This window comes from Oryctolagus cuniculus, chromosome 7, assembly GCF_051225735.1.
Source record: "Oryctolagus cuniculus isolate XC-2025 breed Fujian yellow rabbit chromosome 7, ASM5122573v1, whole genome shotgun sequence".
NCBI lineage: Eukaryota > Metazoa > Chordata > Mammalia > Lagomorpha > Leporidae > Oryctolagus > Oryctolagus cuniculus.
Window position 1 is genome coordinate 159768084 of NC_142873.1, and position 68697 is coordinate 159836780.

The 68697-nt window shown below is 55.0% G+C and overlaps 2 protein-coding genes and 2 long non-coding RNA genes across 11 annotated transcripts in view; 1 reads left to right on the forward strand and 3 right to left on the reverse strand.

Annotated features, from left to right (window-relative positions):
- Window positions 1-350: 350 nt before the first annotated feature.
- CA6 (carbonic anhydrase 6) lies at window positions 351-22682 on the reverse strand. 2 transcript variants are annotated; one of them, XM_002716163.6, is made up of 8 exons: window positions 22502-22681; window positions 20718-20897; window positions 12576-12724; window positions 11911-12003; window positions 9033-9102; window positions 5767-5924; window positions 2507-2630; window positions 351-795 (listed from the first exon to the last, which is right to left on the reverse strand). In XM_002716163.6, the coding sequence occupies exons 1-8, from the start codon at window positions 22578-22580 to the stop codon at window positions 659-661; spliced, it is 990 nt and encodes a 329-aa protein (XP_002716209.2). In that variant the 5' UTR covers window positions 22581-22681; the 3' UTR covers window positions 351-658. The 2 variants fall into 2 exon arrangements, with proteins under 2 accessions (XP_002716209.2, XP_089157654.1); XM_089301528.1 differs by lacking the exon at window positions 20718-20897 and having other exon boundaries at window positions 22502-22682.
- Window positions 22683-30377: 7695 nt separating this feature from the next.
- Window positions 30378-43178, reverse strand: LOC138850740 (uncharacterized). The gene is made up of 3 exons (XR_016211304.1): window positions 43004-43178; window positions 34029-34321; window positions 30378-30510 (listed from the first exon to the last, which is right to left on the reverse strand). It is a non-coding gene; the product is annotated as an uncharacterized LOC138850740 (long non-coding RNA).
- Window positions 43179-55663: 12485 nt separating this feature from the next.
- On the reverse strand, window positions 55664-60455 carry LOC149125847 (uncharacterized). Its single transcript, XR_016211306.1, has 3 exons — window positions 60280-60455; window positions 56802-57261; window positions 55664-55992 (listed from the first exon to the last, which is right to left on the reverse strand). It is a non-coding gene; the product is annotated as an uncharacterized LOC149125847 (long non-coding RNA).
- A 121-nt stretch (window positions 60456-60576) lies between these two features.
- ENO1 (enolase 1) overlaps window positions 60577-68697 on the forward strand; it is a 13908-nt gene continuing 5787 nt past the window's right edge. The window contains exons 1-5 of one of the 7 annotated variants that reach the window (XM_051858121.3): window positions 60577-60747; window positions 63287-63380; window positions 65501-65596; window positions 66872-66930; window positions 68619-68688. In XM_051858121.3, coding sequence (XP_051714081.1) covers window positions 63296-63380; window positions 65501-65596; window positions 66872-66930; window positions 68619-68688 — 310 coding nt within the window. In that variant the 5' untranslated portion in view covers window positions 60577-60747; window positions 63287-63295. Of the gene's footprint in view, window positions 60748-61100; window positions 61208-63286; window positions 63381-65500; window positions 65597-66523; window positions 66931-68618; window positions 68689-68697 lie in introns of those variants that run through there. The other 6 variants (XM_070079340.1, XM_051858120.3, XM_051858119.3 and 3 more) reach the window with 6 other exon arrangements.

Sequence of the window (68697 nt, forward strand, 5' to 3'; positions counted from 1 at the left end):
GAAGGAGAGCAGCCTAGACTCAAGCTGGTGCCCCGATACAGACCGGTGCCCCGATATGGACCAGTGCTCCGATATGGACCGGTGCCCCGATATGGACCAGTGCTCTGATATGGACCGGTGCCCCGACACGGACCGGTGCTCCGATACGGGATGCCCGCAGCTTCACTCACCGCGCCACAATGCCTGAGCACGTTTCTTGTTTTCTGGCCTAAAAAGCTTCATGAGAATCTCGTCCCTTTTTCTTAGCATTGGTCCTGGAAATCTTTCCTGTCTTCATCTCTGTCCCTCACCTGTGTCCCTTGGGGCGGAGCAAAGAAGGTGGGACAAATAACTAGAAATGAACTTTAAGATAAATTTCAAAAATAATTTTATTATATCTAAATGCTAAGGGGACATTTGGGCTGATTTATAATTTAGACAGATCAAGTAAATGATTTGAGAGGAAGGTAATGATGGCTTGATTCCTTTAGATTTCTGGTTCGATCAGTTCCCACTGGCAAAGTCAGATTCAAATTCCTTCCCATCCATTTGAACCGTATCACCTCCTTTCATAGATGATGGCTTCCCCTGCGTTAACCGGAAATGCAGCAGGTGCGCCGTCTGGCACACAGTTTCCGAGACCCGGGCAAGGGGAGGTGGCGGAGGTGGCCACCTCTTCCTACCAGCTCATGCTTCCAGCCAGTAAGTTGTCACTTTTTCTCTTGAATTTCTTGGGTATAATAGATCTTCTCAAAAACTCAAGCTTTCTGTTGATTGACGATAGATGAGACTGGAACTCAGGCAGTGAGACATACGCTGTAACGAGAAGAGTTAGTCAGAGACAGCACGGACTTGGAAGGGCCTCCTGCAGGCACCGCCCGCCCAGGGTGTGTAAGCGAAGGCGCTCTGCGCCCTCGGCACGCCCTCCTCGCTCCCACTCCGTCAGCTGCACCACAGCACCTTCACCGTGTCTGGATTCAGGCTTGGAAGCTGCCGGACTCCAAGGGGTGACACGGTGAAGACCTTGCTTTCTCGGGGATCCTCACTGCCCAACACCTTCAGGTGCATGGCTGCTTTCTAACTGAGCCGTTGTGAGAGGCCCCTGCTTGGCCTTTGTCTAGTTTTCGTAGTTGACCTTGGGTTCTCAGGTCATTCATCACTGATGAGTTCATTACATCAACCCAGCTGGGACAGAACTCTACAGAACTGTGCGATACCATGAGTCATGTAACCAGGATGCCTGGAGCCCATCACCGCTTTCTTGAAGTCTGGGTTTGAGGAAGGGTAGACCAAAACCACCCACAGGTCCCTGCTCTGTTATCAGCACAGTGTCGAGGGAGGGGCACAACTCAGATGCCCTGGCTGGGAGTGAGGGAGGAAGCCTCCATTATCTACTGGGAAATGAAGTCATCACCCTAAACTATGAGCCTCCAACACATTGCCACATGGGGCCCCTGAGGCCGGGGTGGGCCCGGGGACATGTGGGCAGCCTCTGGAGAATGAACTGGAGTGACTCCTAGTGGAAAGAGCGTGTGGCACGTGGCCCAGGGGAACAACATAGTCTGTTGGTGGCTGATGCGAGGAGAGTGGAAGATTTTGGGGAAGAAAGGGAACGTGGCAAAACGGGGAGCAAGGCGACAGATCAGTGGGCCGAAAGTCCCCGTGGTCAACGCGTGGTCGGCTGGCCCTGCCTAGCAGAGCACATCGCCCTTGGGAAAAGGACCTGACGCTGACACTCTTTTCCTGTTTGTGTTGAATTGGGGGGGTAAAGCAACAGAAGAGAAAACACTAAATGGACCAGGAAGGAAAAATGGAAAGAAAATCACAAATGGGTCTCCTTAGGGGATGGAGAGGAAGTATGAAATTTAAAGATTTGAGGGGCCAGTGCTGTGGCGCAGTGGGTTAAAGCCCTGGCATGCAGCGCCAGTGTCCCATAGAGGCACTGGTTCAAGTCCTGGCTGCTCCACTTCCTATCCAGCTCCCTGGTAATGCACCAGGGAAAGCAGCGGAAGATGGTCCAGGTGCTTGGGTCCCGGAGCCCATGTGCAAGACCTGGAGGAAGCTCCTGGGTCCTGGCTTCAGCTCAACTCTGGCCATTGTGGCCATTTGGGGAGTGAACCATTGGACGAAAGACCTCTCGCTCTCTCTCCCTCTCCCTCTCCCTCTCCCTCTCCCTCTCCCTCTCCCTCTCTCTCTCCCTCTCCCTCTCCCTCTCCCTCTCCCTCTCCCCTCTATAACTCTGTCTTTCAAATAAATAAAATAAATATTTAAAAGAAAGCTTTGGAAGGTACATATAGAGGTGGAGTGATACTGATTGGAAATCACGTAGCTGTCTATCCTCACCGACTCTGTTCTACCCACTGGCATCACCGACGCACTGGAAAGTAAGTCATCAGCCTCCGACCAGGCCATCAGCGCCTCCTGCGGTGTAACCGACTCTCCCTCCCTCACTGCTTCCAGAAGCGCTGGCTCCGCACAGAGGAGGGGAAAGCAAACTGCAAACAGGAAACAGGAGTCTGTCACTCACATTGAGTAGGGTAGTGTAGGAAGTTGGCTTCCACCACTCTCTGGTTCAGGGGCTGGGTGCTGCGGTAGCCGTTTTGGAGGGTCTCATTCAGGTGATTCAGTAACGAGTTCTCCATCTTCCAAACCTGCAGGCACACGGCAGAGGGGAAGGGAAATGAGCGAGGGGAAAAGGCACGGGCACTGTAAGAGTTCAGCTAGCAGCTGCGCCAGGAGCTCGGATCTGTGTAGCCCGGGGAGGCAGCGAGAGGATGCCAGGTGCAGAGGAGGCTCTGGCTGCTACGCGGGAAGGTCACTCCACAGCTCATCCACCATCCGCTCTCACAAACACCTCCACGCAATCTCCTTTCACCTTTGCCTGTTTGGTTACTAGTAGAAAGAAGAGGAAAGAGGCAACAGGAATCTGTCGAGTGGCAAGTGTGGGTTCTGTTTGTCTGCATCTTGCCTTCATTCTCCACAGGCACCTTGGCTGCACGTCCAGTGCTGGGTTGGTTCTTCGTCTCCCTCAGCACCCTGGAAGTGGGACTCCAGGAGTCGGCACTTGGAGCAGGGGGTTAAGCCACAGCCTGCAACGCCTGCATCCCATATGGACACCCCCACCCCCTCAAGCCCCGGCTGCTCCACTTCCAATCCAGCTCCCTGCTAATGAGCCTGGGAAAGCAGCGGAAAACGGCCCAAGTTCATGGGTCCCTGCACCCACGTGGGAGACCTGAAGGGAACTCCTGGCTCCTGGCTTCAGACTGACCCAGCCTTGATCGTTGTGGCCATCTGGGGAGTGAACCAGCAGATGGAAGACCTCTCTCTCTCTCACTTTCTCTCCCTCTCTGTAACTCTAACTCTCAAGTAAGTTAAATAAATCATTAAAAAAAAAAAAAGGAAAAATTAGGAAGTGGCTCTCACTGTTGCTATGCTGTCAGCTCTTGGTCTCCTGGGACTCACTCTCTTCTCTCTGGGGCTGAATTTTGCATCTTCTCTTGTCTTTGCTATCTTGTGGTTTCAGTGGGATGCATATAATACAAGATTTCTTTGATTTAAGAAACTTTTTTTTTTAAAGTTTCCTTGTATTTGAAAATCAGAGAGACAAACAGACTGACAGATTCCCCAGATGCCCTCAAGAGCTGGAGATAGGCCAGGCTGAGGCCAGGAGCCAGGGACTCCATCCGGGTCTCCAACATGAGTGGCACAGGCCTGTGGACTTGAGCCGCGTCTGCACATTAGCAGGAAGCTGGATCAGAAGCAGAGTGTCCAGGACTCAAACCAGGCACTCAGCTATGGACGTGGACAGCCCAAGTGGTGACTTAGCCACAGTACCACATGTCCATCCTAATTGCATGTTTTTTAATTGTCTCGTTTGGTTTCTTGAATACAGGACCTGGTGTCTTCAATTCGTCTGGAAAATTATCACATATATTTCTGCAAATTGTGCCTTTTACCTGTTCTGTCTCTCTTCTAGAATTTCAGCTGGATACTTGCTAATTCTTTCCACTATACTCTCTGTGTCTCTTCTTTTTTTCATATTTTCATTTCTGTCACTCTTTGTGCCACATTCTAGATGACTTTCTCAGCTCCTCCATCCAATTTACTAATTCTCTCAAACTGTACCTACATGCTGTTAAACTCATTCATTGTATTGTTAATCTCAGCTACTACTTTCTGTTAATTTCTAGAAGTCCCATTTCGTTTTATTTTTCATGCCTACTTGGCCATTTTTATAGTGTTTCGTCCTTTCCTTATTTTTTAAAGATTTATTTATTTATTTGAAAGTCAGAGTTATGGGGGGGGGGGGGACAGAGAGACTTCCCATCCACTGGTTCACTTCCCAAGTGACTGCAAAAGCCAGGGCTTCATTCAGGTCTCCCTTTTGTGTGGGAGGGGCCCAAATACTTGGGCCATCCTCCGATGCTTTTCCCAGGCCATAGCAGAGAGCTGGATTGGAAGTGGAGCAGCCGGGACTCGAACCGATGCCCATATGAGATGCTGGTGTCAGAGGCGGCGGCTCTACCCACTACACCACAATGCCAGTCTCCCTTTCCTCATATTAAACCTCCTATTTCTTTATACACATCAGACTTCTTTATGTGATATTAATTATCTGAGAATTCCACTATACAGAATCTTTGCACATCAGAGTTTGCTGGCTCCCACTCGTACTGTCTTTTTCCTCGTGTGTCTTGTGCGTTTTCTTTTAGATTGAGCTAATTTCAGGTAACGCCATCTGTGGGAATTCTGGATCTGCAGGTGAGCTGCGCTTCTCCAGAGGGGATTTTCACTTGCTTTTGCCAGGTGCCTGGGACACTCCCAGCCTAGGTAGCAAGATTTTTATTTGTCGGTGTCCTTGGGTAGGGGTCTTGTCCCTCTTTCCCCGGAGTAGGGAAATGAAAACTTTAAGAAAAATAGTTGCTTCTGAGGAAAGACATCACTCAGAAGGCGACATCAGGGGCTGGCATTATGGCACAGTGGAGCCACCATCTGCAGTGCTAGCATCCCATATGGGCGCCGGTTCAAGTCCCAGCTGCTCCACTTCCAATCCAGCTCCCTGCTAATGTACCTGGGGAAGCAGCAGAAGATGGGACAAGTGCTTGGGCATCTGTCATGTACTTTGGAGACCCAGCTGGAGCTCCAGGCTCCTGGCTTCAGCCTGGCCCAGTCCCAGCTGTTGGGGCCATTTAGGAGGGAACCAGTGGATAGAAGATTCTCTCTCTCTCTCTCTCTCTCTCTCTCTCAACTCTGCCTTTAAAATATATAAATAATTTTAAAAAAATAAAAGGAGATACCAGCTTTGCCTCAAAACCTCAGTAGCAGCTGCCCATTTACTGAACTCGACAAGCAGGAAGGGCAGGCCCTTCCTAGACCGGGCAGCGCTCCCTCCTGCAGAGGCACCTGCGAAGTTAGAACCTGAGCCCCCCCCCTCCCCGAGGACCCAGAGCAGGGGCTGCTCGCTTGTGGCCTGGGTCAGGCTCCACTCCTTGTGGGCATCAGCTCCGAGGCCCCCGGAATTCCCTGATGTCTCTGTTTACCCATCCCTGCCACGGCACTGGGAGGACCACCGGGGTACCCCAGGCGGGGCACAGGGGTCCTGGACACAGCAGACGCCACAGGAACCAGGGGCACTGCCATTTGCACGGGATCCCTCCCGGGATCCCTCTCTCCCCCCTCCCCCCTTCCCTCCCCCCTCCCCCTTCCCTCCCCCCTCCCCCTTCCCTCCCCTCCCTGCCCCCCGCAGTCACCAAGGGGAGAAGTGGTCGTCGCGCGGGCCTGCGGTACCTGTGCCCTGGAGAGGAACGCGGAGTTTGCTAGCACGAACCACAGGACGTTCTCGGAGCAGGGAGGGGTGGTCAGCGAGCCCTGGTAGGTGTAGTAGTGGTCCACGTTCTCCGGCAGCATCTCCCGGATGTTAAGGTCCCTCAGAGTGGTGACTTGCCCTAACGGAGCACGGGGACACAGAGGGCGGTCAGCGGGACCGCTGCCTGCTCTGCTCAGGCCCAGCACGGGCGCGCGCTGCTGCTCCCTGGCAGGGGTTAGGAGCGGGGTCCGGGGATCAGCGCTCCAGACACATCCTGGCTAGGGGTGCTCCCTCCAGGGCTGCTTCCTGGTCGGGAGAGGGCGGAGGGGCAATGTGTACAGAGTGGCGGGCAGGTACTGGCGCGTGTAACTCGCCACCACTGCATTGCTAGAACAGAGGTAAAGGGATGGAACGATGCACCCTGAGGCTTCTGGGTGAGGCCCTTGGTCTGGCCCCATTGAGAAGTGAGCGAATGGAGGTGAGGAAAGCAACATCGGGGGCTGGCGTGGTGGTGCAATAGGTCAAGCCGCCACCTGTGACGCTGACATCCCATCTCACATCAGAGCACTGGTTCGGGTCCCAGCTGCCCCACTTCCCACCCAGCTTCCTGCTACTGCACCCGGGAAGCAGCAGGTGATGGTCCCTGCCACCCGTGAAAGGGACCCAGATGGAGTTCCTGGCTCCTGACTTCAGCCTGGCCAGTCCCCGCTGTTGCAGCCATCCAGAGAGTAAAAGAGGGATGGAAGATCTCTCTCTCCCTCTCTCTCTCTCTCTCTCTCTCTCTCTCTCTCTCCCCTCCCCTCTCCCTCCTTTCAAATAAATAAAACAAATCTTCAAACACAGAAAAGCAGAATCCGAGTGAAGCTGGGGTCTGGTGGGTGCCGGGCCCTTCCCCAGGGTGTCTGCAGCCTCACAACGGCTGCGCCCTGGCCTGCATTAAGAACGCCGAGCACCTGAGCTCGGCGGGAGCCACCAAAGCAGCGTGGGATTGAGCTGGGCTTTGCTTTATCCCCCAGACACTTTGCTTAAGGACGGGTGCAGAGGGCGGCAGGGGCACAGAGTTGTTTTGACTTAAGTTTTGGATCCTCGTGGCAAGGTCAAGTACAGGTTAAATAAGGGAATCTGGACATTGGAGAGGGAGGCTGGTGTTGGGGGCAGTGTTGATCGGAGGTGGAATTTGCTAACTTGGAGGAGGAAATGTGTCAGGGCCGGTGGCAGAGAGTGAGCCCCTGAGACCAGGGAATTCAAGGGAACCCCTTAGCCGCTATCAGCCTGTCTCTCCTGCTGGCTGGGTTCACGGGCAGTAAATTAGCCAGGCAGTTCTTGTGTCCACTCTGCCTCCCCAGTCCTGTTTGATGTCCCCACTGCATGGACGATGAGATACAGATTGTGCAGGGCACAGCCTGGAGAGCACTGAGGCTAAGGGACCGGATGAGGCCCCCAAGAGAGGACAGAGTCGTGGCGTCCTCCACACACAGTGCAGGAGCCGAGGCAGAAGTGAGCAGAGCTGGGGCAGCAGAGTGGGTGTGGCCGATTGAAAGTCAAGGTCAAGGTCAATCAAGAGAGGAGGAGAAAAAAGGCCAGTAGTCCTGACGACAGGAGTGCTGACCTCAGCAGAGCCTGGGGCTGAGGACCGCTTAGGGTCGGGTGGGCAAGAACAGGACTGAGGACAACTCTTTCGGGGGAGCTGAGGGCCAGGGCGGAAGTAGGGGGAGGGGTGGAGTCGCGGGACGTCTGTGTTTGCATTTGAGGAGGGCAGGTGCATGGGTGACCAGGTGCATGGCAGGGTGAGTGCGGGCATCAGCTCCAGGGCAGGGCAGGAGGGAGGGTAAGTGGGGACGCCATAACTTAGGAGAATGCCCAGAGTGCTGCTCTAGGATTTCTGGACAGCGCTGGTGCCTGCTCGTAGACGTCTAGGGGCTTCTGTCCAGCGCCTTCAGCCAGCTGTGTGGTACGGGATCTGGGTGAGAGGTGGTCTGGGGCTCTGCCAGGTGAGTTTGTAGAAGGAAGGAGAGGCAAAGAGCCCTGAAGGTATTTGCATGAGGTGGTCTATGGACTGTAACGCCAGGTAAAGGGGTCGGCTCTGCGGCTTAACAGGCAAAGCCGCCACCTGCGACCCCAGCATCCCATACGGGCTCCTGTTTGAGTCCCGGCTGCTCCACTTCCTATCCAGCTCCCTGTGGAAGACCCAGATGAAGCTCCTGGCTCCTGGCTTCAACCTGGCCCAGCTCTGCCATTGTGGCCATCCAGGGAGTGAATCAGCAGATGAAAGATTCTCCCTCTCTCTCTCTCTCTCTCTCTCTCTCTTTCTCTTTGTAACTCTGAGCTTCAAAATAAATAAGTAGGGGCCGGCACTGTGGCCTAGAGGATAAAACCGCTGCCTGCAGTGCTGGCATCCCATATGGGCGCCGGTTCGAGTCCCAGCTGCTCCACTTCTTATCCAGCTCTCTGCTGTGGCCTGGGAAAGCAGTGGAGGATGGCCCAGGTCCTTGGGCCCTGCACCCGCATGGGAGACTCGGAAGAAGCTTGTGGTTCCTGGCTTTGAATGAGCTTAGCTCCGGCTGTTGCAGCCAACTGGGGAGTAAACCAGCAGATGGAAGACCTTTCTCTCTCTCTCTCTCTCTCTCTCTTTCTCTCTTTCTCTCTCTCTCTAGATTCTCCTTCTCTCTCTGTGTAACTCTGACTTTCAAATAAATCTTTTTTTTTTTTTTTGACAGGCAGAGTGGACAGTGAGAGAGAGAGAGAGAGAAAGGTCTTCCTTTGCCGTTGATTCACCCTCCAATGGCTGCCGCGGCCAGCGTGCTGCAGCCGGCGCACCGCACTGATCCGATGGCAGGAGCCAGATACTTATCCTGGTCTCCCATGGGGTGCAGGGCCCAAGCACCTGGGCCATCCTCCACTGACTCCCTGGCCACAGCAGAGAGCTGGCCTGGAAGAGGGGCAACCGGGACAGAATCCGGCGCCCCGACCGGGACTAGAACCCGGTGTGCCGGCGCCGCAAGGCAGAGGATTAGCCTAGTGAGCCTCGGTGCCGGCCTCAAATAAATCTTTAAAAAATAAATAAGTAAATCTTAAAATAAATAAATAAATAAAGCCAAGTAGATACAGGTGCAAGCACACATCGAGGGGTGGGCTCCAGGGCAGGGCTTGTTGTCGACCCTCCCCACCAACACCCCCTCCTGTCCATCCCCAGTCGCACCCTGCACTTGACATTTTTCTCCCCTTCCTGGCTACTGGCTTCGCTTACCTGGATACCTGATGTTGGCCAACTGAGAAATTAACTGGCTGTAATAGGTGTTTTCAGCATAATCATTGATCTGCAGAAGAGACACAGCAGTGAGTGAGACTCCCAGCGCCCGCTCCACTGCCTGCACCAGCTGTTTGGCTGCCAGCTGATCGGGCACTGTCCAGAGAGCCAGCAGGGGCAGCCCAACCCCCAGCGGTGGCGGGAGGGGACCCTCAAGCTGCTCATTGTCGTCGACTGCCCGGGCTGGCCAGGATCGTGAAGGAGACCCTGTCTGAAGCATGTGGCAGCTCCCAGGGAAAGGGCTCTCAGGAGTGGACAAAGACATTGCTTAAAAAAAAAGGCCCCAGGCGCTTGTCCTGGGCAGTGCCAGCCGCAGGCAGGTGCTCTGTGTTGCGGGAGGCCCCACCTCGAGGCTCCCTCCTTCCCCCTTTGTCCAAGGTAAAAGTCTCCCCTCCCCACGCCGCCACCTGGCCGGATCGGCCTCTTTGTATGAACCTGACTTTGAGAAGCTGGCAAAGCTCTGTTTTCAGTGGGTCTCTTCAGTCCCCTGTGCAGATCGCGGCCTTCCTGACCTGTGGGCAGTCACTGTTGCTTGTTTCCTGAGCATCTCCCGTCCTTCGCATTCCTCAGGCCCACTTGCAGGGCACCACGTGACTATTTGTAAGTATTTTCCTCGTGGTTGCTCCAGTGCTCACGATGTACAACTCCGTCGCAACGCGCATCAGGTGAATGCTGACTTATTTCAGCTCACCAGCCACTTTGCAGTACAGTTCCACTTTTTTTTTTTTTTTTTTTTTTTTTGACAGGCAGAGTGGACAGTGAGAGAGAGAGACAGAGAGAAAGGTCTTCCTTTGCCGTTGGTTCACCCTCCAATGGCCGCCACAGCCGGCGCGCTGCAGCCGGCACACGGCGCTGATCCGAAGGCAGGAGCCAGGTGCTTCTCCTGGTCTCCCATGGGGTGCAGGGCCCAAGCACTTGGGCCATCCTCCACTGCACTCCCGGGCCATAGCAGAGAGCTGGCCTGGAAGAGAGGCAACCGGGACAGAATCCGGCGCCCCGACTGGGACTAGAACCCGGTGTGCCGGTGCCGTAAGGAGGAGGATTAACCTAGTGAGCCGCGGCACCGGCCTATGATTAATTATTAAATGCTGTTACGTGTTCCCCAAAAAATTAAACGATGAAAAATATGTATATACATTTTAAAGCCTTTAGAATGTTTTATTTGAGAAGCAGAGAGACAGAGGGAGAGGGAGGGGGAGACAGAGGGGTGGGCCATGAGGCTAAATGCCCACTCCCTGGCGCTAACCTGGCGTGTTCAGAGGCGTCCAGTCTTTTCTGTTCGCTCACACTATGGATGTATCATTTCCAGCACTTCTCACTTCTATCTGGGTTGCTGCCTGGTGGCACGTCCTGCCAGCCGGAAGTCGGCTTCCTTTAACATTCCCATGAGACGAGTCTTCTAGCAGCTACCTTGGTTCTCGTTTATCTAATAATGTCCATTTCACTTCCGTTTCTGAAGGATGGCTTGGGCAGGTGTAGAATTCTTAGCTGACAGTCACCCCTTGCCTTCTGACGACTGGGGAGTCTGCCGGGAACGCTCTGTCACCTGCTCGCATGTCCACATACATGTACTGTCGTCCCCTTCATAAAATGAATTTCTTTCTCCTGTTGCTGCCATCAGTTGATTCCTGTGTGTTTAGGTGTTTGTCACATTGGGGTTCCTTGGGTTAGTGAATGAATGTTTTTCGTCAAACCTGAGAAAACTTTGGCTACTGCTTCTTCAAACACTCGTTCTGCCACTTTCTCCTCTCCCCTCTGGGACTCCCAGGAAGGACTGCCTTGTTGATGCGTTAATCTTGCCCTTTGAGTCTGTTCCTTTTCCTTCCATCGTTTCCTCTCTCTTCAGATCGGATGCTTTCTTTGCTCCGTCGCCAGATGCATGGACTCTTTCTGCTGTCTCAGATCTGTGTTGTGCTCATCTAGGACTCTTTTTGTCTTATTTGTTGTACTTTTCCACTCTAGACTCTCCCTGTGGCACATTTCTAGTTTCTGTTTCTCTGCTGTTTGGGCCATTGTTGCCATATCTTTCGCTCCTCGTGCGGTCCCAGCTGTGACGCCTCCTAGTCTGCTGGCTCCACATGCAGGCTGGGCAGGTGCTCTGCAGCTCTGCACTGCGGGAGGCCCCCCTCACGGCTCCCTTTGTCTTTCTTAGAAACACAAAGACGCTGCCTTTGTGTGTCTGGCTGAGGCTGCCTTTTGCCCTTCGCCTCTCAGAGAAGTTGTGTCCCATCAACCTTTCTGTGATTCGGGATCTTTTATATTTTTTTTTTTTTTTACAGGCAGAGTGGACAGTGAGAGAGAGAAAGAAAGATCTTCCTTTTGCCGTTGGTTCACCCTCCAATGACTGCCACGGCCGGCGCACCACGCCTATCTGAAGGCAGGAGCCAGGAGCTTCTCCTGGTCTCCCATGGGGTGCAGGGCCCAAGCACTTGGGCCATCCTCCACTGCACTCCCGGGCCACAGCAGAGAGCTGGCCTGGAAGAGGGGCAACCGGGACAGAATCCGGCGCCCCGACCGGGACTAGAACCCGGTGTGCCGGTGCCGCAAGGTGGAGGATTAGCCTAGTGAGCTGCGGCGCCGGCTAAGTGATTCGGGATCTTTTAAGTCATCTTGTCCCAGTTATCCCAGGTCCCTGAGACTGCCGTAACAGGAGCACGCGGCTATGAGCAGGGCCTGCAAGAAGGGCCCCTCCACCCTCAAGCCAGGCTTTCCAAGAACTGTGAGCTCAGGAAAGGAAGAAGTGGGCTAACGAGAAAGACCCTTCGTGTAGACCCAGCACCTTCCTTGGACGTCAGTCTACACCTTCACACACACACACCTCAATGAAGGCAGCCAGGACGGCCAAACCATCTGATGCATCTTTGGCCACATCATAGCTCTCATACTTGGAGTTGTAGTGAACCACGTGAACCTGTGAGGACAAAACAGGATAAGTCAAGGTCATTTCCTACAGACTTCAAATGCTTAAGATTGTCAGAGAAGGCGGAAGGAAAGGCCATTCCATACCAACAGCGTGGGCCATCAAGGGCATTTCCCTCATCCACTCCCTGCGAGCAGGCACGTGGACAGAGACGGGAGGGACCACCTGAGGATACTGGGTTCTCCTGAAGTGTCTGGGCACTGGGGGGATGGGGGAGAGTGGGGGATGAGCCCCCTTGCCCCAGGAGGCCATTGTAAAGCTACAGTCATGCTAACATCCTAAGGAGCCCAGGAAACGTGACACATGGAAAGCCAGCTGAGATAAAGGAGGGCTTCCCTCGCTGTGCGCTGCGAACGCCTTCCCGCCTTCCAGCGGGGCAGGGAGAGGGACCCCGCCTGTGCTCCCTGCGCGGATGGCTGTCCCATCAGTAGCTGTTGGATGAACAAGAGCACGCTCAACCCCGGGGCCGTGTAACCGTCACTGCCCAGTCTTTCTGGCTGCTTTAATAAGAAACGTGACTGTGGCGTCCAAAGGAAAGATGAGCCGCTAGGGACCTCAGGTACCTCGATGACACGCCTGATCCCATCCACGGTGTGCTCCGAGCCGCTGACCTCGGAGGAGGCACCGCCCCAGTGGTAGTGCATCTGCAGGGCTATGTACTCAGTGCCATCGGACGTCGTCATGCGCATGGTCGGGGGCAGGCTGACCTGCACTGGAAGAGACAATGCAGGGCGAGAAGCAGGATGCGTCAGACAGACAGGCAGACAAATGCCCTGGCCACCTCCCCCTGCCTGCACCCAGGGCCAGCCAGGACTGCAGACAGCTTGGAGTGCCATTAACAGGGTCACCCTAGAAAAGAGGCTCTGGCACACAGGCCACAGAACGAGGTCAAGATGGGGGCCGGGCTCTGAGTGAGCCAGGCTGGGCAGGTGTCTCTCCGACGGCACTATCTTCCTGCCCAGAATCAGCAGGTCAGGGCCAGCCATGCAGCGGCAAGTCCAGGTTACTGGCCCTAGGGAAGAGCAAGGCCAGTGGCTATGGAAACCAGAATTCCACCCTTCATCTCTGGTTAAGTTTAAAACTTGCCTGTGATATAAGGATAAAACCTGGGATATCTGAGTACTGTTGGCTAGGCCAAGTTGAGTCGCTGCCTCCTCTCTGACATGGTCACGATCCTCGCCCCAGGTAGCCGTCTAGAAACAGCAAACAGCCAGCTCTGCCCACATGGGAGGGAGCCTCACTGCTGGGCTTCCACGCATCTGTTTTAGGAGCAGGAAGCTGGCCCAGGGCGGCAGAAGGCTTGCCCACGTCACACAGTTCAACAATCGGGGCGGAATGGCTGAGCACGGAGCGTCTACACCCCCATCTCAGGCAACAGGACAGGACTCTAGTGTCTTCAGACACTAGGGTAGACGCTTGGGGAACTGGTTAAGATGCCGCCAAACCCTGTATCGAGAGCCTGGGTTCAAGTCCTGCCTCTGCTCTCCATTCCAACTTCCCGCCCAGACGGAGTTCCAGGCTCCTGGCCCAGCCCTGGCCCAGCCCTGGCTGTTATAGACCTTTGGAGAGTGAACCAGTAAATGGAAAATCTCTCTCTGTCTCATTCTCTCTCTCTCTCTCTCTGCCTTTCAAACAAACAAACAAAAAAAGACAAGAGCCCAAACTCCACAGCAAGTCAGGAACGGCAAATGCCTGTCTGGGGTTTAATTGGACTGTGATCATCATGTCAGGCCCTGGCTGCTGGAGAAACGCGTGTTCCTCCCACCTCCTCTGCCTGCTGCCCTCCAGACACCTGCGGTCAGACCCCTGCATGTCAGCGGCTCAAGCCTTGGGGCCTAAAGGAGAAATGGGTGGTGACAGCAGGCAGTGACGAAGGAAAATGTCTGGGAGACAGAGCTTGGGATGTGGAAGGGACAGGCAGTGCCTGCCCGGGGCAGCAGCATCCTGTTTGAAGTCATGACAACGAGTGGCTTTCCGCAAAGAGCACACACTAGGGGTCGGGTGTGCCTGTACAGACACGCCCCCTTCCCCTCCGATTGCCCCAGGGAGCGGGAGCTATGATTAAACTCCCAACGCGATGCGCTGTCATGCGGGAACCCCACCTCAAAGCATTTAAGGGGCCCGTCCGTGACAGAACGGGTGCTTTGCACTTTTAGGGCTGGAAATGTGGCCAGCCCCAAATCAACACGCAAGAAAAACACAGAAGAGGCTTTCAAAGGAGGGGAACGGAGTCGGCTGTGCCGAGAGCGGGCCCTAAATGAACAGTTAGCACCGCAGGGGCAGTGAGAGAGCGCCTGACAATTACCTTTCCCCAAAACACAGCTCCCAGGAGACTGGCCGTCTCCATTCTGCCGCGGGCAGGTCCACACAGGCAGTAGAGGGCCACGATTCGGAGCTTGTCCTGGTGCTTCTAAGAAGGCGAGGCCGAAATATCCGCACCCCCACATCCACCTGCTGAACTTCCTAGATTCCGAAAGTGGATGCCGATTCCAGAGGAGCTCGCTCCCCTCCTTGGGAAACCACGTTAGCCCATTGCTCAGGAGAGCAGGAAAAATCATGGATTCCAGCACTGGCTGTGCGCCAGAAGTAACCAGCAAAGTGTCAAGGCCAGGAACGTGGGAGGACTGGAGAGCCATCGGCTGGAGGAGACCAAGGAGACATGATGGCCGGACGCAATGTGGGGTCCTGGGCTAGACCCTGGTCCCCGGGGAGGATGGCAGTGGGAAAGCAGTGTCACTAAATGAGGCCCGGTTTCAATGTCAGCTTCCGAAGTCTCTCACAGTAGGACTGTGGTTACACAACAGAAATGCTAGCAGAAGTAGAAGAGTGTGTGGGACTCTCTGCACTATTTCTACAACTTTTCTAGTCTAAAGCCATTTCAAAATGAGAGTTTTTTTAAAAGAGTAGGGTGGGGGGCCGGCACCATGCCGTAGCGGGTTAAAGCTGCCACCTGCAGTGCCGGCATCCCATATGGGCACCAATTTGAGTCCTGGCTGCTCCACTTCCGATCCAGCTCTCTGCTATGGCCTGGGAGAGCAGTAGAAGATGGCCCAAGTTCTTGGACCCCTGCACTCGCGTGGGAGACCTGGAAGGAGCTCCTGGCTCCTGGCTTCAGATCAGCCCAGCTCTGACTGTTGCAGCCACTTGGGGAGTGAACCAGCGGATGGAAAACCTCTCTCTCTGTCTCTATTTCTCTCTGTAATTCTATCTTTCAAATAAATAAAATAAATCTTAAAAAAAAAGGGGGGAGAACGTGCTGAGGTTTAAAAAAAAAAGAAAAAGGAATACGGGGCTGGCGTTGCAATGCAGCAGGTTAAGCTGCAGTCTGCGGTGACACCTGCATCCCATACGGACACCAGTTCAAGTCCTGGCTGCTCCACTCCCAGTCCATCTCCCTGCTAATGCAGAAGATGGTCCAAGTGCTTTGGTCCATGTCACCTACATGGGAGACCTGGATGGAGTTCCAGGCTCCTGGCTTCAACCTGGCCCACCCCGGCCATTGTGGCCATTTGGGAAGTGAACCAGCAGATGAAGATCTCTCTCTCTCTCTCTCTCTCACTCACTTCCTTCTCTGTAACTCTGCCTTTCAAATAAATAAATCAGAGAGAAAGCGAGAGAGAGAGAAAGAAAGAAAGCTAGCTAGAAAGGGAGAAAGAAAATGGTGCTGTTTACCCACTTAAACTCTCTGGATTTTAAGATTTCTGGAGCCAATGAAAATGTATTTTAACAAATTAGAAACATATTAATTAATCAATACTGATCCATCAGGTGTTGCTAATCCACAAGAAAATAAATGGGGAGTAAGGTTTGGAAATGTTTGTAGGGACCAGCGATCCCAGCATCCCATACGGGTACCAGTTCATGTCCCAGCTGCTCCACTTCTATTTTTTTTTCCATTTTTTTCTTTACAGATCCATTTATCTATTTTAAAGTCATAGCTCAGAGAGAGAGGAAGAGAGAGAGAGAATTCACTCCCTAGATGGCCACAACATCCAGGGCTGAGCCAGGTCAAAACCAGGAGCCAGGAGCTTCATCCAGGTCTCCCATGTGGGTGGCAGGGACCCAGGCACTTGGGCCATCCTTCACTGCTTTCCCAGACCATTAGCAGAGAGCTGGATCGGAAATAGAGTACCCGAGACACTAACTGGCGCCCATATGAGATGTCAGCATCCCAGGCAATGGCTTTACCTGCTAGGCCACAATGCCAGCCTCCTGGCTGCTCCACTTCTGATCCAGCTCTCTGCTAATGGCCTGGGAAAGCAGTGGAGGATGATCCAAGTGTTTGGGTCCCTGCACCCACGTGGGAGACCCACATGAAGCTCCTGGCTTCAGCCTGGCTCATCACTGGCAGGTGCAGCCATCTGGAGAGTGAGCCAGTAAATGGAAGATTTCTCTCTCTCTCTCTCTCTGTCACTCTGCCTTTCAAATATATAAATACATTGTCTATAAAAAGGGGGGTGCTGTAGCATAGGAGGTTAACCCTCACTTGCAGCACCACCATCCCATATGGGCACCTGTTCATGTCCTGGCTGCTCCTCTTCCAATCCAGCTCTCTGCTATGGCCTGGGAAGGCAGAGGAAGATGCCCCAAGTCCTTGGGCCCCTGCACCCACATGGGAGACCTGAAGAAGCTCCTGGCTCCTGGCTTCAGATCAGCTCAGCTCCAGCTGTTGCAGCCATCTGGGGAGCGGGCCATCTTCTCTATCTCTCTCTATCTCTTTATCTCTCTGTCTATAACTCTGTCTCTCGAATAAATAAATCTTTTAAAAAATGTGTGGGAATTTGACTTTGTCTTGACATCCAAGTATGTTTCTGATTTCATTTTCCTTGTAGTGAAATGTAATTTTATATCTGTTGAATCCAATACTGAAATACAGGGCTTGCTCACTTTCACTTTGCCTCTCTAAAACAAAAAGCAAAAAATTTTAAATGGGAGAGCTTATTATTTATATATACATAATGGCATTTGAAACTAAAAACACAATACTACTTACGTTAGCAATCAAAAAATGAAATACATAGGTACAAATCTAAAGAAATACGAATAAGATCTATATGAGAAAGACTATAAAATCTAATCAAAGAAATCAAAGAGAATTATTCCATGTTCATGGACATTGCTGGACATCAACAAATCGGTTCTGAAGTTTATATGGAGAAAGGGAAGGATCCAGAATAGCCAACAAACATTAAAAGAGAAGACAAAGTTGGAGGGCGGACACTACCCAACTTGGAGCCTTCCTACAAAGCTGCAGGAATTGAGACAGCGTGGTATTAGGAAGAGAATAGGTAAACAGTTCAGTGGAACAGAGAGCCCAGAAATAGACCCTCATAAATACAGTCACCTGATCTTTGACAAAAGAGCAAAGGCAACACAATAGAAAAAAGAGGTTCTTTTCAACAAACAGGGTTGGCTCTCCTGGACAGCCACATGGAAACAAATGAATCTTGATGCAGATTTTACAACCGTCCCAAGAGCCGACTCAAAATAGTTCACAGTCCTAAACGTAGAATTCGAATCATGAAACTTCCTGGGGAGAATTAGATGATCTGGAGTGTGCTGATGACGTGCTTTCCCTGTTCCGTTGAAAAGACAGAGGGACAGGCCGGCGCCGCGGCTCACTAGGCTAATCCTCCGCCTTGCGGCGCCGGCACACCGGGTTCTAGTCCCGGTTGGGGCGCCGGATTCTCTCCCGGTTGCCCCTCTTCCAGGCCAGCTCTCTGCTGTGGCCAGGGAGTGCAGTGGAGGATGGCCCAAGTGCTTGGGCCCTGCACCCCATGAGAGACCAGGAGAAGCACCTGGCTCCTGGCTCCTGCCATCGGATCAGCGCGGTGCGCAGGCCGCAGCGGCCATTGGGAGGGTGAACCAACGGCAAAGGAAGACCTTTCTCTGTCTCTCTCTCTCACTGTCCACTCTGCCTGTCAAAAAATAAAAAAAAAGAAAAGAAAAAAAGAAAAAAAAAAGACAGAGGGACAGAGACGGACAGAGGTCTTCCATCTGCTAGTTCACTCCCCAAACGTCTGCAACAGCCAGGACTAAGACAGGCAGAAGTCAAGAGCCAAGAACTCAATCCAGGTCTCCCCCGGGGGGGCAGGGACCCCACCACTTGAACCACCCCCTGTTCTCTCCCAGGATGTGCGTTAGCACGAAGCTGGCTGGGAAGTGGAGTAGACAAAACTCCAACACTCATTCTGACGTGGGGTGCAGGCGTCCCCAGAAGCAATTTAACCCCTGTGCAACACGCTCACCCTGCTGGTGACGTCCTGGGTTTATTTTTATTTATTTGAAAGGCAGAGTGACAGGGAGAGCAGAGAGATGGGTGGGGTGAGAGAGACCTTCCATCCATTCCTTCACTCCTCAAATGGCTGCAACGGTGAAAGCAGGCCAGGCCAAAGCCAGGAGCCTGGAGCTCCATCCTGGTCTCCCACACGGGCGCAGGAGCCCAGGCACTTGCGCCATCTTCTGCTGCTTTCCTAGGCGCATTAGCGGGGAACTGGTGAGAAGTGGAGCAGCTGGGCTTGAAACCTGGGCTCGGATGGGATGCTGGCGTCAGAGGCAGCGGGTTTACCCACACCACCACAATGCCAGCCACTGGTGACAACTGTTTACACCAATCAATGAAGGAAACGACGCTTAAGCTGGACTTCATTAAAATTAAAACCCATTCTTCCAATGGCACCGGCCAGAGAACAAGGAGATGAGCGGCAGGTGAGGAAGATATATTTGCAAACAACACGTCTCACAAAGCACTGTTACCCAGATACACAAAGAACCCCTAAAACTCAACAGCCACTGAAGAGTGGAAAGAAACCTGTTCAGACACCTGTCAAAGAAGCTACAAGGCAGATAAGCACAGGCAGGGATGGTCAAGGTCACGTCACGCGTCGTGAGGACATCACACATCTCAGTGAGCCCATTAGAAGGGCCGAGACCCCAGATGCTCACAACACCGAACGTCAGCGAGGGCGTGGAGTGACAGGAATTCTCGACCACTGCCCATGTGGATGGGCACCGGTCCAGCCACTTGGCACACAGCTGGCTGGCTTTTGACGAAACTAAGCATCGCAGTATACGATCCAGCACAGACACCCCTCCGTGTCTGCTCCCAGGAGTTGAAGACTTCTGTCCACACAGAAACCTGCACACAGACCTCACAGCTGCTTTGGAAAATTCGGAAACAAGCGGCTGTACTCCAGTAGGTGAGTGAATAAACAATCCACGGTACTTCCCATCTGTGGGATAGGGTTCACTGCTAAAAAGAAACGAGCTGTGTGGTCGCAATAAGACACAGAGGGAAGTTAAACGCATGCTACAATAAAGAAACCCAATCTAAAAAGGCTACATACTGTATCATTCCGATTATGGGATATTCTGGGAAAAGCAAAGCTATGCAGACAGCCATATGGGATGCCGGCTTCGTGGTGGCAGCTTTACCAACTACAGGATGCCGGGCCCTGGCCTTTTCATAGTACACATTTCCCATGAACTTTTTAAATATCCCCTCTAGGCATGGATTTCAAACATTAAATCAACATTAAGTTGATTTTCCACAAACTTTTTGAGAGACCCCCATATGTTCCAAGATATAAAAGAACTTTGCAAAATCAAAATTAGCCAATGTTTAATTATATCACACCAACTATTGTTAAGTTTGGATTTCATCAAAACTTTTTAGATTTGAAATTTGCATAACAGTTTTTTCATTCCTTAGAATTCCTGAATGTGCTGGAAGCTTACTGAAAAAGCCACAGCCCATGTCATGAGTATAGCCCCTGGAGGGCAGCGCGTGATGGCCAAGGACTTGGGCCCACGCTATGCTCTGGGAGAGCCGCATTGGAGCTCCCGTCCGCTGGCTTGGGCCTGACCCAGCCCTGGTAGTTGCAGCATTTGGGGAGTAAACTCTCTCTCTCTCTCTCTCTCTCTCTCCCCTTCCCCTCTCCTGCCTTTCAAATAAATAAATCCTGAAAGAAGAAAGAAACCTTGAGAACGCCTGGGCCTACTTTCGGGCACTTTGCTTTTTTTTTTTTTTTTTTTTTTTTTTTTTTTTTTTTGACAGGCAGAGTGGACAGTGAGAGAGAGAGACAGAGAGAAAGGTCTTCCTTTGCCGTTGGCTCACCCTCCAATGGCCGCCGCGGCCGGCGCGCTGCGGCCGGCACACCGCGCTGATCCGATGGCAGGAGCCAGGAGCCAGGTGCTTTTCCTGGTCTCCCATGGGGTGCAGGGCCCAAGCACCTGGGCCATCCTCCACTGCACTCCCTGGCCACAGCAGAGGGCTGGCCTGGAAGAGGGGCAACCGGGACAGAATCCGGCGCCCCGACCGGGACTAGAACCCGGTGTGCCGGCGCCGCTAGGCGGAGGATTAGCCTAGTGAGCCGCGGCGCCGGCCGGGCACTTTGCTTTAATCAGACTCAGTATAAAACCAAGGGAGGCCAGCGTCCAGATGTTCAGAAAAGAGGTTGGGAGTGCGGCTTCTCAGCTGCCTGGGGGTGGACTTCCTGCAGCCAGGGCAGAGGGGGCTCCACGAGGGACAATGAGGATGAAGGCGCCCGCAGCCTCCCGGCCTCCGCACAAGCACAAGCCTCCAGCTGCCAGGCTGGCTCTGGGTCCCTGCGCACGGCATCTGCCTCCTCTGGGTCCCTGTGCAGGGCACCTGCCTCCTCTGTGGTCTGCCGGGCTGCCTGTGCACGGCGCACCTGCACCCTTACCTGTGTGGCCATTGTTGATCATGGAGAACTCGCCCGTGGGGGTGTCGTAGCCCTTCAGCTCCAGCACCTGCAGGGAGGGGTTGTACTGCACCTTCTTCCTCTGCAGGTTGATGGGCGACTGTCTGTGCCCGCCGCAGGCCGGGTACTCCAGGGGCCAGGACTCCTCTTCCAGCGCCCCCTCTGCACAGGAGAAAGTGGGCTACAGGTCAAGCGGCTGCCCGACCAAGCCCCCTCTGTGGGCACCTGACCAGGCTGGAGGCCAGGGCCTGCCAAGTAGGAAACCCATAGCAGCCACCTTCTGGAAAACAGGAGCAGGGCTTCAGGAAGAGGCCAAACTCCAAGGACCCTGGTGCTGGGGACAGACTTCGGTGCTAACTTCTACCCTCTGCAACCACTGGCCCAGGCTGGCAACCCAGCTTGGTGCTTGGAAAGTGGTGCAGGTCTTTCACACGTGGCTCTTTTCCTCATCTCCCTGTGACAGGCACACAAACACCTGTGCGTCTCGGGTTCGCCCACTTGCACCGGAGGAGCCGACCTCGGCTTCCCCTTTGTGCCCACTCCACGGTGGACGAAAAGCCTGTTTTCAGAAAGGAGAGTGTACTCGGGCCTCTCACGGCCTCTTGCTTTGTGATTCAAATCTTTCTCTCTCTGTTCTTCGCTGTTCAAACCAATATTCAATGCTGTCCTGGAGGCAGGACCCCAAGACGGAGGCCAAGAGGCTCCCAGCACAGCCCCTTCTGAGACCCCAGTGCTGTGACCCAGGGACCTGTCCATGGTGGGACAGCTCCCAGGTCTTCCCAGAAGGATTTGCAAAGACTACACCCAAGTTCTCCCGGGCGTCCACTGGTTCTCCAGGAGCCCACGGTCTCAGAGGCTGCCCTGGCTCCTGGGGGGACGGGAGCATTACTATTCGAATTCTCTCTTTGCTGACCTGGGACCCACTCCCAGTACCCAGGGGCCACGTGCAGCCCCGAAGCAGCCGGGGCAGGTACCGGAGACTGAGCAGGCTGGTTAGTGATGGCTTTCCCTGGCTGGACTGTCTGAGCTCTCCCAGAAGGTCCCAAACCCCATGACCTTGGACTTAACAGGATGTGCCACTGACCCTAAATGTATGCTTCTTCCCTGGACGTCTGAGGCTGGGGCATTTGGTTCAGAAAGTAGGTGCAAGATCGCGGTGGCGCCTGTCCCTGCACCAGCCAGTGGCCATGAGCCTCTCTTTGGGTCCCTTTGCCTGGTCCAGTGCAGAAGAGGAGGAAGACACTGCCACCCAAAAGAGGTGCTCAGTGTCCACAAGCCCACAGACACGGGTGTCCTCTCTTGGACTCACATGTGGGCCAGAGCTTGTGCTACAAGCCAGGATTGTAAGTCCCACATTTTAAGTCTGGTGTGGCAGCCTCGGAGCTGGGATCGGGTCAGGTTGCTGTGGGTAAAGTGCCCGCCATGGAGTTTCTAAGAAGGACACTCTCACTGACCCCACGGCACCCTCTGTGTGCCTACAGGAATCCTTTCGAATCATTTCTCTTCCACTTAGGCAAACCACGAACAGTCTCACCACGGGGAGCAGCAAGTGGGCTCTGCCACCAGCTAGCACGGTGAGTGGGAAGGTTTTCTGTCGAGAGCTGGGGGCGTGGGGGGTGTAGCTGCTTCTCTTCCCAAATGCAGCCGATGTCCAGTGTGGTCTCCACGCACCCTGAGCTGTGGGGAACGGTCCGGTGGGAGCCGCCCTGAACAGACCCCGGAGGACTGAGTGGAGGACGGGCCGGGCTGTGGGGGCCGGGGCTTACCTGAGTAGGTCCACTCGGGCTCACTGTGGGCCTGGGAGCCCAGGAGCAGCAGGGCCACCAGCGTCCCCAGGGCCCTCATGGCGCAGCAGCTGTGGAGTCGGGGCTGGTTCCGAGGAAGCGCTCCTTTTAAAAGCTCAGAAGCTGTAAATAACAATTTGCTCCGTCCAGCTGGCTGATCCGCCCTGGGCTGCACCCACTTATCAACAACAGCCTCCCCACAATGGCCCTTCTGACTTGGCCGCCGTGCACGTGCCCGGGCCCCTCCCGAGGCACCCCCATATCCAATTAGCCCAAGGGCTTGTTGGTCAATGCCTGCACTTAGGGCACCTCCTGGGAGGGCCACATGGCGTGGCCATTGTGGCCAAGGGATCGCAGTGGCCAGAGAAGGCCTGGGGCGGAGAGCAGCAGGGCAAGGTGGCTTCCTGGCAGGGACATGTCCCCTGCCCTGTCTCCTGGCACGGAAGCCCTGGAAACTGCTAGAGGCCATCACCTGCTGCCAGAGCCCACTTGACATTTCCTGCCCGCCCCAGGTGGACCCGAGCCACCCCGGCAGACTCAGGGCTGCCCGCAGCCAGGTGCTTGTTTGCACGAGAAATGGGGGGGCTCCCAACTGGAGGCAGCCACGCGCTCACCCTCCCCTGCAATCAGTGGTCGACTGGGGAGTCCCTGCTCCTGATGCACCCACGGCCGGGGCGCGTGCGGTTTCCAGGGATTTGCTGCAACAGCGGCAGGGCTCTGGGACACACCCAAGGCAACCAACCAGATCGGTAGATTTCCTGGTCTGTGGGGAGCCCCTGAGCGCCACAGTCCTTGAAGTCAGCAGAAGAAGAAACCCAGAGGTTCTTCCCTGCCCAGAAGCCAGTGTCCCGTAGAGCCCTTGGGACAGAGCAAAGGCTAGGGACAGGCAGAGCGCCTGCAGGGCCTTCGCCGGCCTGGCCAGAGCCCTGTTGGAGCCACCAGAACAAACGCCCTCCCTGGCCTCATCTGCCCTTTGCTCCTTTGTCCTTGAAGTCTCTGGGAGGCTGGAAGGCGCAGGTGGCACACCGTCCCCACGGGCTCGTGACAGTCCCCACGGGCACATGAAAGGTGAGGGCAGGAATCTTCCAAAGCTCCCGTAGGGCCCCTGTGTCATTGAATCAGGGAGCAGCGGCTGCCGCGAGGATCCTGCTACAACTTTAGCTCTCTGACACTCAAGAGCTGAGAGTCTCAGAGGAAGCAGAACATGGTTAAGAGCAAGGGTTGCTGAAGCCGGACCGACAGGGTTCGGATTCCGGCTCTACCAGCTGTGTGACCTCGGGCAGGTGGCTCAACCCCTCTGTGCCCTTGGCTTTCCCAACTTTAACAGGAGTTAATGACAGTGCCTCCCTCCTGGGAATTCAGCAGTGAAATCTGTGGGCAGGACACAGAGCAGGTGTGTGGCAAGTGGCATTGCGATTTATGGAGAAAGGAAGGGACGCACCCTCGTCACCCAGTGAGCTGGTGAGAGAGCTACAGGCAAAAATGACCACTGACCTCCAGTTCATGGAGATCGCCCAGCTCCCAGTCAGCTGCCTGCTGAGCCCAAGCCCCTGCCGAAAGAACACCACGAGACCCCGCCTCTGCTGGGGAGCCTGGGGACTTCCCAGCCCCCAGACCAGCACAGGGCACCTGACATCACACTGAAAACACAAACTGAGTTGCTTGAGTTTTTTTCTTGGTTCTCTGGACTGTGAAATGCAGATTAATGAGGTAGCTGTGGACACACAGCCGGGCTGGAAGATGGGGAGGTGGCTTGGATGCGCCGAGCACAGGGAGGCTGGAGGGAGAGGGGCTCCAGGCGGCCTGGGCCCAGGGGAAGGACGAGACCGCACAGAGAGCCCTGGGGAGTCAGAGGCAGCGAGAAGGGGGCTCAGGGCTCCACCCCTCCCTGCTACACCCAACCCCTCTTCCCAGGGGGTTCTGCTGCCCTGCTCTGAGAGTTTGGGGTTCTCAGGAGGCAAGTCCCCATGCTCTTATGGCCCCACACTTGTCCTGATCGTGCGTCCTTAACTTTAGCAACCCCCAGTGTGGGATTCCCAGCAGCCCTCTGGGGCTCAGGCAGGAGCCAGGCTGGCCAATCCTTGGTGAGTGTTGAGAACAGGGGCTGATGTCCTAGCAACTGAGTGAGTAAGGAGGTGGGTCAGACAGGGCTGGACACGCGGAGCCCTCTGCCAGGGACAGGCGCCCTCCCTGTCTGTGCAGGACATCCGCCCGCGACACAGCCGGCAGGGACAACGGAGGCCAACTGTGTCACCTGATCTCCAACTCCTTGTCTTCTTCCACCCTAAAATTTTCCACCAGGATGCTGAGCAGGACACTGCCCCTTCTTGCACTTGTGAGGCCACGGTTTGTTTGGGTTTGTTTGCTTTAACCATGACCCTTGCTCCTCTGCACTTCCTTCTGCTCTCATCCACCCGCATCCCCAGCTCCTCAAGGCTGTTTGCCACAGCCTGTTTTTCTAGGGCTCTGGTGTGAGTGACTGCCTGGGAAGAGCTCACAAGGATGCCATTTGCACACAGCATGAAGGTCAAGAGTGAAAAAGGAGCTTTTGTTCCTCCGTGGTTCCATCGCTGCCCCCACGGGAGGCCACCGAGGCGGGAGGGAGGGGGGCAAGGAGGCCCAGCCAGCCCGGGGGAGCGGTGAGGGACGACAGACCAGGTGAGGAGGGGAGCACCTGCAGCCCAGGGCAGCCAGCAGCCAGGTAAACCAGGGCTGGCACAGAGGGGGTCTGGCTGCCCACTGCAGATGTCTTCCGCCTGTAGGTCCCCTGCCCGGACAAGTCACGTTTCTGTTCCCTGCAGGAGCGCAGCTCCCCCGAGTGGGGAAGACTGAGTTTTCAGGATGGCTGTGTCCTGCACAAGCACCAAGATGACCCATCCATTTTGGATTAAAACCTCTACAATGTATCGCCCCCTTGCTTGCTTTCTTACACCAGCTAAGCTGCAGGGGCACCTGGCGTCTGGCTGGGTGTGTGTTGATGTTTGCCCCGGCAGCGTTCCCAGCACGCAGCTGCTGTGCCTCGTGGGGCTGCCTCCTTGCCTGTCCTCACCGCCGGGCTTCCTAGCTGCTGCTTCGGATCTGTTTGGCCAGAAACGACATGACCACATTTCTGAGAACTACAGGAGCAAGAGAGTGCACAGAGCTTGATTGAGACGCTCCTGTCACTGAAGTGGAAGCCTGAAATGCCTTTGACTGCTCAAGAAATTTCTAGGGGCTGGCGCTGTGGCGTAGTGGGCATAGGTTTGAGTCCCGGCTGCTCCACTTCCGATCGAACTCTCCGCTATGGCCTGGGAAAGCAGTGGAGGATGGCCCAAGTCCTTGGGCCCCTGCACCTGTGTGGGAGACCTGGAAGAAGCTCCTGGCTCCTGGCTTAAGGTCAGCACAGCTCCAGCCGTTGTTACCATTTGGGAAGTGAACCAGTGGGTGGGAGACCTCTCTCTCTCCCTCTCTCTCTTTGCCTCTGCCTCTCTGTAACGCTGCCTTTCAAATAAATAAATAAATTTTTAAAGAAACTTCTATTCCCTTTAAGACATTCAGCCATGTGTCCCTCGATGAAGCCTTGATATAATTAACCAGTCACTGAGATAACAGACTTGGGGATACCCGGCCCTAGCCAGCCCCCGACTCCTGACCGTGGAGATCGCAGCCCCGTGGGTTCTGGAATTTAGCCCCCATCCACCAGCGGGAGTCTCCCTCCATCACATCTGCCTGTCTTCCTTGCTGGGTACCCAGAACCCACGACAAAAAATACTCAGCTCAGGGCCGACGTTGGCACAGCAGGTTAAGCCGCTGCGAGGGACTCCTGCATCCCATAGCAGAGGGCCAGTTCAAGTCCTGGCTGCTCTATGTCCAACCCAACCACCTGCTAATGCACCTTGGAAAGCAGCGGATGACGGCCCAGGGGCTTGGGTCCCTGCCACCCACAAGGGTGACCACAGAAGGAGCTCCTGGCTCCTGGCTTCAGCCTGGCCCAGCCCTGGCTGTTGCGACCACTTGGGAAGTGAACCAACAGATGGAAGATCTCTCTCTTGTATCTCTGTGTTTCAAATAAATAAATATGTGTGTGAGCGCGTGTGTATGTGTGTGTGTGTGCCCAGCTCAAAATGCTGATGGAAATCTTATTCTCTATTATTAACTTAAGGATAAGCAAAATAGAAACCAAATACCCAGAAACTGTTTACAGAGCCCCCTCCCATCAACATGCCGTGCCCGTTCTCCACGCAGACTCCCAGAGTCCCATCGCTGCAGTTGGATGTTCTGTTGGGGAGGACTGAAGTCTTGCTATTGTCCCTTCAATGTACTTGACCCTTGGTGTCACTGGCCAATACATGAATTCCAAATCTTGGCGGGTCCTCACCCTCCCCTTGGGCCTAAGGGTCTGGCTATGCAAGGTGAGGACTGTACTGGCTTCCGGCTGTGCTAACAAACCACCCCCACCTCAGTGCTTGGACAGCACACACTCGCTCCCTCCCAGGCCTGGAGGTCACGGAGCCTGCATCAGGCTCAAGGGCTCAAGTCAAGGAGTCAGCAGCGGGAGCTGGCGTCGTGGTGTGGCAGGTTCGGCCAGCACCTGAGTTCGCCGGCATGCCCTGCGGGTCTGAGCCCTGGGTACTCCGCTTGTCAACACAGAATTTCCATATAACCCAGAAATTCTACTTCCGTGTATCTTCTCTTTCAATTTTTATGGCTTTATCTTCATTTTATCTGAATAAGAGACAGAGAGATCGAGATCTTTCCTCTGCTGGTTCACTCCCCAAATGTCCGCAATAGCCAGGGCTGACCAGGCTGAAGGCAGGAGCCCGGAACTCCACCCGGATCTCCCATGCAGGAAACAGGAAGCCACACAGTTGAGCCATCACGTGCCGCCTCCCGGATGCACGTTAGCAGGAAGCTGGATACGAAAGCTGCTGCCCGGGGCACTGGCATTGATATGGACATCAGTTTGTGTCCAGGCTGATCCACCTTCCATCAAGCTCCCTGCTAGTGGCCTGGGAAAAGCAGCAGCAGATGGCCTGAGTGGGGGGACCCCTGCACCCACACGGAGGGGCCCGGAAGAAGCTCCTGGCTCCTGGCTTCAGCCTGGCCCAGCCCCGGCTGCTGCAGCCTTCGGGGGAGTGAACTGGCAGATGGAAGATCTCTCTCTCTCTCTCTGTCTCTGTCTCTGTAACTCTGACTTTCAAATAAGTCTTAAAAAAAAAAAAAAAAAGATCCAGGACTTGAACACAGTACTCTGATATGGGAAGAGCACCCCCAGTAGTGCCTTCGCGGCTGCACCAAGCGCCTGCCTCCACTCCCAGGCCTCTGCCGACAGAAATGAACACAGGGATCACACAGGTGCGCATCCCCCGTGTTCCCAGGATTAGTCACAGAAACCAAGAAGGTGAAACTCCAGTGTCAACGGAAGGACACATGGGTAAACAACGCGGAACAACACGGTGTGTCCACACAATGGAGCACTGTCTCATTCAGCCTTCAAAAGGAACCAGCCGAGCTGAGAGACGGCACCCACAAAGGACAGCAAGTGCGCGGTTTCACTCATATGAGGCACCTGCAAGAAGCAAACTCTTAGAGACCGGGAGAGCGGAGGAGTGGTCGCCACGGGCTGGGGACAGCACGGGAGAGGTCTTCCTTCCCCACACGGGGCTCCGCTCTGGGGCTCTTCCTCTCTCTCTGTAACTCTGTCTTTCAAATAAATAAATTTTTTTAAAGGAAGATGTGTTGGTGCCAGCGCTTCGGCATAGCAGATAAAGCTGCTGCCTGCAGTGCCGGCATCCCATATGGGCACCGGTTCGAGTCCCAGCTGCTCCACTTCTGATCCAGCTCTCAACTATGCCCTGGGAAAGCAGTGGAGGATGGCCCAAGTCCTTGGGCCCTGCACCATATGGGAGACCCGGAAGAAGCTCCTGGCTCCTGGCTTCGGATCAGCTCAGTTCTGGCCCTTGCGGCCAATAGGGGAGTGAACCAGCGGTTGGAAGACCTCTCTCTCTCTCTCTCTCTCTGCCTCTCCTTTTATCTCTGTGTAACTCTGTCTTTCAAATAAATAAGTCTTTTTTAAAAGAAGACGTGCCATGGTGTCAGGTGCATGATGGGAGTGGGAGTGCCCTCCATGGCGACTTTATTATAATGGAGTGGAGGACGCACCCTGCAGCATGTTGGGTTTTTCCAGTTCTCAGCGCTGTGGGGCTTGCGGTCCCCACTACACAGGAAGGCGGGCAGGGCCTGGTGGTGCGTGGAAGGCGGGCCGTGGCGGTGCTCAGACAGGGAGGGAGTTTGCCCGGTGCACAGGAGGGGACTTGTCCCGTGGGCTGAGCTGAGCTGGCACACGGGCCGGCCACCGCTGTCCTGCCGCGGGTGGGCGGTGGCCGTCCAGGCGCAGACTGCCTGTGCTGTCCAGCAGCGGCCAGCATGGTCAGCGGGGGCTGGGAGCAACGGTCCAGCCGGGGGTCAGACCTCAGCGCCTCTCCCCCGCCACCTGCGCCCCCACAGGAGGATGACGACAAAGTTCCTGACCCAGAGGTGAGGTGCACAGCTCCTGAATGCCGCTCATCGCGCGCTTGGAAACGGCTCACGGGGTGGGTCTAGAACAAGCGTCCCACACCACAGGGCCTGCTTTCAGCGCTGCCCCCACTTCCAACTTGCGTCCTGCCGGGGTGCGTCCCGGGAGACAGCAGATGATGGCTCAGGTCCTTGGGCCCCTGCCGCCCATCTGGGAGACCCAGAAAGAGTCCCAGGCTCCTGGCTTCAGCCTGGCCTAACCCTGGCTGGTGTGGCCATTTGGGGAGTGAACCAGTGGATAGAAGATCTCTCTCTCTCTCCTTCTTCTTCTTCTTCTCTCTCTGTCTTCTTTCCAAAAAAATATAAATAAATAAACACGAAAGATGGCTTAGACATTCGGTTTTGCAAGCTGAGCAGTGCATACGTCAGCCCCACGGCCTCTTACAAGCGGCTACACGGGCGAATTTTATGCTGTGTCGATTTTACCACAATAAAAGGTTAACGATGAACAATGGTTTGTCCACGAATTTGAAAACACCTAGAAAAAGACAATCGGCACAGTTAAAGAAAAATACCCTCGTGAATAAAAACAAAGCCATGACGTGGTGCAGGCGAGTTTTCCCAAACACGCAAAAAACAAATAACTGCAAACTCACATTAAACACAGCCCAGACGGGCCAGGGTAAACCACAGCGGGAGAAAGCTCTGGCCAGGCCGTGCCCACACGTCCTGTCTGTGACGGCCCTCACGCCTCGGAGCGGCAGCCACGCGGGCCATGGGGGCTGCAGCCTCGGTGTCCCACGCCCCTTCCAGGGCAAGGCTGCCCCGAAGCTCACAGCGCTCCCCAGCCCGTGTCGAAGGCCAGCGAGGGCGACAGAGAGAAAAGCCACGAGCCAAGGCCCCTCTTAGCCAGGAACCCGCCACAGCGAGGATGGACCAAGTCCTCCTAGGACCTCCGGGCTGTGTCTGCTGGGCTCCCTCAGGCCCCACCCCCGACTCATCTTTCCATCCATCAGTCTTCCCAGTTCATTCACTCAGCTGTGACAGGCACCAGCTGTGGTGCTCACTAAACCACCCCTTTGCCCTTGCCCATTTTAAGCCCTCCTGTACCCGCTTTCAGCGGACAAGACTCACAAGAAAATCCACTGGCGAGACTTCCAGGAAAAGTTTTGCTTTCCTATCAAAACAGGCAAGAGAAGAGCAGAAAAGCTTAACAACATCGCTTCTTCTCTCTTCTTGGGCCCTAAAATCAGATCTGACGTCTGGAGCTGTGGCAGCTTTTCTGTGACCATGAAGATAAAAAGCAAGCATACTGATGTTGGCACAGCAGAACGTGAGGAGGCGTTTAGGTCCTCGAAGTCTTCATGCAGCCGCTGAAACCGCGCCAAGAACTTCCCCCACCTGTTCTGTCTTCCAAGGAAAGTACCCCCTTCTGGCTGAGTCACTAGTAGTCAGGCCCCTTGCTGCCTGCCTCGGAGTGCGTTTGTTCAGAGCTCCTGTTGGATGGGAAGAAACAAGTTACAAATAGAGCTGGTCTCCTGTGAAAGAAATAAACGTTACAAATAGAGCCGTCTCCTGTCTCCGGTCTCCGGTCTCCGGTCTCCAGTCTCCTGTCCCCTGTCCCCTGTCCCCTGTCTCCTGTCTCCTGTCCCCTGTCTCCGGTCTCCGGTCTCCTGTCCCCTGTGTCCTGTCTCCTGTCCCCTGTCCCCTGTCCCCGGTCCCCGGTCTCCCGTCTCCCGTCTCCCGTCTCTGGCAGGGACTCACTCAGGAAGTGCCGCAGGAACCAGCATGGAGGGTGACAGGGATGTGGCCTGTCAGGTGGGGGCCAGAGATGCCGCCTGGGCCAGCGCAGCAGAGGACGCCTTCCTGCCGCCCAGAGGAGGAGGCTCAGGTGCTGGTTTGCACTTTGAGGGCTCCTGGAGCACCCGGCTCGCTCGCAGAGGGAGCCCTGAGCCCTTCTCCCCGTGAGGAAGCACAGGTGTGCGTTCCGTACCCGAGGTCCTGACTCAGGTCGGCTCCCTAGGGCTGAGCTCCCTGCAGAGCCAAGACCGAGCCTCCGGAGATCGTGAGACAGAGCCCGCAGAGCCCGGGGCCGCCCGAGGTCAGAGCGTTCCAGACCAGCCCCCTCTCCTACTCGGAATTCTGGAGAAATACCTCGAGAACACCTCACTTCCATGTGCTTCTCCTCCCAGAACTGCTGCTCCACGGAACACCCCGGAAAACTCAAAGCAACAGCCGGTACTGCGTTTTTTTAAGAGATCTGTTATTTATGTATATGAAAGGCAGAGAGAGAGAGAGAGAGAGAGAGAGAGAGAGGAGGGAGGGAGGGAGGGAAAGACAAAGACAGAGAGAGAGAAGAGAGAGAAGGGAGGGAGGGAGGGAGAGAGAGGAGGGAGGGAAAGAGAAAGAGAGAGAGAGGAGGGAGGGAGGGAGGGAGAGAGAGGAGGGAGGGAGGGAGAGAGGAGGGAGGGAGAGAGAGGAGGGAGGGAGGGAGGGAGAGAGAGGAGGGAGGGAGAGAGAAAGAGAGAGAGAGGAGGGAGCGAGGGAGAGAGAAAGAGAGAGAGAGAGGAGGGAGGGAGGGAGAGAGAGAGAGAGGGAGGGAGGGAGGGAGGGAAAGACAAAGACAGAGAGAGAGAAGGGAGGGAGGGAGAGAGAGGAGGGAGGGAGGGAGAGAGAGGAGGGAGGGAAAGAGAAAGAGAGAGAGAGAGAGGAGGGAGGGAGGGAGAGAGAGGAGGGAGGGAGAGAGAGGAGGGAGGGAGAGAGAGGAGGGAGGGAGGGAGAGAGAGGAGGGAGGGAGAGAGAAAGAGAGAGAGGAGGGAGGGAGGGAGAGAGAGGAGGGTGGGAGAGAGAGGAGGGAGCGAGGGAGGTAGAGAGAGGAGGGAGGGAGAGAGAGAGAGAGAGAGAGGAGAGAGGGAGGGAGGGAGACTCCATCTGCTGGCTCACTCCCCAGATGGCTGCAATGGCCAGGGCTGGCGGAGGAAGGCAGGAGCCGGGAGCTCGCCGGGTCTCCCACGTGGGTGAAAGGGCCACCTCCCGCCTTCCCAGGGCCATCAGCAGGGAGCTGGGCGTTAAACAGCACGGCACTGCGAATCCGGACGCCCGGGCCCCAGACAGCAGCCTGAGCTGCTGCTCCACGGCGCGGGCCCCAGCGTGGCCGACGGCTTCTCGTCGACCGCACCGCGTGCGAGTGGCCTCAATGTCGCGCTTGCGAAAGCAAAGGGCTCGGGAGGAGCTCAGGACTCTGAGGCCCAGGCCCTCCGCACTCACGGGAAGTCCCCGCCAGGCGGCAGGCGCTGCCACCCCCCAAGCCTGCGGGTGTCACCCTCCCAAGCCTGCGGGTGCCCAGGCTGAGCCGCTTCCAGCGCGTGCGCGGCGACACCTAGTGGTCAGAAAGAGACCGCGCAGAACTCCGCTGCGTGGGCGATCCAGGGCCGGACTGGGCCGGAGGGGTCGAGGGGTCGGTAGGGGGCTGGGGTCGGGAAATCAGAACGCTCCCTTCAGTAAAACCGGGGCCGCTGTCAGAGGAGCGCGGGAGGTTGGCTCTACAGGCAGAAAAGCGCTGCAGAACGCAGAAACGAGAAACACAAGTGGCTGGGTCTGTGCAAAGCCTCCCTCTGTAAAGCGAGACAGGGAGACGGACACTGGAAAATAACCGACCGGCTGACCTCAGGTTGCTTAGGCGCCAACCCAAACTGGCCTGTTTGGAAAATTTGGCTACCTTTTTTTTTTTTTTTTAAGATAACTTTGTTTGGGGCTGGCACTGTGCCGCAGTAGGATGGCACCAGCATCCCATATGGGCGCTGGTTCAAGTCCCGGCTGCTTCCGATCCAGCTCTCTGCTGTGGCCTGGGAAAGCAGTGGAAGATGGCCCAAGTCCTTGGGCCCCTGCACCCGCGTGTGAGACCTGGAGGAAGCTCCTGGTTCAGCTGCAGCTATTTGGGGAGTGAAGCAATGGATGGAAGACCTCTCTGTCTCTCCCTCTCACTGTCTGTAACTCTGCCTCTCAAATAAATAAAATATTTTTCTAAAAGACAGCTTTATTTACTTACTTGAAAGGCAGAGTTACAGAGAGAAGAGAGAGAGAGGGAGAGACAGAGAGAGATCGCCTGTTACCGGAGAAATTGGAGGGTTCTTGTCTTCGCGCAAGAAAGAATTCAGGCGTGAGACAGAGTAGTGGAAAGTAGAAGTAGCAGTTTATTAGGGTAGGGACATCCGCAAGAACGGATGGGCACCTCTCCAGACAGGACCTGAGAGAGAGTGCCCGGTCTACATTTGTGGGGGGGGGGGGGGTGTGGTTTAAGGAGATGGGTCTCTGTCTTTACACATTTTCTCTTGAAACAAAGGATTTTATGGCTGTAAATACCAAGAAGCTCCTATCTGAGTTTTCCCTTGAAGGTATCAGACAGGAGGAAGCCTAGCTGGCGCCATCCTGGGTTCAGAGGAAGGATGAGCAGGAAGGACCCCCTGGAGAATGGAGATGGAGCAGGGTGTTTGACATGCAGATACTGGGCTGCATCTGGGAGATGGTGGAAGGTTATCAGGCAGAAGGGGCGGGGACCTCCGCCTGGCAGGTTATCAGGTAGAAGGGGGCAGGGCAGGATTCGAAGACCGGGCTGCCCCTGAAGCATTATCGGGATAACTTTGAGATGTAGATGCATATGCTGGACGTAGGAGCCTTCTCCGGAGGCCTGTGTCACACACACATAAGCTCACACCTAACTTTCTGCCTGCTCACTTCCCAAATGTCCCCAACAGTCCAGGTGGGGCCAGGCTGAGATCAGGAGCGTCTCTGAGGTCTCCTACATGGGTGCAGGGGCTCAGAGACTTGGTCAACCTCTACTGCTTTCCCAGGCGCATTCGTAGGGAGCTGGATCAGAAGTGGAGCCACTGGGACTCGAACCAGCACCTCTGTGGGATGCCAGCACTGTAGACAGTGGCTTTACCCTGCTGTGCCACAGCGCCAGCCCTGGGTTTTACCTTTCTAATCCTGATTTCTTGGAAGAACTGATAAACACCTGAGCTTCAGCGTGAGTGGCTCCATTCCGACTCCAGAACCAGGGCCGCCGGCAGTTTTTCCGTAGCAGACACAGCACCTGCTGTCGGCGCTCATGTGTCGCAGCGCGTTCGGGTGATTTCTGCTTCTCGGTCGGGAACAGCGCTGCTATGAAGAGCTGTGTGCAAGCGCCTGCCTGCACGTCTGTGTTCAGTGCCTTGGGGTGCATACCTCGGGCAGGAACCTGTTGGCTCAAAAGACAATTGTATGCTTGACTTCGTGAAGATCCGAGACAGATATGCAGACTCCTTGAAACTGATAGAGAAAGACATGGATTCAGACCAGGGCCAAAGTTCCCAAAAAAAAAAAAAAAAAAAGCTGAATTTTTTTTTATTAGCAATTTGCTTCATTCATGTTAGCCTCGCCCAGAGTACCCATGGGAATGAATTCAGTAGGCTCAGATAAAGCATCCATTCAGGGGAAAGTTGATTTGCCTAAGAATTCCCTGTTGACATTTGTTTAGCTTGAGTGACAGCTCGGCAAACAGAAATGCTTGCCCCAGTCTCTGTCACAGCATCTTGTTTGAAAACCTCCTGCAGACCTAAGATGAATCTGGACAGCCAACATGAATTAATTAAGCTGACAAAGCAATGATTTCCCCGATGCGTTTTTGTCCAAACCTTCCAGGTCACTAATTTGTCATGTTTTCTTTTAAAAAGGAAAATAATGAGGCGATGTAGTTGGTGCCCTCTAATGGTGAAATAGCCCGGATTTGACATCCGGGGAGAAGGGGCCGCCTGGCATAAAGAATGTTCTAGAAAACTCGAGCCCCGATTACAAGTAGGTTAAGCAGTTTGGATGAAAAGCGTTCTAAACCTGAGTGATCCAGGCCCTGCCTTCAGAGGCCGTGGGTTCTGATGACAGATGGTAGGGGTCTGAGCTGGGACACAGCGGGCTGTCCAGGAGCGGGGGCTGGGAAGGATGTGGTTACCTGGTGTTTGTCAGCACCACCTGTATGCGCGCGTTAGCTCCCACCAGGCTGGGGCAGTCAGCTGTGCCGAATTGGGACAGCTCAGCTCAGGCAGTGCTGAGAGCCTGCCTCTCTCGGTGCCCCCCCCCCCACCAGATGGCTTGGTGGACACAGTGAGAGCTCAGGACGGTCCCTCATTGGGGACACAGGTAGTGCTCAGGTGTTCAACACTGATGGACCAGCATCAGGAGTTGTTCACAGTCCAGGCCCCAGATGCTCCTGCCCACGTAGGCTCAGGGTGTAGGATTCCAGGGAGCTCCGTGTGTAATTTCGGTTTGCAAGAAGCCATGCTTTTTAAAAGTAAAAAAAGGAGCTGGCTTTGTGGCGTAGTGCATTAGCTGATGCCTGCAACACAAGCATCCCATATGGGCGCCGGTTCAAGTCCCAGCTGCTCCATTTCCAGCCCTCTGCTATGACCTGGAAAAGCAGTAGAGATGGTCCAAGTGCTTGGGCTCCCGCCACCCACGTGGGAGACCTGGATGAAGCAGCTGGCTCCTGCCTGACCCAGGACTGTTTATTCCAGCCATCTTAGGAGTGAAAGAGCTCTCTCCTCTCTCTTCCTCTCTTTCTCTCTCTTTCAAAATAAATAAACCTTTTTAAAAAAATAAATGAAAGTAAAAAGAGGGGCTGGGCTGTGGCATAGCAGGTGTAATGCTGGCATTGCACATGACCACCAGTTCAAATCCCAGCTGCTCCACTTCCTGATCTACATCCCTGCTAATGCGCCCAGGAAAGCAGCAGAAAATGGCCTGTTTGGGGAGTGAACCCACTGATGGAGGATCCCTCTCTCTACTCTCTCCTTCTCCCTCTCCCCTTCTCTCTCTCCATCTCCCTCTCCCCTTCTCTCTCTCCCTCTCCCTCTCCCCCCGTCTCTCCCTCTCCCTCTCTGTGACTCTGCCTTTCAGATAAATAAATGAATCTTAAAAAAAAAAAGTAACCCATGAACTTACTTTGAGCACATCTTATTTAACCCAATCTACCTAAAATATTCTCCTTGTAGAGGTAAGTGCTGTTAAAAATATTGAGATATTTCACATGCTTTTTCTTGGACTGACTCTTTGAAGTCCTGCGCGTGTTTTGGGTGTCACTGGTCACACCAGCACTATGCTGGGAGCTTCAAGTGCAATTCCTGTCTCGAATCCTCGAAGCAACTCTGGACCCATTTTACAGAGGAGCCAGCTGAAGCCCAGCAGCACGAAGTCGCTTTCTCAGGGATGTGGAGGTGGCAGGTGCAGGGACGACGCACCGCCGGCTCCTCTCAGAGCAGGTCACATGCTCCCCACCCCACCCGCCGACTGCTCACAGCCGGATCTCTCACTGGGCACTGCCTGGCCCAAGGCTAGAATCCTTGCACAGGTAGCCCTGGCCCACAGCCACCTGAGGCAGGAGTGCAGAGGTCCAGCCCTCTTGTCTCAACCTGGAACCAGGCCTCCCTCCCTGTAGAATCCCAGCCTCCATTGCAGCCGGATTGGGATCAGCTCCCCCCTCTGCCCACCCACGCCCTCACTGCCTCCCCCACGGGACCTCTGCAGCATGTTCCAGGGAGACCGAGAACATCGGGACTCCATCAGCCCTGCTAAGAACGGCTCCCTCTGGGCGGGGCTGCCCCCTGAGCTCTGTCCCCCTACCAGCTGGAACCTGAAGGGCTGGGGCACGCGCCTGTGAAACCCAGCCTGCTGGCCACGTGCTTGGCAAAGGCGGCGCGGCCCTCTGCCTGTCGGCCTCTTTGATGTTTATAAGCAAGACGGGAGCTGCACACGCATACATGCAAGCACACTTACACGTATGCAGACACATACACGGGTGCACACACATACACACGCGTACACACATACACACAGCAATCAGTGGCAATCGAACTAGGATGATTTTGGAGTTCCCCAAGCAGTAAACTGTGTTTTTAAAACATCCACCGAGGCCGGCACCGCGGCTCACTAGGGTAATCCTCCACCTTGCAGTGCCAGCACACCGGGTTCTAGTCCTGGTCGGGGCGCTGGATTCTGTCCCGGTTGCCCCTCTTCCAGGCCAGCTCTCTGCTGTGGCCAGGGAGTACAGTGGAGGATGGCCCAAGTGCTTGGGCCCTGCACCCCTTGGGAGACCAGGAGAAGTACCTGGCTCCTGCCATCGGATCAGTGCGGTGCGCCGGCCGCAGCGCACCAGCCACGGCAGCCATTGGAGGGTGAACCAACGGCAAAAGGAAGACCTTTCTCTCTGTCTCTCTCTCTCACTGTCCACTCTGCCTGTCAAAAAAAAAAAAAAAAAGAATTAAAACATCCACCGAGGGGCCAGAGCTGTGGCGTAGCAGGTAAAGCTGCCGCCTGCAGTGCCGGCATCCCATATGGGCACCGGTTCAAGTCCTGGCTGCTCCTCTTCCGATCCAGCTCTCTGCTATGGCCTGGGAAAGCAATAGAGGATGGCCCAAGTGCTTGGGCTCCTGCATCCACATGGGAGACCCAGAGGAAGCCCTTGGCTCCTGGCTTCGCATCTGCACAGCTCTGGTTGTGGCGGCCAACTGGGGAGTAAACCATCAGATGGAGGACCTCTCTCTCTCTCTCTCTCTCTCTCTCTCTCTCTGCTTCTCCTCTCTCTGTGTAACTCTGACTTTCAAATAAATAAATAAAACTTTTAAAAAAGAAAGCCTCCCCCGAGAACAGCCCTTAGCCACTCCGGGACTTTGAGCCCCTCCGAGACTGTGACAGCCAAGTCTCAACTTGGCCATCCAGTGGGCTGACACGCCCTGGGAGTCGCCCAGCCCAATTGCTGTCCTCTCTGGTCCCTAGGGTTGGCACTGCCAGCCTCTCAGAACACAGGCTCCCCCAGGAGTTCATGGGAAGCTGACCCAAGGGGCCCCCTGGACCAGCAAAGGCACTGCGGGAGTTAATCAACCAAAACAAACCTATTCATGAAATTCAGACTTGGAGTCCAGCACAGCCTGTGGCCATGGTACCTTTGATTCCTGGGGTCCCTCTGCTGCTGCAATTATGTAAGGCTTTTTTAAAACAATCAAAGGAACTTTGGAATCCTGCCCTGGTCTGTCCATGATACCCCACTGGGCAAGACAAAGCCAAAAGGGCCTGAAGAAAACCCTTTGGTTTACCCTGGGGCCAGGGCAGCTGCACGAGGCAAGTAACTCATCCTAAGGCAAACCCCACCCCCACCAAAGAGGACCCCCAGCCTCCACGCAGCCCCCAGGCCAGAGGGCTGGACAGGGGAGAATCCTGCCTCCCTCCCTGCCAAGTTCCCCTTCCAGGGCTCCCTCCAGGGACATCCCGAGCTGTGATGCCCCATGGACCTTCGTGTCTGGAGCTCCCGGGAGGGTCGAGCTGGAGAGACAAGACTGGGAGACAGGGATATCCCCCAGCAGTGTAGCGGAGACCAAGATGTGGGCTGGGCCGGGCTGGAGTCCCAGGTCACCCCACACCCGCACCGCAGCGGAGCGTATGTGAAAGTGGAGGTGTCTAAGTGTTAAGTAGGACGGGAGAACTCAGCCCATGCCTTTGAGAGGGGCCCGAGGAAAGCCAAGCCCCTGCGGGTAGGAATGCAGCAGCCGGGAAGCAGTCCAGGGTTTCACACACACACTGCAGCCCTGCCGCACCCCAGTAACTTCATCGTGGTCCCAGACGTCTTCCTCAGAATAACTCCGGGGAGAATGCTCTCTGCCCAGGACCAGGTGGGCGACCCAGCCCAATAACACTGGGTAATAAAACCTAGGGAGGCATTTCACCCTTTGCCCACCCAGGAAAGCCTCTGTCCAGGAGAAGGGGTGGGAGGAGAAACAGGAGGAAAAGTTGGACCCCATTCCCTCATAGTCTTCAGTCTCAAGCCAACTGGGCTCTCCCTTCTTTTTTTAAAATTTTTTGATTGTTTGAGAGGCAGAGTTACAGACAGAGGGAGGGAGGGAGGGAGAGACAGAGAGAGAGGACTTCCATCCACTGGTTCATTCCCCAAATAGCTGCAATAGCTAAGGCTGGGCCAGACCGAAGCCAGGAGCCAGGAGCTTCTTCCAGGTATCCCACGTGGGTGCAGGGGCCCGAGCACTTGGGCCATCCTCCATTGCTTTCCTGGCCATAGCAGAGAGCTGGATCAGAAGTGGAGCAGCTGGGAATCACAGCTCCCGTGTGAGATGCCGACAACACAGGCAGTTGCTTCACCCGCTACGCCGCAGCACCAGCCCTCAGTTCTTTACTGGGATTCCCACCCGGCCTTGCAGGTGCACTCTTTCCATTCAACTCCGCTACTTATTTATCCTGCTCTGAGTGACTGGGCACTTTCTCTCAGATCCTTCTGTCCATTCCAGCAGATACACTGCCCTGCTAAACCTTGCCGCCTGGGGGCCCGCATCCTGGCATAGCGGGTAAAGCCACTGCCTGCGACGCCAGCATCTCATATGGGTGCCAGATCGTGTCCCAGCTGCCCTACTTCTGATCCAGCTCCCTGCTAATGGCCTGGAAAGGCAGCAGAAGGTGGCCCAAGTGCTTGGGCCCCTGCACCCACATAGGAGTCCTGGAAGAAGCTCCTGGCTCTTAGCTTTGGATCAGCCCAGCTCCAGCCATGGCGACCACTGGGGCGTAAAACCAGTGATAGAAGACCTCACTCTCCCTCTCTCTACCTCTCTCTCTCTCTCTCTCTCTGTAACTTTGTCTCTCAAATACATAAAATAAATCTTAAAAAAAAAAAAAAAAACAACTTGCCACCTGTTGAAATTCTCCCCTCTAGTCCGGCCGGCTCCGCTAAGACGAGGCTGCTGCCCAACTCCAGCGTCCCCACGCACTTTCTTGTGAATCCGTGTCCCTCGCCCCGAGTGGAGGCCGACCCACTGGGCCCATGCCTGCCCCAGAGTTCCGTTCTCACACCAGTCGGTTTAGTCTGCATCCAAGCAGGCCCACACCGTGTGGGATTTCAGTGCCTCCAGTCTCCGCTTTCCTATCCCGGTCACTCCTTTCTCCCTGTTCCTCTTTTTAATGACCAGGACTTTGTCAATGAACCATGTGTCCTCTCTCGTGCACGGTGGCTTCCTTGAGGAGCAGTTTAACCTGTTCCCTCTACTTCCTGTGAAAGGCCAGGGAGAGATCCGGGCCGAAGAATCCCTCGGTACACATCACACCACGAGGACGCGTCCAAGCGTGAAGACGGACTGCAGGCAGCAGGGCAGCCCTGACCCCTCTCCTCCAGCTGGGGCAGAAGCCACCGGCTCGCCACCAGCATCTGCCAAGAATCACTACTGCATCAAGGATGCAAACTGTTAATTTTCAAATTCTGTCATTCACTCTGTGTTTATTAGTGCGTGTTCTCCTGTAAACACAGCTTTCCTTTATCAGCTGAGGCTTTTTGGTTACTCCGAAACAGAGTTCCTACTGGGAAAGGAGGATAAATGCTCTCGGTGGGCGTTTGTGGCACAACGGGTTAGGCCCCCACGGGGGACACGCACGTCCCACGTGTTAGGCCCCCACGGGGGACACTCACATCCCACGTGGGGGTGCCTATGATTGAGCCCTGCCTCCGCCTTCCTGTCCAGCTTTCTGCTAATGCGCACCTAGGGGACAGCAGGTGACGGCTCAGCTCGTGGAGGACCCAGGTGGAGCTCCTGGCTCCTGGCTCTGGCCTTGCCCAACCCCAGCTATTGCAGGCATTTGGGGAGTAAACCAGGGGATGGAAGATCTCTTTCTATCTCTCTGTAACTCTGCCTTTCAAATTAAATAAATAAAGAAAAATACTTTTAAAAGAAGAATATTCTTTAAATTACCAATTTTTTTAAGTAAGGTGTTTGTGTAAAAGCCACTTCTATGGTAACAAATGGCATGTGGGTGGTTTTTTTGTTTTGTTTTTGTTTTTAAGATCTACTTATTTATTTGAAAGACAGGGGCCAGTGCTGTGGCGCAGTGGGTTAACGCCCTGGCCTGAAGTGCCCGCATCCCATATGGGCGCCCTGGCTGCTCCTCTTCTGATCCAGCTCTCTGCTATGGCCTGGGAAAGCAGTAGAAGATGGCCCAAGTCCTTGGGCCCCTGTGCCTGCATGGGAGACCCGGAAGAAGCTCCTGGCTCCTGGCTCCTGGCTCCGGGCTCCTGGCTTCAGATTGGCACAGCTCCGGCCATTGTGGCCAATCGGGGAGTGAACCAACGGATGGAGGACCTCTCTCTCTGGCTCTCCTCTCTCTGTGTAACTCTGACTTTCAAAGAAATAAATAAAGGTTGCTATAAAAAAAAAATAAGAAAGGCAGAGTTACACAGAGAGAAAGAGAAAGAGAGGTCTTCCATCCACTAGTTCACTCCCCAAATGGCTGCAACAGCCAGAGCTGGGCTGATCTGGAGCCATGAGCCAGGAGTTTATTCCGGGTCTCCCATGCAGATGTAGGGGCCCAAGGACTTGGGCCATCTTCTACTGCTTTCCCAGGCCATAGCAGAGAGCTGAATTGGAAGTGGAGCAGCCAGGACTCGAACCGGCGCCCATATGAGATGGTGGCACTGCAGGCAGTGGCTTTACCCACTACACCACAGCTCCAGCCCCGTGGGTGGTTATTATTTTTTTTAGCTTTTTCTTAGTTATTATTATGGGCTCATGGATTGTTCATATTGTTTGTGTTGGGTTAATTTCAGTCATCTCTTACAACTGTTCCTGTGTGAGTTGGATTTTGATCAGAACCACCAGGAATGAACCAAAGAAGGGATTTACTCTGCAGCTTTGGCCTTGGGTAACCTGGGAGCCGCCCCCAGCCCGCCTGCGGCAGTGCCTCTGTAGAGGAAGGAAATCCAACGGAGGTGCACAGGAGGTGGGGAAGCAAGCAAACAAACAAACACGTGGGTGAGGTCAGGGCAGGCCTGCCTCCCACGCCCATACCAGAGCCTGGGTTCCAGTCCCAGGTCCCACTCCCAGCTCTGGTCTCCTGCTAGTGCACACCCGAGAAGGCAGCACGTCCTGGCTCCTGCTGCCTGCGTGGGAGACCTGGCTTTGGCCTGGGGCAGCCAAATGCCTTTCCAGGCTTCTGGGGGAGTGAACTAGTGGATCAGGTTCTCTCTTCCCCTCTCGCCCCACATCTCTCTTTCTGTTTCAAATAAATAATAACAAGAAAAATTGTAAAAGAATTTCACATGGATATTTCCCTTTAATCTAGATAGACAGGTGCAATCTATATATATGGTATCTATTCCGGATTATTCTCAGTCATTATCTTTTCAAATATTGCCTCTCCCCATTCTCTCTATCCTCTTGTGGTGGACTCCAGTTAAACCTGTGCTAATGCTGTGTTTAACCTCTCATAGTTTCTCTCTCTCTCTCTCTCTCTCTCTCTCTCTCTCTCTCTCTCTCTGTCTCTCCACTGCCTTTGGATAGCTTTTTGCATTTAATCTTTTTGGAGACCACTTCTGTCTTTAATTGTGCCCAATAACCTGATTTTTAACCCATTCAATTTCACTTCTAAAAGTTCTGTTTGGTCCTTTTTAAAATCTCCAAGAAAGCGTGGGCACTCAGCCTAATAGGCTAAGACGCCAGCACACCAGGTAAGCTACCAGAGAGCCGCATCTGAGCGCCTGGCTCCCGGCTCCAGCTCCCTGTTCATGCAAACGCGGGGAGGCAGCGATGGCTCTGCCACCCACAGGGAGACCTGGGCTGCGTTCCTGGCCCCCAGCTTCAGCCCTGGGTATAGGGAGTAAGCCAGTGGATGGGGGTGTGCTCTCTCTCTCTCCCCTCCATATAAATAAACAAGTAAGTTTTATAAAATTAGCCAGAAAACAGAACTTCAATCCATAGGACACGAGCCCCAGGTCTCCACCCAGGGTAGCAGGGCTCAGAGAGGCGTCTGGGTGGGAGGCAAGGCCAGGAAGCCTTGCCTTGAAGCCGCATTTGCCCTGTGTCCCCACCTAGATGGAGCTGAGCGATCCCCTGGGGGACGCTGATGGAGATTCAGAGGGAGCTGGGGCACTTCCCCCACAGCAGGTGTGTCTGGTCTGTACCTGCCCATCCCACTTCTCACCTGGAAGGTGCTGGGGGACACCTGCCCGAGGGCGGATCCCCTGAGAAAGTGCCAGGCTGTCCACATCCCCTGCCACTGCCCTCTTCAAAGCCAGTCAAGGAGAAACTGAGCCCTGAAGCGCGGTTTTCACAGCTCGCGCACCTGCTCTCCCTGAGCATGAGCGCCTTGTAAATTGCTGATGACAGGAGAAAAACATCACCTGGACAGCAGCCGGTGCTTGCTCATCACAATGCCTGGCTAACGCTACCTGGGCAGCCTGCAAGACTTCCCAACAAGCCTCAAGCCATGGGACCCAGGAAGCTTGGGAGAGCCATGGTTGACCTGGAAATCCTCACGGTGTCCCAGGCCTAGGGAGATCCAACTCAGGCAGCAGGAAGGGGCAGGTGCCCCCCGGGCCCCCGTCATCAGGGGACAGTGGCTTCGACGCCTCAGAGGCTGGGTCTGCTTCCACTTCAGAATCTCCCAGGGGCAGGTGCACACTTGGAGAAGAACCAGAATTCTGCTTCTCAATAAACACCCCACATGGACGCCGGTTCAAGTCCTGGCTACTCCTGTTCTTATTCAGCTCTCTGCTATGGCCTGGGAAAGCAGTGGAAGGTGGCCCAAGCGCTTGGGTCCCTGCACCCATGTGGGAGACCTGGAGGAAGCTCCTGGCTCCTGGCTTCGGATTGGCCCAGCTCTGGCTGCTGCAGCCATTTGGAGAGTGAACCAGTAGATAGAAGACCTCTCGCTCGCTCGCTCGCTCGCTCTCGCTCTACCTCCTAAATAAGTAAATAAATGAACTCCTACTCTACTTCCAAACCTCCTAGGGGCCCTGCCGAAACTTGGCAAGCGGTGTCTCCCCTTACCGTGAAGAGCAACTGTCTTCTCTCTGCCTTTCTAGATTGTGCCCCACCTCCCATGGATGTGCCCCATCTCCCATAGCCAGATGACTCTCAGGAAAAGAATATTGGTGACAGGGGTGGAAGGCAGGAGTGGACAGATCGGACAAGAAAATGTAGAAAATTGCATTTCTCTAGATTGTCATAGCATGCAACGTATGCAATCCATTATGTAAGGATACAAGCACTGCTAATCTTTTTTTTTTTTTAAGAAATTATCACTTAGTCTCATCTACTAGAAAGGAAAAATGATGTAAGAGGCAGAGGGGGAGAGAGAGAGAGAGAGAGAATCTTCCATCCACTGGTTCACTCTCCAATTGTCAGCAACAGCCAGGGCTGGGCCAGACCAGAACCAAGAGCCTGGAACTCCATCCAGGTCTCCCAGTGAGTGTCTGGTGTCCAAGACTTTGAGCCATTTTCTGCTTTCTCCCAGGATGCAATAGCAGGAAGCTGGATGAGAAGCGAAGCCACCAGAACATGAATGCGCCTCGGATATGGACTGTGGGCAGCCCACGCGGCAGGTTAACCCGCCGCGCCACGGCGCCAGCCCCTGTCCTTTTTCCATGTGGGATTCAGTCCCAAACAACAGGCAAGGAAAAGAAATCTTCCCGCCCCTACAGCCCTAATGTATTACTTTTTGTTTAATAGTTTTTAATCTGAGTTTCATTTTAGATCTTTTTATCCCCAAAGTGTGTTTAAAAGTTGAACTGAAGGGCGGGCTTTCGGCGCAGCAGTTCAGTCTCTGCTGGGAGCGCCCACGTGCCATACCTGAGTACCGCTTCAAGTCCCAGTTCCTCAAATACGTGGGTCCCTGCCACCCACATGGGAGACCTGGCTGGAGGTCCAGGTTGCTGGTTTTGGCTTGGCCCAGCCCTGGCTTCTGTGGGCATTTGGGGAGTGGATTGTGGGATGGAAAATCTTTCTGCACCTGTCTCTGTCTTTCTGTCTTTCGAATAAAATTAAAATAAATATATAAAAATCTAATTGAAGGGGCAGGTGTCCCAGTGCGGCAAGTGAAGCTCCACTTCTGATCCACCTCCCTGCTCCTGGGAAGGCAATAGATGACGGCCCAAGCCCTGGGCCCCTGCCACTGTGTGGGAGACTGAGATGGGGCTCCGGGCTCCTGGCTGCCGCTTGGTCCAGCCCCAGCCATTGCAGCCATTTTGGAAGTGAGCCAGCAGACGGGTAATCTCGTCCTCCCTCTCCCTCGCTCCCTCCCTCTGTCACTCTGCCTTTCAAACACATGAAATGAATCTTCAAAATCAATCAGTCAAACAAACTTTAAGAAAATCTGGGCAAAACCTGGTGCGGGTCCTTGGTTCTCTGCCTCGTGCAGGGGCCACAGAGGCAGCGGACTTCAGCGTGAAAACCCCACAGGAGGTCCCCGGCCCTCACTAGGCAGAGCTGAACCGCTCCCTGGCCGGCCGGGAGAAGGCCCTGCCGCACTCCCGCAGGCTGACGGAATCCCGGTGGAAATCAGCGGCCCAAACTCCCAACAACAAGGACTCTTGGCAGGGCCTCCACACATGCAAATGGCCAGTTTTGTACTGTTTGACTCTCACTAGGCTAATCCTCCGCCCACGGCGCCGGCACACCGGGTTCTAGTCCCGGTCCGGGTGCCGGATTCTGTCCCGGTTGCCCCTCTTCCAGGCCAGCTCTCTGCTGTGGCCAGGGAGTGCAGTGGAGGATGGCCCAGGTGCTTGGGCCCTGCACCCCATGGGAGACCAGGATAAGTACCTGGCTCCTGGCTTCGGATCAGTGCGGTGCGCCGACAGCAGCGCGCCGGCCGCAGCAGCCATTAGAGGGTGAACCAGCGGCAAAGGAAGACCTTTCTCTCTGTCTCTCTCTCTCTCACTGTCCACTCTGCCTGTCAAAAAAATATAAAAATAAAAATAATGCAAGAGGGACTGGCACTGTAGTGCAGCGGTTAAAGCTCTGGCCTGAAGCACCGGCATCCCATATGGGCACCGGTTCTACTCCCAGCTGCTCCTCTTCCAATCTAGTTCTCTGCCATGGCCTGGGAAAGCAGTGGAAGATGGCCCAAGTCCTTGGGCCCCTGCGCCCGCGTGCGAAACCCTGAAAAAGCTCCTGGCTCCTGGCTTCGGATCGGCAAAGCTCCAGCCATCGTAGCTAACTGGGGAGTGAACCAGCAGATTGAAGACCTCTCTCTCTGTCTCTACCTCTCTCTGTAACTTTTTCAAATAAATAAAATAAATATTTAAAAATTTTTAAAAAATAAATAAAATAAAATAATGCAAGAACCTTCCAGAAATTATGGGAAGTGGGGGGGAATCAAGGAGCCCTTGGGGGAACTGCCCACAATTCCACCTCCTAAACATCATTTCCCAGACTTAAGCTGTGTTTTGCCCAAAACTCTAGTGTTTTTGAAGTTACAGTAAATCATATAGAAGACAGAAAAACTTAATAACACGAAAAGGTATTCAGGGCACATTTTTAAGCAAAAATAAAAAAGCAAGCTATTTAGCCCTTTGTTCAGAACGAGGCCGTTTGTAGAACAAAATACCTGTAATCCTATCAAACAGACGACTGGAGCCCAGCACTCCACCTCCAGATCCATCCTCAGGCAAACGAAACAGGCCCACACCTGCACAGTACAGGAATGCTCTGTGCAGCAGCTGAAACGTGGAGAGAGCCCAGCCGATGTCCATCAGGTGAGGAGCGGATAAAGCCAGCATGACAGGTGGGTGCAGGAGGTGGCACTGGGGGTAGAAAGGAATGAGGCCTTGAGCAGGCTGCGGCGAGTTCAGGAAGCCAGACCACAGCGGCACCCACGTGCACCCGGCTTAGCTGCAAGGTCTGCACCAAGCAAGCTTCCTCCCCAGCGCGTGCCTCGGCTGGGAAGCTGGGGAGGACGGGCAGGGACTGCTAATGGGCAGGAGCTCTCTAGAGAGGACAAAAGGCTCTAAAATTAGACTGCGCTGATGGCTGCACAGCCCTGTGCATAGACCGCAAAAGTGAACAGAACACTTTACATGGGCAGTTAGAATATTATGTGAATGATATCGCAATAAAGCTGTTTTTTAGAAAAAGGAGACAGGAAATTATGAAAAAATATATTTTCTAAATCTATGACAGTTTTTGTAGAACAGAGATTTTTTAATAGTTTTTTTTAAAGATTTATTTTATTTATTTGAAAGACAGTGTTACAGAGAGGTAGAGACAGAGAGAAAGGTCTTCCATCCGATGATTCACTCCCCAGATGGCCACAATGGCCGGAGCTACGCCGATCCAAAGCCAGGAGCCAGGAGCTTTTTCCAGGTCTCCCACATGGGTGCAGGGGCCCAAGCACTTGGGCCATCTTCTACTGCTTTCCCAGGCCATAGCAGAGAGCTGAATCGTAAGAGAAGCAGCCAGGACTAGAACCGGCGCCCATATGGGATGCTGGCGCTTCAGGCCAGGGCTTTAACCTGCTGCGCCACAACGCCAGGCCCCAGAACAAAGATTCTTTTTAAAATAATGTTTCCCGGGCCGCCCATGTCCGGGCCGCGAGCCCTGGAAGCCTGCCTTGGAGGGTTCTCACGAGCTAGCTCCAAAGTCACAGACCAGCTTATAGAATGTCAGTGGGAACCCAGCACAGCTGTGAGCTGGGACAGCTGCAGACGTCTTAAGTGTCGTATGTCGCGCTGATGCTAGAAGTGGCAGACCACGCAGGCCAAGTAAAGAACAAATCCTTTGACATGGCAATTCCACGGTTTCGAATTTCTACAGACATTTCTAGGAAAGTGCTGCCGGGACTGGAGTTGTGGAATCTGACTGCCTCACTGATGAGTTGCCATCCTCACTCTCAAATCCTGGGCCTCTTTGCTGCAGCAAAACCGCATACGGTTCAAATCGCGTTTATCAAATGAATAGTGCACTTCTGTTTCTCCTTTTTTAATATTTATTTATTTATTTGGAAGTCAGAGTTACACAGAGAGAGAAGGAGAGGCAGAGACAGAGAGAGAGGTCTTCCATCTGCTGGTTCACTCCCCAATTGGCCGCAACGGCTAGGGCTGCACTGATCCAAAGCCAGGAGCCAGGAGCTTCTTCCAGGTCTCCAACGTGGGTGCAGGGACCCAGGCACTTGGGCCATCTTCTACTGCTCTCCCAGGCCATAGCAGAGAGCTGGATCGGAAGAGGAACAGCCAGGATTTGAACCAGCAGCCATATGGGATGCCAGCACTGCAGGTGGCAGCTTTAGCTGCTACACACAGCGGCGGCCCCTCCCCTTTTTTTAAAAATAAAAAAGCAGACAAGCAAGAATTATATACTAGTGATCAATGCACAGTTTTGTGAATGTACTGAAAGTGAAAAAATTATGTTTCCCGTGGCTATGCCTATTAACGTGTCTGCCTCGTTCCTGCTGCTCTGGCCTTGATTCCCGGCCCTCAGACTACATTTGGAAAAGGGGAACTTTTATTTTCATTTAATACAAATCAGTAAACATTCATTAAAGCTCGGCTGGGTCCTATCATAGCCCCTGTTCACCACTAATTCCACTTGTCTCAGGGCACACGGGGACGTGTGTGTCCACTTCCCTTGCAGACTGAGAACTGACGGCCGCAGCCACGTTTGTTAGCATGGAGCTGACTCCAGAGATGCAAGTTTGAAGCCTTGACCTTTTTTTTTTTTTAAGATTTATTTATTTATTTTGAAACTCAGAGTTACAGAGAGGGAGAGAGAGCGCGTTCATCCGCTGTTCCACTCCCCAGATGGCTACAATGGCCAGGGCTGGGCCAGGCTGAAGCCAGGAGCCAGGAGCTTCCTCTGGGTCTCCCACGTGGGTGCAGGGGCCCAAACACTTGGGCCATCTTCCACTGCTTTCCCAAGCTCATCAGCACAGACCTGAGTAGGAAGTGGAGCAGCTTGGACTTGGACTGGCATTCACATGGGATGCCAGAGTCGGCTTAACCTGTTGTGCCACAATGCCAGCCCCATACGGTATTATTTTAAGTGTAAAATTCACTTAACATCATTCTAGCTGGTTTCGAACATGTATTCGGCTTAATGGCAGCAACCAGTGGTGACCTGGCAATCTATAGGCCCTTGCTTTTTTGTTTTACTTATAGATGAAATCATCTCTAAACTCCAAGGCAGGCAAGACAGAGTCCCAGTCTAGTTTAGAACAGGAATGCGCTTCTCGTTCGTTTTGTTTTTCAGTTATTTCTTTGAGGCTGGCATTGTGGCGCAGTGGGTTAAGCTGCTGTCTATGTCACACACATTCCAAATGGGCACTGGTTCCAGTCCTGGCTGCTCCACTTCTGATCCAGCTCTCTGCTGTGGCCTGGGAAAACACCAGAAGGTGGCCCAAGTGCTTAGGCCCCTGCACCCATGTGGCCAACCCAGAAGAAGCTTCTGGCTCCTGGCTTCGGACTGGCCCAGTTCTGGCCACTGTGGCCATTTGGAGAGTGAACCAGCGGATGAGCGGATGGAAGATCTCTCTCTCTCTCCCTCTCTCTCTCTCTCTCTCTATATATATATATATATAATACAAAAATAATTCATTTATTTGAAAGAGAGAGAGAGCGTGTTTCCATCTCCTAGCTAATTCACTAAATGCCTACAACAGCCAGGGTCAGGCAAGCTGAAGCCAGGAACTCCGACCAGGGCTCCCACGTGGGTGGCAGGGACTCAAGCGTTTGAGCCATCCCTGCTGCCTCCCAGGGTGTGCATCACCAGGAAGCCGGATCAGAGGTGCGGAGGAGCCGGGTAGCCAGGACTCGGACCCTGGTACTCTGACACAGGATGTGGGTGCCACAAGCCATGGCTGAGTGTGCCGCGACACAGTGCGCACCCCAAGATAGCACTCCTCACCTCACACTGGCAAAAGTCAAACTGCTGATCTTGCATGCTGGGAAGGCTGTGCAGACACAAGCTCTCTTTAGCTGACAGCGACAGTGTCAGCAGTTGGGACCACTTGAGCAATGTCTAAGAAACCATACGCAGTCCAACCACTTGAGCCAGCTCCTGGAAGCCTAGAAGTCGGTGCTAACACTCGGGATTTCTGCTCCACGTGCAGAGTGGAAGCCACGATGACCCAGAAGCCCATCGGCAGAACACTAACGAAACCGCGCCTGGGGCTCAGACCACGTGTGGCCCAAGCACAGGGGGATGCACGTGGCACAGTGGTGGGTGAGGCCCAAATTGCAGGACAGAATATCCATCATTATTCTATTATAGTTTACATATATATCTATCTCTATAAGATGTGTTATGCATTTTTAAATATTTACTTATTTATTACTTATTTATTCGAAAGACAAAGTTACAGAGAGGCAGAGGCAGAGAGAGAGAAGTCTTCTATCCGCTGGTTCACTCCCCAAATGGCTACAACGACCTGATCCGAAGTCAGGAGCCAGGAGCTTCTTCCCGCCTCCCATGTAGGTGCAGGGGCCCAAGGACTTGGGCCATCTGCTGCTGCTTTCCCAGGCCATGGCAGAGAGCGGGATCAGAAGAGGGCAACCGGGACTCGAACCACCACCCATATGGGATGGCGGCACTGCAGGTGGCGGCTTTACCCACTATGCCACAGCACAGGTCCCTATTATATATTTTTGAATATGAGCAGGAGAGGGGAAAAAACTTGTCCTCTACTCTCCTAGATTCTGCTAGCAGGACTCTGGAAATTAAACTGCCAAAAGGCAGACTAACAAGAGGAAAACAGAGTTTATTGACTGATGTGCCACACACATGCATGCGGGAGGAACTCCAGAGCTGGCAGCCAAATAAACTTTGTATTTCTTTACATATCCATTCATTTGAGAGGGAGAACAACAGAGAGAGAGAGAAGGAGAGACAGACCATCCATCCAGTGCGATGGTTCACTCCCCCAGAATGGCTACAACAGCCAGGTCTGGGCCAGGCCAAATCCAGGAACCGGAGCTCCAATAAGTGATGCTGGTGTCGCAAGCAGGAGGCTTGACCCAATGCACCACAGCACCAGCACAACTTTTATTCTTCGTAAACAGCCTGGTCTCAGGTATGTTGTTATAGCAACAGAAAGGAGACTGAGACAGGGAACATTTGCAGGAAAATAAATGACATTTAGGAAAGATGATTGGGCCCTTGGGGAAATGGATGGGAGGAGTGACAGCTCCGGGGCAGTGGCCGCCTGGGTGTGGTGAGGAGCCAGCCAGTGGCGGGACACAGTGTGCTGCAGTGGGTTAAGCTCTATGGGAGTCCTGCCTCTGCTTCCGATCCAGCTTCCTGCTCATGTGCCTTGGGAGCAGCAGGTGATGGCACAGGTGCTTGGGTCCCTGCCACCCATGTGGGAGATCGGATGGGGTTCCTGGCTCTTGGCTTCTGCCTGGCCCAGCCCTGGCTGTTGCAGGCATTTAGCACATAGGAGGTCTCTGTGTGTGTGTCCCGCCCCCCTCCTCTGTCACTCTGCCTTTCAAATGAATAAATTTTTTAAAAAATTGTCAAGCAGTTCATCCTTCCAGGCTGCCCCTACCGAGGGGATCTATGAAGTCTTTGGGGGAAGTTCTTCTCTTAGCCAGGGAGGAAAAAAACAATCTCAAAATAATCCTTCTGTGCAGTGGCCTCTCCTGGACCCCTTCAAAACTGACTTTTGCATCTCATTGTCTCAGCCAGCCTGCGAGTATCAGAGGCTGAGGCCAGGGCTGACCGGTCATCAGCAGCCCATTGGGCTCACAAGCTGCCCAGGGAGCTTTCCTGCAGGGGGCGCCCATTTCCCAGGTGCCCCAGACCCCCACGGGAACCTGCACGCCAGTCTCCAGGTCGCTCTCACGAGAGAACCTCCAACGCAAACAGGAGTGTGACTTGACAAAGACTCTGGGGTTTTTTTTTGTTTTTTTTTTTGTTTTTTTTTTTGTTTTTTGACAGGCAGAGTGGACAGTGAGAGAGAGAGACAGAGAGAAAGGTCTTCCTTTTCCGTTGGTTCACTCCTCCAATGGCCACTGCGGCCGGCGCGCTGCACTGATCTGAAGCCAGGAGCCAGGTGCTTATCCTGGTCTCCCATGGGGTGCAGGGCCCAAGCACCTGGGCCATCCTCCACTGCACTCCCTGGCCACAGCAGAGGGCTGGCCTGGAAGAGGGGCAACCGAGACAGAATCCAGCATCCCACCAGGACTAGAACCTGGTGTGCCTGCACCGCAGGCAGAGGATTAGCCTATTGAGCCGCGGCGCTGGCCTGGTTTTGTTTTTTAAGATTTATTTATATATTTGAAAGGCAGAGGTACAGAGAGGCAGAGGCAGAGGCCAAGAGCGGGAAAGAGAGAGATTCTATCTGCTGGTTCGTTCCCCAAATGGCTGCAATGACCTGATCTGAAGCCAGGAGCCAGGAGCTTCTTCGGGGTCTCCCACGCGGGTGCAGGGGCCCAAGGACGTGGGCCATCTTCCACTGCTCTCCCAGGTGCATTAGCAGAGAGCTGGATCGGAAGTGGAACAGTGGAATCTCCTACTTGCGCAGGTGGCGGCTTTACCTGCTACGCCACAGCGCCGGCCCCAGACTCGGTTTTGACCAACCCTGCATGGAGCTCCTCTGGGCCCTCTTTCTGCCTTGCCCTGGACCTGGGCTCCGTCCTCAGTCCAATTTTAGTAGGAATCCTGCTGAGTCAATGTAGGCGCTGGTATCTGATCACCCTCAATATCTGATCCACTCGTCACCCCTCCCCCGCCTTCACTACCTGATCACCCTGGCCTGCCTTTAACAAGAATCCCGCTGAGTCAGTTGAGCCCCAGTGTCTCTAGCTTTGGTCCACTGCCCCCACCTCCTCTGTGGATGGGAATGTCTGCTGTCCTTGTACTCAGAGTTGAGTCTGATCTGTGCCCCCTATTGCATACCCCCTCACGATAGGCCCCTTGGGAGAGAATCCACCTGCCATACTTTAAAAAAAATATTTGAAAGGCAGAATGACATACAAGGAGAGAGAGAGGGAGAGAGAGAAAGAGAAAGAGAGAGAGAGGTCTTTTCCATCCACTGGCTCACTCCCCAGATGGATGCAACAGTTGGGGCTGGGTCAGGAGGAAGCCAGGAGCTTCTTCCGAGTCTCCTGTGTGGATGCAGGGGCCCAAGCACTTGGACCATCTTCTGCTGCTTTCCCAGGCCATGGCAGAGAGCTGGATTGGAAGAGGCACAGCTGGGACCTGAAGCAGTGTCCATATGGGATGCCAACACTGCAGGCGGAGGCTCTACCTGTAAACCTCTTTTTTTACAGTTTTTCCAGCTTCCTGTGTTTCATTATAGTAACAGACACTAGACTAATACAGCTGGGTGACTGCAGGCACTAGGGGAGCGAACCAGCAGGTGGCACTGCTCTCTCGCTCTCACCCGTCAGCAAGAAGCTGGAGTCAGAAGCAGAACTGGGACTCCAATCCAGGCACTGCCCACACCGGATGCAGCTGACACTCCTATCCTTAGTCGTGTCAATTGCTGCACCAAATATCCCCCGTGGGGCTCAAGTTTCAGCACACGCATTGTGGGGGACACACTTGAGCCCGCAGTGGTGACGGTATTTAGAAACGGGATCTTTGCGCATGTAACCAAGTTAAGTCCAAGTCCCACGGGATTTGGCTGGGCCTTAAGTCCAATATGACTGGCAATGGAAAACCGAGCCACGGAGCCACGGAGAGACACATGTGGTGGTGGAGTCAGCCTGGGGTCAGCTGCAAGTCACAGGCGGCCAGGGACAGCCACCACCAGGAACTCGAGGGAGGCGTGGGATAGATTCTCCCTCAGAGCACCCAGAAGGAACCAGCTGCCAACGTCTTGAATTGAAACTTCCAGCCCCCAGAACTAGGAGTGAATACATTTCAGTTTTGCTCTTGCTTTTTTAAGATTTATCTATTCATTTGAAAGGCAGAGGGACAGAGAGAGGGAGAGACACAGACAGAGATCCCCCACCTGCCGGTTCACTCCCCAGACGGCCACAACCACGAAGGCAGGGCCAGGCTGAGGCCAGGGGCCGGGAACTCCATCCGGGGTTCTGGCACGGTCGGTCGGCAGGGGCCCAGGCACGTGGACCCTCTTCCACTGCATTAGCGGGAGCTGGATTGGAAACAGAGCAGCCTGTCCTGGCGCTCTGCTAAGGGACGCAGGGGTCTCAGGCAGGTGGTGCTTTACCCTCTGTGCCACAGGCTGCTCTGAAACCCCAGCATATGAGGTTTTCTTTTTTTTTTCTTTTTTTTTTTGTTTTGTTTTGACAGGCAGAGTGGACAGTGAGAGAGAGAGACAGAGAGAAAGGTCTTCCTTTGCCGTTGGTTCACCCTCCAATGGCCGCCGCGGTCAGCGCGCTGCGGCCGGTGCACCGCGCTGATCCGAAGGCAGGAGCCAGGTGCTTCTCCTGGTCTCCCATGGGGTGCAGGGCCCAAGCACTTGGGCCATCCTCCACTGCACTCCCTGGCCACAGCAGAGGGCTGGCCTGGAAGAGGGGCAACCGGGACAGAATCCGGCGCCCCGACCGGGACTAGAACCCGGTGTGCCGGCGCCGCAAGGCGGAGGATTAGCCTAGTGAGTTGCGGCGCCGGCCGTATGAGTTTTTACAGCTTGCCAGCCTTCCTCCTCCTGCCCCATCGGAATGTAAATTCCTGCGGTGAGGCTTAGTTCAGCTTTTCCCTTGCTTGTCTCCAGTGTTGAGCACATAGTAGGGGGTCAATAAGTAATTACGTACTGACAAAACCAAGTCACTTTTTTCCCACGGTGCACCCTGCCTTTCGCTTTCCAAACTTCTTGCATTAGACTGGGCCTTCAGGCCATGGTCAAGGCCAGATTGCTGAGTTCCTGCAGAATACAAAGCACGCTCATTCCTGGGGATTCCTGTCCCAGGGACCCTAGGGAAGGAGGGAGGGCAGGGACTGAGCAGCTGCGCACCAGGCCTCACCACCCCGGTCTCTGCCAGCGCTCTGCTGAGCCATCACCAGTCAACCGGCCGCACAAAGTTTGCCACCTCATGGATTTTCAAGCTTCTGGCTTCTGTCTAAGGCCTGCTCTGTTCTTTCCACCCTCGGATCATTCTCTTTGGTGATCTTTAATCCAAACTTCCTAAGGGGAGAAGAATCCATGGTTTTCCCAGTCACCCCTGCAGTGGCTGGGATTGGGGGGGGGGGGTCCGATGTGTCCCCAGGGGATTCGCGGGTTGGAAGCTTAGTTCCCAGGGTGGCAATGTGAAGAGGGAGGTCCCTGTGCAAGGTGATTGGGTCGTTGTCCTCAGAAGGGATTAAAGGGTTCTCACAGGACCCTATCTGGTTCCCGAAGAGTGAGCTATTCCAGAACAGCAAGGCTGACCCCTCCCCAGCCTCTGGCTTCCGTCTCACAAGGAGATCTTGTTTTGTAGGAAGTTGGAAATCAGCCTTTGTGTGTGAAAGGGGCCTTAGCGAAACCACGCCCATCACCCCCCCCATCTCAGGCTCCTACCGGACCCTACCTGTATGCCCACCTGCCAATCAGATTATGTAACCACGCCCCCTTTGGGAGTAAATAAAAGGCCTGGAATACAGTGCCCCCCCCCATTGCCCCAGCTGGCTCAGGGCCCGACCCGCTCTCCCCTTTGCTGCCTGCATGCTTGCTCCACGTGGCTCGTGGCCTGTGGCCTGTGGCCTGTGGCCTGTGGCCTGCTCTCTGCCTTCGCTTTGCTGCTGTGCTAAGCTACCTGTGGCTTCTCATAGCACTCACTCGCTCCACACGGCTCCCTCCAGGCCTGCTCTCTGCCTGATATGGACCCAACTTAGTTTCTAGACTTCTCTTTCTTCCCTAAATAAAGCCCTCACTTTCCTGCACATTTCTCTTGCTGAATAAAAAGCTTAAAAACTGACCGTGTTGTCTGGTCTATTTGAGCCAGTCTTCAGACTTCTTCGAATAAGTGGCAAGAACCCACAGGAGTGTTAATATTGACGATCATTAGTAAGCAGGACAATGCAGTTGGGCCATCCTCTGCTGCTTTCCCAGGCCATTAGCAGGGGGCTGGATCAGAACTGGAGCTGCTGGGACTCGATCCAAGGCCCATACACGGATGCTGGCGTCGCAGGATGTGGCTTAACTGGCGATGCCACAGTGCCGGCCCCTGCATTCATCTTCTAACTACAGAATACCCGGAGAGGCTCTGACAAATGCTCCACTCAGATCCATTCTCCCTGCATTTTCCTAGCCATCTGGAAACAAAACAAACAACAAAACCCCCAGAAATTAGTCAGAGCATGAGGTCCAGGGACGACTTCCAGAGGACTGGAGCAGCTGGGGAAGAGGAGCCAGCGTGTCCCCCTCTGCTCAGGAAATGCCAGAAAATGCCATGCTGGGGGCAGGGCTGGGGAGACGCTGGAGCAGGGAATGGAGTTGCGAGACACAATGTAACGGCCTCTCTGGCCTTGCAAGCTGCTTCTCCTTCCAGCTGCAGATTTATTCTGGGGGCAATGAGTCACGCTTCTCAAATCCTGAAGCCACCACCGTTAAATTCCATGTAGGGTCACCGTCATGGTGTCGATGTGCAAGTTAAGGCCGTGTCATTCTATGCAAATCCAAAGACTAAGTGAGCTCCGTGGTGGAGGAGCTGATGGTGCAAGACTGGGGCTGGGGGGGGGAGCCAGGCCGCCCAGGACTTTGGTACTTGAAAAGTGTAACTGACCAAACACGCAGATTTGTGGACTTGTGGATGGCATTCAATGAGTCACACCTGCATGGTAAGCAGTGTGGCGCCTGGCAGAGAGGAAGCGCTCAGCTCGGTTATCCATACATGATAGGGCGAGGGGGATGTGCCCAGGGGATGTGCCCAGGATCTGCAGCCCGCCGGAAGCCCTGGTGGGAACCCCACCCTCGGGGAGTGAATCACAAGGGGCCGCTCCCTTTGGAAGGAAGAAACTGGCTCCTGGCTTTCCATCCAGAACTTTTTTTTTTTTTTTTTTAACATTGATTTGAAAGGTAGAGTTAGAGAGAGAGAGAGAGAGAGAAGGAGAGAGAGAGATACCTTCCATCAGTTGGTTCACTCCCCAAACGGCCACAACAGCCTGAGCTGGGCCAATCTGAAGCCAGAAGCCAGGAGCTTCTTCCGGATCCCCCACGTGGGTGCAGGGGCCCAAGGACTTGGGTCATCTGCTGCTGCTTTCTCAGGCACATCAGCAGGGAGCTGGATTGGAAGTGGAGCAGCCAGGACTCGAACCAGCCAGTTCGAGTGACACTGGCATGCCAGTGTCACAGATGGTGGCTTTACCCGCTACACCACAGCACCAGCCCCATCCATCTGGAACTTATATACAGATCATCCAATCTCTTCTCTTCACAGAGACAGGCAGGAGTCTTCCCTGGGTCATGTTTCCTTTAGTTGTTCCTGATAGCTTTGGGATCCGCCGGACACCTTGCAGTTCCTCTCACTGGACTGCAGCTTAACCCACAGCACCACAATGCCAGTCCCAAAGGGGATTTGAGTTCTAGAAAAAATTGCAAAGCAAGAGCTGCATTTTGTTTTTCCAAACTGTGTCAGAACTCGGCCAGCGCCGCGGCTCACTAGGCTAATCCTCCACCTTGCGGCGCTGGCACACCGGGTTCTAGTCCCGGTTGGGGCGCCGGATTCTTTCCCGGTTGCCCCTCTTCCAGGCCAGCCCTCTGCTGTGGCCAGGGAGTGCAGTGGAGGATGGCCCAGGTGCTTGGGCCCTGCACCCCATGGGAGACCAGGAAAAGCACCTGGCTCCTGGCTCCTGCCATCGGATCAGCGCGGCGGCCATTGGAGGGTGAACCAACGGCAAAGGAAGACCTTTCTCTCTGTCTCTCTCTCACTGTCCACTCTGCCTGTCAAAAAAAAAAAAAAAAAAAAAAAAGAACTCATTCACTGCGTGTGGAAGTGCACAGAGGAACAAACTCCCCATGGCTCAGCCACTCCACGTCCACTGCATGCCCTAGAGAAACGCTTGCTCCTATGCTTGGGAGACATTTACAACAAAGTTCACAGAAGCACTACTGGTATTCAGTTTATTTGAGAGGCAGAGAGAGAGAGAGAGAGAGAGAGAGCGAGCTCCCATGACCTGGTTCACTCCCCAAATGTTTGCAAAGGCCAGGGCTGGGCCAGACCAAAGGCTAAAAGCTGGGCACTCAGTCTGGGTCTCCCACAGGGAAGGCAGGGACCCAAACTGCTTGAGCCACCTCCGGCTGCCTCCCAGGGTGCACATTAGCAGGAAGCTGGAATGGGGCGTGGAGCGAGGACTTAAACACAGGGTAGAGGATGCAGGTGTCCCAAGCAGTGCCATAACTGCGGGACCAAACACCAACCTTGATGCAGTCATAAGCAAGCAGAGAGGAAGGGCTGGCTCTGTGGCAGAGTAAATCCGCCTGCCATGCTTGTGTCTCCTATGGGAGCCAGTTCCTGTCCCAGCTGCTCCACTTGCGATCCAGCTCCCTGCTGGTGCACCCGGGAAAGCACTGGAGGATTGGGTCCCTGCATCCATGTGGTCTGGAGACCTGGAGGAAGCTCCTAGCTCCTGGCTTCGGCCTTGCCCAGCCCTGGCTGTTACAGCTATTTGGGGAATGAATCAGCAGATGGAGGAAGGTTTCTCTCTCTCTCTCTCTCTCTCTTCTTATCTCTCTAATTCTGACTTTCAAATAAATAAATAATTCTTTTTTAAAAAATTTGACAGGTAGAGTTTACAGACAGTAAGAGAGAGAGAGACAGAGAGAAAGGTCTTCCTTCCGTTGGTTCACTCCCCAAATCAGCAGGAACTACGCCGATCTGAAGCTAGTAGCCAGGTGCTTCCTCCTGGTCTCCCATGCGGGTGCAGGACCCAAGCACCTGGGCCATCCTCCACTGCACTCCCGGGCCACAGCAGAGAGCTGGCCTGGAAGAGGAGCAACCGGGACTAGAATCTGGTGTCCATATGGGATGTGAGTGCCGCAGGCGGAGGATTAACCTAGTGCACCATGGCACCGGCCCCAATAAGTAATTCTTTAAAAAAAAAAAAAAAAGGAACAAAGAAGAGACTGAACATGGGCTATTCACACAAACAGCACTGCAAACACTCCACCTACAGCCATACATGGGATCTCACAAACATCAAGCAGAGAAAAAATTTGCAGCAAAAGGTTAACAACAGTAGGATGCCACGTGTATATATGCATAAATACATAACGTTCAAAAAAGCTACACAGTAAGGGAACAACAAACCCAGAATTTGGAGCAGGAGTTAGCTTGGGCCAGGGAGGAACTCAGGGGACGTTAACAGCACCTCTTAAGCTGGAGGTGGGTAGGCGGACATGCTTAAACGCTTTGTATAGTCTCTGGTGCAGACAAAAGGCTTAGTGATCGACACAGAAACCTCATGCTCTGTAGCAACAGGGCCCGTCCACCTGAACCCCCAAGGGTCTTCTACACTCACCTGGGATCTTCCCTCCCAGGCCCCTCCTCCCACACTGGTTTCCTGGCTGGAGACAACTTCCCAGAGTGCACATCCCTTTCTCAGCTGACCAGCGGTTTTACTGGAATTGGTAATCCAGGCAGTCATGGCTGCCCGCAGAGCTTCAAGCTGGGGTATTCTCGTTCCTCCTCCCTACCCACCAGCAAGGCGAGTGCCTTCCACCTGCTGGGGCTGCAAAGTTGCTCCCCACGCTAACCGCCTCCAACTACGTAGAATCCCCCGCCCGCTAACAAAGCCGCAGTGGCCAGGGAGACAGGAGGGGTATCTGGGAACGTGGCAGCCTGCGAGTTTTGGAAGACATCTGAGAGCGTTTCTACCAATCATTAATATTTTGAGCTACGACTCGAGGTGAAGTGCTGGCCCCCGCCGCTGCGGGGGTTGCTGAGATCAACCTCTGCCTTTGATTTCCTGCTGGGTTCACTGGTTCTGGCTGTGTCTTTATCTCTCTCTAACCATTTTAATGTAAAGATTGTTTGGAGCCTGTTCAGGGCCACACCTCAGAATCGCTCTCGGGGTCTGATTTCTTCCAGTTCTGAAGCCTGGCCGAGCCTGCCCGTTCATCCTGCTGCTGAGTCATGGGTCTGGGATGCTGTTTTCAAACAGCCAAAAATGTCCGTGTCGTGCTGGGGAAATCTCAAACCCAACTCACAAAATTCACGTGATTCCCTAGCAAAATACGGTAAAGTCACCCCCTCCCTGGCCTCCTTGCTTTTGTTCCTGTCCACGTAAAGCAAACGCCGTGGACTCAGAAGATCCATCACCCAGGGCCGCAGGACCCATGCCAGTAACCCTGGCGATTAAACACACAACTAGGGGATGAGGCAGAAAAACAGTTTTTACAGCTGACCAGGAAAAAAATGGTAATTAAACTTCGGAACGTTTGAGCCTGTGCAGAATACGGAGCCCTGGGTCGTGGCTTCGGCTGCCAGCCTCAGGGGCAGGAAAAGCCAAAACTCAGGCCTCCCTGGGAGGCGGTGTGCATGATTTTTTTTTTAATCGCTGTGGGTTCTTCCTCGAGCAGAAAGGAAAAATCAATGCACCCACCCCTGCCTGTAGTTCAGCTGTCAGATCATCGTGGAAAATTATCCGAGGCGACCTGAGCAACGAAGCCAGGGGGCTTCGAGCCGGCCTCCCGGGGCCGGGCAGGGGGAGAGGAAGGGACAGGGACTCTTGTCCACAAAGCGCACGGACGCGGCTGCGGGATGAAGCGCGCGGCGACGCTTCCGGCACGCAGCCGGCAACTCCTCTCGGCCCCGGGCTCCCGCGCGCCCGCCGCAGCGAGGACAAAGGGGCCAGGGTCACCTTGGCCGGACGCACGCGGGAGTCCGGCGCGGGCGCGCGCACGCGGCGGCCTGGCCCGGGCGGCAGGGCCCGGGCGTGCGGGCACCCAACGTCTCGTCGCCGACGGGGTCTCCCGGGCCCTGGCGGCGGGGCGGGGAGCCGAGGTCGTCACCGAGGACGTGGGCCGGACGTGCGGCGCCGGAGGGACGCTGAGTGCGTGCGGGACTCGCAGTACGTGACGGAGGCCCGAGCCCTCATGCCCGCCGCGCCGTCCCCGCCCCGCCGCAGGCCGGCGGCTTCGCAGGCCGCTCGCGGCTAGTGTCCCCAGAAGGGGCCTCGCCCGCACCCTGACACTGCCGATGGGCAGTCGGGGTCCCCCGGGCCCGCCACCCCCCGCCCCCAGGCGGTCACCCCCTCCGCCGCCGCGGTGGCTGCGGCAGCAGCCCCACCCCTCCCCGGGAGGCGAGGGCCCGAGTGACGGCGCGCCCGGCCAACGGCGAGGCGGCGCGGAGGGGGCGGGCCCGGGAGGCGGGAAGTGGGCGGGCCCGCGGGGCTGGGCAGGAAGTCGGGGCGGGCCGCGAGGAGACTGGGTCGGGGCACTCGGGGCGCGCAGGTCTCACTCTCCGGACGCTCTCGTCGGTGTCTGCAGCACCCTCTGCGTCTTCCCTGAGCCACAAGGTCCGGCGGCCAGGTCAGGGTTCCGGGGCAGGCCTGCGGGGGTTTCAGAGCCCGCGCGGACTGGGCTTCCTGGCGCCGGCCGTGGCGCGGGGGTCGGCGGCCCCGCAGACCCCGAGGGGGCCGCGTGGCGTGGAGGCTGGGCGGGGGGCTCGGGCCGGGCTCTCCCGGGGGCGCCAGGCAGTGCCTGCGACTTCGGAGGCGAAGCCAGGTAACGGTACTTGGAGAGCCGGGCGCGGCCCACGCGGGCCCCTGGGGGCGGCGGGGGTGGCGGGGTTGCGGGACAGACGCGGGCCTCGCCGCGCGGCCTGTGGGCGCCGGCCCCTCCTAAAATGGAGGAAGGGGCCGCGGGTCCCCTCCCCCACCGGCGACCGCCGGGGCCTCCGCGTGCCCTGCGCGCCGCCGCTGGCACGTGGGGCGGCGGTGACCGGGCCAGCGGGCGACCTCGGCCGGCCTCCACCGCGCCGGGCCCCAGCCCAGCGCCCAGCCCCTGCAGGGTCGCGTTTCTCCGCGATGTGACGATGAGGCACGGTGTATTCGTGTCCAGAGATAAATTGCTTTTCATAATTCGGCGTCCGGCGCAGGCAGGGCCGGCGTGCGGGGTACCGGGGCGTTTTGCATCTGCAGACATCGTGGTGCCGCGGAAGTTATCCAGATACGTAATTTGCTAAAACTAAAAGTTACCTAAAATTTTAAAACTAGAAAATGAGTTTGAAACAGATTTGCCTTCTTGGGAACATACTAGATAAAATTTGGATACCTTTATCGTGACCGAGGAGTAAAACTCCGTTGTTGCACAGAAGTGGCTTCAGTTTCTAATTTTGAAGCTTAAAAGTAGTGATGCCATTTGCTGCTTCGGAACATTCCAGAGAAGGTGTCAGAGGGGCGGGAGATCATGGCGTCTGCACACTAACTCAGTTCCTGTCTTGCACTTGAGTTCTGCAAGTTGCTCAATTTGGAGAAGAAAAAAGGAGGGGCTTTCTTTGAGAATTGGTTTTGTTCTTTGTTGCTGCAAATCCACAAATTTTTTTAAGGTGTTTGCTAAGGCGGTATCTTCCCTTGAAGCACCCTAGTGTTCAAAGATAGATCTTTCCTCCATGCGCAGATTACAACATTTCATAGTTGCATTTTTTAAATTGAGGTAAAATGCCCTTTCTTTTTTTTATTTTTTATTTTTTTATTTTTTGACAGGCAGAGTGGACAGAGAGAGAAAGGTCTTCCCATTTGCCATTGGTTTACCCTCCAATGGCCGGCGCGGCCAGCGCGCCGCACTGATCTGATGGCGGGAGCCAGGTACTTCTGGTCTCCATGGGGTGCAGGGCCCAAGCACCTGGGCCATCCTCCACTGCACTCCCTGGCCACAGCAGAGAGCTGGCCTGGAAGAGGGGCAACCGGGACAGAATCCGGCGCCCCGACCCGGACTAGAACCCAGTGTGCCGGCGCTGCAAGGCAGAGGATTAGCCTAGTGAGCTGCGGCGCCGGCCCTAAAATACCCTTTCAAAGATACCCAGCTCAGAGGTCATTATGGGCGTCTCCTATCTTGCTAAAGACCCAAACACTGGAATTGAAGAGGCCCAGTAAGTGGTGGTAGCAAAGATCAACGCGCAAAGAGCTCAGTATCCCTCAGCCCTTCTGAGTGGGTGTCTGCCAACCCAGGCCCCTCAGATCTCATTTGATGAATCGGGCCCCATTGTGCTGGAAGCCAGACCGCCTCGCCTCCCGCTTTGGCCTTGTTCTAGATGGTTTGCCTGTGGCCTGCCTGCTCTTGGTGCTCCTCACTCCATGCCAGCCCTCCAACTCCAGGCCGTACGTGCCGTCAACGTGTTAATTCTCCAGTTGGATCAGATTTCCCCGAGGGGCACACGTTGTCAGGCTTTTGCTCATAGGCAAGACTTCAACCATAGAAGTGAAGGCCTCCAGGACGGGGCCCAGTCCGGGTTGGATGGAGCGATGCCTCCGGCCTCCCGCCCCTAAGCTGCCTTCCTGCAGCCAGCATTCAGGCCAGTGCAGATTCCGCCTGGTCCAGGAACCCTCGAGTGAATGAGCAAATGCTGTGTAGTGGTTTATGGGAAATAAAAACTGTGTTTCCCCGCAGAAATTCACCATGTCTGTGCTCAAGGTCCATGCCAGAGAGATCTTTGACTCTCGCGGGAATCCCACCGTCGAGGTTGATCTCTACACCTCCAAAGGTACGTGCCGCCTCAGTTTCCACACTCCATTTTGAAGATTTGCTCACAAATCATGGGTGGGGTGCCAGCATGGCAGTTGCCTAATTCCAGTCCAGCTTCCTGCTAGTGCACCTGGGAAAGCAGTGGAAGATGGCCCCAAAGTGCATGGGTTACTGCCACCCACGAGGAGACCTGGTTGGAGTTCCGGGCTCCTGGCTTCGACCCAGACCAGACCTAGCTGTTGCAGTCATTTGGGGAATGAACCAGCAGGTAGAAGATCTCTCTCCATCTCTTTGCCTTTCAAATAACTAAATGAACCTTTAAAAATAAGACAAAAACTTGTTTAAAAGTGACGGAGGATGGACACTGTGGAGCAGCAGGTTAAGCTTCCTCTTGCCATGGCCGCTCCCGGCTGGATTACCCGATGGAGCTCAGGCTGCTCCGCTGGTGAGCCGGGTCCCGCTGATGTGCCTGGGAAAGGCAGCACCCGGCTCAAGTGCCTCCGCCACTCCCTGCCGCCCACCAGGAGATCTGTGTGGGGTTTCTGGCCTGCCCCAGCCTGGTGCTGCAAGCATTTGGGCAGTACATGAGTACATGGAGGATTCTCTCTCCCTCCCTCTCTGTTACGCTGTATTAGGCATGAAAAATTCTTGCTGTAGACACTTTTCTTTCTGCTCTGCACATGCTGACAGGCTGTGATTTCTGGCTGGCGGTGATGTGGAGGAGAGATTGTAGGACAGAGCCTTTGTCTCACAAATTCTTGGCATTTAAAACAAAACCTGTGCCCTGTGGGGGAGGGGCTGAGATAAGGCGTGCCCACGCCTGAATTGGCAGATGTGGTGTGGCTGGATCCTTCCTGGGTGAGGCAGGAGATGAGGGAGCGCGAGCCAGTGGCCGTGTAGCGCTCTTGAATTCAGGGCTATGACCTGGGGTTCTGGGGAAGTCCGGGGCTCTGATGTTTCCTGGCCATAAGGCTCTGCAGTGTGCCCTGTGAAAAACCACAGAATGAGGGCTTTCCCCTCCTTTTTTTAAGAAGAAAATCTGCCTTTTCAGCCGTGGTTACTTCCAGCAGTTAGTTCCCCGGCTGTTTCATGAACAGGCTGGGGCGAGGCTGGGAAAGCGGCTTCTGGCAGTCACTGAGCCGAGCCGCGCTCGCCGGGCTGAGTCACCGTGAGTCAGCCTGCAGCAGAGCGGGAGGAGGACGTTCTTCCCCTCTGTGCATTGCCGCCACATCCCTGCCCAGCTCCTTTCAGATGGAAAATTCCCTAGAGCTGCTGGTGGGTTCCCGAGGCTGCCTGCCCTCTCCCCAAACTGGAGGTCTTGACGCCCCGCCTCGCGCTTTGTCCAGCGGTGGCCGTGTCGGGGCTGCAGCACGGGTCTGGTTTCTGGATGCAGGATCGTGTCCTAGTGATGTGAACACTGCACCCGTTGTCTTTATTCCTGTTCCCCCTCAGCCAGTTTGCCTGGGGGCGGAGACCCCAGACTAGTGGTCATCGCTGTCTAAACCGAGGCAAATGACCAGCGGCTCCTCTCGAGCTGACGAAGTTCCCGCTTTGCCTTTCTAGTTGAGCGCAGCTCCGAGGGCACCGCCAGCCCCCTCCCTGACTTGGGTTCTGCTTCTGCCGGCACTGCTGCCGGGCCAGCTGCAGGCTCCCCAGCCCCGCCGTGAGACTGTCTGTCAGCGAGGTCCCCGGGGGCCCGTGTGCACCTGAGACTTGAGCTAGGGAAGTTCCGCAGTTGGTGGGAGGATCTGCATTGCAGAATCGCGGAAACGTGACCATTACCACACTGTTTCCTGGCGCAGAGACATCTGTGTGTGGGAGGGGATCTGGGCTGCCATTTTCACTGTGTCTTCTTTTGTAAGATTTTTGAAAGGTGGAGAGACAGAGATCTCATATCTCACGTCTGCATGGCCACAAGGGCTGGGGCTGGACCAGTGTGAAACCGGGAGCCTGGAACTCTGTCGGGGTTTGCCATGTGGGTGGCAGGGGCTGAGGACTGGGACACTGTCTGCTGTTTCCCAGATGCATTAGCAGGGAGTGGACTGGAACCGGCACTTAGGGGGTACCGGTGCCACATAGCGCCACAGCGTCAGCCCCCATCGCCGCATTGTTAATTGTTCCTGTTTTCCCCTCATCTAGGTCTTTTCCGAGCTGCTGTGCCCAGTGGTGCTTCAACTGGAATCTACGAAGCCTTGGAGCTGCGGGACAATGACAAGACTCGCTACATGGGGAAGGGTAAGGCCTGGACCCACAACCCAGCCTCTGCTTCCAGCCCCGCTCCTGGCCTTCCGCATGACCCGCATACTCCTGGGGGCGGCCTCGCGCAGGGTAGTGGTAGACCCACCGTCACTCACGGCGCCCCAGCACGTGGAAAGCAGGCCCGGCGGGCACAGATCCCGAGGCTCCAAAGCCTGTAAGCCCAGGGCCGGGAGTTCCAGTGGTCACTGCTGTTGCGGCCTTCTCCAGCCTGTGATTGGGCCCAGGGTGAGAAGTGGTCCCGTTAACTAAGGCCAGCTCGTGCCCAGGGGTCTTCCCCTTTGCCCAGCAGGGCCTCTGGGTCCGGCCCACCATCCCCCTCCACAGGGCCTAGGGAGGGGCAGCTCGTGGCCTGCTGCCGGGAGTAGGTAGGTTTGTGCTGGGGGTCGACAGAGGGGCTGCCAAGTGGCAGGCCCCCTCGGGTGCTGACTGTCTGTGTTGACGTAGCTTCCGCGGTTCTGGAGATGGCGCCGTGTGGCCCATTCACAGGAAGCACGTGAGGCCGTCTCACGTGTGTTCCACAGCGGGTGGTGTTAGCCCCCTGGGAGGGGTTCCTGGGCCTCCAGAGAGCCCCCAGTGCGTCAGTGCAGCACGCCTGTGGTGGTCAGTTTCAGGCAAGTAGGGAGAAAGTCTAAAATGGCTGCCGGGCAGGGCCAACACAGCCGCCGGGGAGAGGCCGGGCGGCGCCTGCTTGTGCACGGCGGGCCCGCGGGGACCTTGCTCTCGCTGGAGCAGGGCGGTGCCGTGCCTCGAGGGCGGGAGCCAGCATGCACCCAGGCCGGCGCTGCGGCCCCTCCAGCACCCTCCCACCCTCCTGTTTCCTCGCCTTTTCTCACTCTGTGTGCCTCACAGCCTGTTCTCTTCTGAGTCTCTCTTTTTCCTTCTCTGTCCATCTGGACTGGGCAGGCGTCTCCAGACCCGTTAAGTATATTAATGAGTTCCTGGCACCAGCCCTGTGCACTCAGGTAACAACCGGAAGTCCTGGAGTCTGTGCAGCTGGTATCCCAGTGCATGGTCTTGCAGACTAACCTCCAGCTGGGGAATTGAGCGGGGCTCTGTGTGTGGCTCTAACCCCTGGGGGTCCTCGGTAAGAGCGCTCAGCCTCCAGGGGCGGGGGTGGGGTTTTGAAGCAGTGGTCCCGTGGCAGGGCTCTGGTGGGCTTCTGGGACAGCAGCCTCAGTAGATCTCCAGCAATGCTGCTCAAGCCTCCTTTTCTGAATTAATGTCAGTAATTGATTTGATTGTTCCTTCCAGGTGTCTCAAAGGCTGTTGAGCACATCAATAAAACTATTGCGCCTGCCCTGGTTAGCAAGGTAGGACCTCTCCTGATAACTAATGTCTATCGATGCCACCAGAGCGTCCCTCAGGCCCAGGGCCTTCCCTCTTCACAGAAGAGCTTACTCTGAGAGCTGCAGAAGCCGGTTGGGGTCCCTGTCTGCATGGCGTCACGCTAACCTGCCCACAGCCTGTGTGTCCCCTGCCAGCGCGTGGAGCTGGCATGGAGCAGTGGGGGCAGGAGTGTCCACGGTGGCTAACTCTGCATGACCTTTGGAAGTCTCTGCTGGATTCCTACTGTTTTTTCAGTCAACAAAATCTTGAAACCTCAGCAGTCAGACTGTTGAGTAGAGCTGCCCTAGTAGGACAAGGCCAGGGCCCTGCGACCCGACCGCCTGAGCCGAGCAGTTGGTGTCTTCGCCCTCCCTGTGGTGCTGCCTGATGGAGCAGTCGCAGAGTCACCTGTGCCGCAGCGGGAACTGAGCGCTGCTGTCTTCATTGTCCATGTCCCAGCTTGCTCATCAGGGCTGGCTGTTGTGCTTCTCAGTAATTGGTCCCTGCCCAGCCGGTCCCCAGGCAGCATTCCTTGTTACTGCTCTGCCTGCACACGCCGTGGTGCTAGTCTTCTGGGCACCTCCATGCACACCTTGTTCTGTGTCCTTTATGCCCGCATGTGGCATGACTGACATTCGAGCAGGGCTTCCCTGGGCATCTTTTTCCCTTGGGGGAAACACACTTCAGCCTGACCAGGAGGTCAGTCGGTACCCAAATCAATTTGGGGACTGGCATTGTGGCATAGCAGGTAAAGCCCACCGCCTGTGATGTTGGCTTCCCATACGGTTGCCAGTTCAAGACCCAACTGCTCCACTTCAGATCCAGCTCCCCAGTAATGCACCTGGGAAAGCAGTGGAGGACGCCCCAAGTGCTCAGGCCTCACCAATCATGTGGGAGACCTGGAGAGAAGCTCCTGGTGCCTGGCTTTGGCCTGGTTCAGCTCCAGCTGTTGTGACCATTTAGGGAGTGAACCAGCAGGTGGAAGATCTCTATCCCTGTAACTTTGTTTTTCCTTTCAAAAGATTTATTTATTTATTTGAAAGGCAGAGTTACAGAAAGAAGGGCGAGTCAGGGGTCTTCCATCTGCTGGTTCACTCCCCAGATTGCCACAGTCGGGCTAGGCCGGGTCTCCCCTGTGCCTGCAGGGCTCCAGGGACTTGGCCCAGCCTTTGCTGCCTTCCCAGCCATTAGCAGGGAGCTGGATCGGAAGTGGAGCAGCTGGGACTCAAACCAGCACCCATATGGGGTGCCCGCACTGCAGACTGTGGCTTTAACCCACTGCAGCACGTCACTAAACCTGCTGCCTTTTGAATAAAATCTTGATCCACTTGAAGCAGTTATTTTGACCAGATACCTTCGATGGCCTTCAGGAACTCCACTTGCCCCCCTGCGCAGGGTGAGGGATTGGCTGCAAAGCCGTCCTTGGTGGGGCTCAGCCCCGGGAGCGAGCCGTGTGTGCGGAGACTCTGGACTCCTGTCACTGCCGCCTGGAAGCTGTCTCTGATGAGCACAGGACAGCGGATCTGTGGTTCCCGTTCTCCCCCCCTTGCCTGTAAAACAAACTGTGAGAGTGACCTTGACCTTGCAGTGCAGAGTTTCAAGCTGGCGTGGGGTGGGGGCCCTGCAGCCAGTGGCACCCTGCCCTCCAGGCCTCGTCTTCCCTGTCTTACAGAAACTGAACGTCGTGGAGCAGGAGAAGATAGACAAGCTGATGATCGAGATGGACGGGACAGAGAACAAATGTGAGGGCT

Excerpts from the sequence above, each read along its gene's own strand:
- CA6 (XM_002716163.6), bottom strand. The coding sequence starts at position 22,580 with ATGAGGGCCCTGGGGACGCTGGTGGCCCTGCTGCTCCTGGGCTCCCAG. Across the intron at positions 9,103-11,910 it reads TCCTGGCTGCCTTCATTGAG|ATCAATGATTATGCTGAAAA; the intron begins GTGTGTGTGTGT and ends TCTCTTCTGCAG. Across the intron at positions 796-2,506 it reads CCTACACTACCCTACTCAAT|CGTATGTCTCACTGCCTGAG; the intron begins GTGAGTGACAGA and ends TTCTCGTTACAG.